At 42.9% G+C, this 72089-nt stretch overlaps 1 protein-coding gene and 1 pseudogene across 15 annotated transcripts; both read left to right on the plus strand.

The window, feature by feature from the left end:
- Positions 1 to 583: 583 nt before the first annotated feature.
- On the plus strand, positions 584 to 26207 carry LOC136508692 (uncharacterized). 15 transcript variants are annotated; one of them, XR_010772076.1, is made up of 20 exons: positions 584 to 748; positions 875 to 1103; positions 1196 to 1260; positions 1347 to 1431; positions 1541 to 1720; positions 1990 to 2074; positions 2325 to 2491; positions 2713 to 2848; positions 3116 to 3338; positions 3430 to 3592; positions 3666 to 3884; positions 4749 to 4785; positions 13858 to 13903; positions 24125 to 24281; positions 24371 to 24641; positions 24744 to 24843; positions 25223 to 25442; positions 25539 to 25659; positions 25756 to 25913; positions 26005 to 26207. XR_010772076.1 is itself a non-coding variant. In XM_066503438.1 (18 exons), exons 7-17 carry the CDS (start codon positions 2327 to 2329, stop codon positions 25410 to 25412), a joined length of 1707 nt encoding a protein of 568 aa, XP_066359535.1. In that variant the 5' UTR covers positions 584 to 748; positions 878 to 1103; positions 1196 to 1260; positions 1347 to 1431; positions 1541 to 1720; positions 1990 to 2074; positions 2325 to 2326; the 3' UTR covers positions 25413 to 25442; positions 25539 to 25660. The 15 variants fall into 15 exon arrangements, 1 of the variants encoding a protein (XP_066359535.1); XR_010772075.1 differs by having other exon boundaries at positions 878 to 1103; XR_010772080.1 differs by lacking the exon at positions 1347 to 1431 and adding an exon at positions 1432 to 1512 and having other exon boundaries at positions 878 to 1103; positions 1643 to 1720.
- A 23981-nt stretch (positions 26208 to 50188) lies between these two features.
- Positions 50189 to 53303, plus strand: LOC136509406 (replication factor A protein 1-like; annotated as a pseudogene).
- The last annotated feature ends 18786 nt before the right edge of the window (positions 53304 to 72089 follow it).

Raw genomic sequence — 72089 nt, forward strand, 5'->3', positions numbered from 1 at the left:
TCCGACACATCCGATGTGACACCCAAAAATTTTCACCTCCCTAACTAAACACACCCTTATTATACTCCCTCCGTCTACAAAAGAATAGTGCACAAACTTGCAGCGTTGCTGCTGCTGATGTTGCAGCTGCTGCCAAAGTGCACAAACAATACAAAGCACAGTAGCAAACAGCAAATAGCTGCCGCTGCAGCCCAGGAAAAAGTGCAGCCGAACACACCTAATTAATTGACACTTTGACTAAAATTATATAAAAAAATTAGTTTGCACTTGGACTAAATTTATATAAAAAGATACTAACATTAATGATAAAAAATAAATAAAATTAGATTCGTTATATTATAAAATATATTTTTATAATAAATTTATTTAGACACATAAATGTTAATACTATTTTCTATTAACTTGGTAAAATTTTAGCTGTATTCCTTTGTGGAGTATTTCACTATAGCATAATTTCCTAAGAATTTCCGTGACGACTCTGTCACCGTCTGCAGAAAGGCAGGCTACTCTGTCGACCCACGCGGTGATCGTCCTGTATGTGCCCCCCTCCCTGGTCACTGCTCAGCTGTCAGCTCCTCTTGACCATCTCACCACCAGGTTCACCACCACTAGAACGAACCACCAGTTCTTGTTCTCCTCCGTCGTCTCCGCCGCCGGCGACCTCTCTCCTGTTTGCAGCGGTTCTTTTCTTGCTTTCACGCAGCACCATCAAATCCTGCTGGTTTAGTTTCTCTTCTTGGTTGGTAAGGTAAGCTGGCTGCTTGTACTGATACTTTCCTCTGGCAACAGCTAGCAGCATCAGATTTGTTTTGCTTCGTACTACTCACTTGCTAATGGTGGTTCTCTCTCCCCAATGCAACGCAAACACACGCAGCAGCAGCTAGCACACGTGCTTCAGAGTCGCACATCTTCCCATCCGGTGCTACTCTGAAGATCTTTGGAGTTTTCAAGCCAGTTAGTCATCAGGGATATCTTCAACAACTTGCACAACAGTAGTATCAGTTCCTTTTTTTCTTGCTTTCACGCAGCCAGCACCAGTTGTTTTCTCATAATTAACAACTTGGGTGATCAAATCGAATCCTGCTCGTTCCTCTTCTTGGTGGGTAAGCTTTCTTGTAGATGGTTTCTTCTGTTCTGGCGACAGACAGCGGCATCAGCTTTGCTAATGGTGGTTTCCTCCTCTCCCTGCAAGCAGCACAACTCAAACATATATCCTCCGGTGGTACTGAAGATTTCAACTAGCACAACAGTTTGCAAGAGGTGGGTTTGGAGATTATGTGTTTTGCTTTTGCATTGTGTGGCTATGCTGATCTCCCTGTTACTAAACTAGAGTATCTAAACTGTAGCTTCAAAGTTCAGACTTCAGACCCCTTTGTTGCCTCGGCATTCTACTTGAACCGATTATTTACCTGCAGTTCAAATTTTGTCCAGGTATACAACACCAGAAAAAAAAATCTCTCTTTCACGAGGGAGGGAGAAGGGGGGTGTTCTGTCTTGTGATGTAGTAGACTAGTAAGTCGGTATTCTTTTCATCTTGCAGGCTTTTCATGACGGTACTGTCGCAGATACTGCCGTAGCCTGTGACGTTCTATTTTTATTGAATTGGAAGCTCATATATATTAATAAAACATTAAAAACGGAGTCTAGGGGACTGGACAAGAAATCTCAAGGAGATAGTCTTGGGTGCTGGCTGCAGAGGCGGAGCTTCGTTAGGACCAAGGTAGGTCATGGCTCCCCCTATGTTTGTGCAACTTCATAGTAAGGGTTAGGTAGAGCTTGCTGAATCAATTTTTTAATCACCGAATAGTGCTCAAAGCAAAAGACTAGCATGGATGGACTTATTAAGAGATAGTCTCACATATTTCACGATACATCTCTCTCAAAGCATGATATGTTCAAGGCTACTTGTTGCGATTTCCCTCGCCTCTATATTTATCGTCTTAAAGCTAGTGCTAGCTCTTGAGAGTAGTTTGCTTATGTGATTTACAGAATAATTTTCAAAGCGGACACTATTGTCATTGTAGTTTGCCCCTCCTGATTTTGTGTACAAGCTCCGCCACTGGCTGGCTGGCAGGTATGATGAGTTGAGCTGCTCCGATACGTGCTCTAACAAATATACTCTGTTAAGTAGCTAGTTTTTCATGTACTGTATCCTAGCCGTTCGTATTTGCAAGTCGCATTACAGTTCTTCGTTCTGCTGTACATCGGATGATGTAATTTACATGTCGAAGAAACTCATAACAGTAATAATTAAAATACCATAGTAATCTATGTTTGACACAAGTATATCATTTTCCCACCTAAAGCAAGCTCCATGTAAATAGGCATGGACAGCAGAGCTACTGAAAGTGAGATACTGGAGTTGGAGAACAAACTGCTGCATCCAACTGCAGGACCAATTTCTGTGCCCCTATACTTCCTGAAATTGATTACACGTGATTTTTGCATTGTGCAAGAACTCGGCAGGGGTGGCTACGGAGTGGTTTACAAGGTATGACTGATTCTTTTCGCTCCAATCAATCTTCAAATGTTGGAAGCAATAATTAATGAACGGATCGGACATCAATTCTATGAAGGGCATTCTCCGGTGCGGTTCAATTATTGCTGTCAAAAAGTTTAATAAAATAATTCTGGAGGGTGATCACCCATCCTTCGAGAACGAGGCCTCTTTTCTTATTTCTTATGGATATCAAACACCAAAATGTAATACAGCTTCTAGGGTACTGTGCTGAATCAAAGGGGGTGATGATGAAGCAACCGAACAGGAAAGTTATCGTTGCTGAAGCACAAACAAGAATGCTCTGCTTCGAGTATATGTGTAATGGAGGCCTTGATAAGCATCTTTCAGGTGCGTTTCGGAAACACTTACGGGACATAATTATCAGCTCCCTTTGTTTTCATTTTCTCTAGTTTACATTCCACAATCAGCAGAGCACTGAAATATAAATTTGGTCAGACATAAATTGACTATCTATGCATAATAACTTTGTTTTTGGACGAGCTAGAAACTAGATATTACTATTACTGCACTCAACCACACAAAATGTGTTTCATTGCTCTTATTATTAAGCATGATATGACAAGATTAATTATGTCTAGAAAAAGTTTTCTACAGATGAATCTTCAGGTCTTGAGTGGAACATGAGATACAAGATAATTAAGGGCATATGCAGTGGTTTGAAATACCTTCATGGGCGCAATATTATTCATCTGGACCTTAAACCTCAAAATATATTAATGGATGCTACTATGGTGCCAAAAATTGCGGATTTTAGTTTGTCAAGGTTTTTAAGTGAACAAAAATCCAAAACTATCACTTCAAATTGCCGCGGAACCACGTAAGCTACACCCCACAACGAATACCATTTGCTTTCTTTGTATGGTCTCGATTATGCTTGCCGCATCTCAAACTCTTGATGTCTACTGCAGGGGATACATGGCACCAGAATACATAGACAGGGGCATAATCTCAAAGAAAGCAGATATATTCAGTTTGGGTGTCATAATCATAGAGATACTCAAAGGCTGCAGGGATGACTATCCAGACTATCGCCAAAGCACCGAAACAGATTTCCAGCACTTCAGAGAGAAAGTAATAAGAACTAACGGATCTTCGGCATGTGTACCATCGCTCTAGCTCACTTATTATATATGCAATTGTGTAGGTGCTCAGTAATTGGAGGAATAGATTCGAAAGATCATCGAAGTATACAGCACTGGAACTACATACCCAACAAGTAAAACAATGCATCAACATAGCCTTGGAATGTGTGCACCATGAGAAGGAGAAAAGGCCAAATTTGTCAAATATAATTGAAATTCTTAATGCAGCAGAAGGAAGCTATTGTGTTCAAAATGGCGAAGATTTACTGGTAGATCACCAGGTATGATACCTTATATCCCATTGAGTATGCGGCCCTTTCTGCACTTTATTGCAATATTAGAGGTGAAAAGTGTCCTACAATTTTGGAATATGCTATTTTTTGGGTATAGTCATGACATGTGCCTTAGATCACCAGGTATGATATCTTATATCCCCATTGAGTAAGCAGCCCTTTCTGAACTTTATTGCTTTATTTGAGTATGGAAAGTATCTTAAACTTTAGAATAGGCTAATTTTGGGGTTTAGTCATGATATGTGCTTTAATTATTTTTTCTTAAAACCAACTTGATATGCTTGTAATGAATGATATGTTTCTTTAGTGAAAACTAACAGATAATGTGTGGGAAATTCCATAAATAGTATTTCCTTTTCATTATTTTTTTAGTGGGATGCAAACCGTCTGCTCAAATATTCTTACCAATCAATATGAAAGGTTACGTTTTTAAGGAAAAATAAGCTTAATAACATGAGGCTCGCTTTTGTTCGATGAAGAGAAAAACAATCCTATTTGATTCTTATCATGTCCCAGTTTAGACTTCTGGAATCTCTACACTCTAATTCTGAGCCAAGCTCAAGCAAATTAGAAGGCCACGTCATCTACTTTCTACAGTGCCATACCTTAACAGCGCTGGTAAAAGCTCTAAGGCCACGTCAACTACTTTCTACAGTGTCATACCTCAGTAGCGGTAGTAGAAACTCTTCCAGAAAATACCAGGACCGTCACCTATACCAATACCAACTATATATACGGGCCGCCTGTCCCTTGAGCTCCCAATCTCTTTCAGTTAAGCTATATATATAGCACACGTCTCTCCAGCTTCTTCAGAAATTTATTTCCACTCAGTAATATTTTTCTACTGCACAGATCATCCATCTGGGTTGGGAAAAAGATCATCTTAGAGGTAAGTTTCAATGCTCCGACTCTGAATCATTGCCGGTAAAAAAAAAAATCCTCCTGCATTCATTCTATTCTATGATTCTATCTCCCTGCCGCCTCCTGCCTTGCTCGTCTGGATCGAGAGGGGGCGGAGAGCGGGGGCTGCTACAGTCCGCCCGTTCGGACGGAATTCACGCGCCGGCAGCAGCGCGCGCGCTTGATTTCTGGGCTTTTTCGTGGGCCGTTTCGATTGAATACGAGCCTGCAAACGCATGCTTCGTGAGTGCATGAGCTGACGTCATACCTTTTTGCACGTCAGAATTTGCATGTGGTGATTTTCTTCCGCTTAATTTGCATGCACTGATGTCATATCTATACAAATGAAAAAAAGTCATAACTCCTAAACTGAGTATTCAAATTAAATTCTGATTACACCATCGTGTTTCTTGCAATAAATCCTTCAAAATAAGACCCCACATGAATATATTTAGATAAAATTTTGTTAATGAACATTTATCTAGTAAAAGATAGAACATTTTATTTTACTGAGTAGAGGCAATGTTTTAGGTTCAGAAAACATTGTTCCGTCTTCACAATAAAAATATTCTCAATTTAGAAAAAGTAGTACTCCAAATCTAAAGAAATAAATTATAGGTTTAAGTGATTAGTATTATAATATCTGTGAAACTAAAAAATGAGAACGACAAAAATTAGAAAGTATATAGAATTGGATAATAAATATATAACATTATATAAAATAGAAAGAATAATAAAAGATAGAACAAAGCATAAAGGAAAATAAAAAATAAAAAAACCACGTAAAACAGAGACAATATTATCACATGGATATTATTAAAGTTTTGAAAAGCCTTAAAAATATACTATATAATATGTCAGACGTATTATATAATACTCAAAGATAGTCGTAGAACATCCCATTCATACTACGTAGTATACATGTAATGTTATATAAAAGGAAAACAAAATAAAATAAAAATAAATAATAAAAAAACAAACAAAAACATGCGCCACGCATCCACCTTCCACCTCTGTCACCGTCGAACACTTGGATGCGATGATTGGCGCCAAATCATCTCATGAGTACCATGTAAATACTCCAAGATAATCATGGACATCCCATTTTATACAATATGGACATTCTAAAATACATCATAGAACATCACATATATACCACTTAAACATCACAAAAATACATCATAGAACACCACTGTATAGTACGTGAACATCGTAAAATACTTCATAGAACATCACATGTATATTGCGTGAATATTATATGTATACCACGTGAACATAGAATACATAGTAGAACATAACATGTATACTACATGTGTCGGGTTCATAAACCCGGGGTCTTCAATGGACCCGTTTTCCTGCAAAACCCGGCCCAGCAGGCGGCGTAGCAACAACACGCTCCTGGGCCGGCCCAGATACATAGTGATAGGCCGGGACAACGAGACTAGGTAGTACACGTATACATTCTCTCTTTCTCTCTGACTTGTAAGGCCATCCCCTTCAACTATAAAAGAGGATGAGCTCTCTCTCTCTCTAAAGGATGACTCAAGGACTCAACGACCTGAGGACTTGAACAGCTCAATAGCTCTAGAACTCGACAGCTACACAGAGCATACGCTCCAATACCTAGCGCACGTTAGAGCACCCATCACTCTCGGCCATTCGGTTCAAGAGTCCGATCGGGCCCTTAACACCCCCTTCTCGTTCCTACTCGTTTGTAACCTCACAGCAAACTTCGAGCACCTGGGCTCAGGAATAAAGTCATCGACCGACTGAAACTGGACATATGGCACGTTGCTTGAACCAATATAAATCCTGTGTCATTGAGTGTTAGGTCACATCCGATCACAACGCACGATACAACTACAAATATTTATTTGTTGGTCACTTTTCGCACTGACAACATGAATATCACATGTATATTACGTGAATATCACAAAATACATCATATAACATCACATGTAAGCTACGCGAACATCACAATATACATCATAGAACATCACATATATACTACTTGAACATCACAAAATACATCATAAAACACCACATGTATAGTACGTGAACATCACAAAATACATCACAGAACATCACATGTATATTGTGTGAATATTATATGTATACCACGTGAATATCACAAAATACGTAGTAGAACATCACATGTGTACTACGTGAATATCACATGTATATTACGTGAAATCACAAAATACATCATATAACATCACATGTAAGCTACGTGAACATCACAATATACATCATAAAACATCTCAAACTACGTCATAGAACATCACATGTATACTACATGAACATAAAAAAATATATAATCGAACATCATATGTATACTAGGTGTACATCACAAAATCCATCATAGAACATCACATACATACTACATCACATGTATCTCATATAATATAGGAAGTAAAAAAGTAAAATTATATTAAAGTAATTAATTAGAGTAAAATAACAAATAAGAAAAAAATACTAGAGTGAAAATAGAAAAAATAAAATGAAACAAAAAAACATAAAAAGAAATGAGAAGAAGAAAAAATAGAAGAAAAGAAAGAATAATGCAAAATAATAAAACATGAATAAAATGAATACATAAAATAAAGATGAAAACATAAAAATTAAATAAAAAGAAGAAAAAAGAGAAATAACTAATGCTATGAATATATAGAAATAAATAATTAACTTAAATATACAAATTGAACAAAAATAACCAAAGATAGACAAAAGACAAGGAAAATAAAAACCATAAAATAGAAATGCTACGTAATAGAGGCAAGTAAATAAAAACATCACATAACTACTATGTGAACAAATGAGAGAAAAAGAAAAGAAAAATAAAAAGGAAAGAAAAGAAAAGGAAAAGAAAAGAAAAAAGAAATATAAGAAAAAAACTAAAGGAGAAACGAACATAACAGCCTACCCGGAGTAGAAAAAGAAGAAATGTAATAAAAAGGAAAAAAAAAGAGAAGCTAACTACCAGCCTATCGGGAGTTGACAACAAAAAAAAAAGAGAAGAGAAACTCGGCGTCGCTGCGCTCTTCATGGAGTCGGTGGCTCGCTGCGCTACGTGGGCCACTACATCCGTCGCTGGGCCAATTCAGTCGTACTCGCCAACGCGCGGGAATCGTCACGCGCGGGAATCGTTGGCGCGCTGCTCCGGTTCGAACGTTTCGGCAGAGAGTGTTGGCTGCCAGAGGGCAGCTTGGCCAACAGGCCGCTTGGATTGTATTGTAAAAATGACTTTTTAGATACAAAGATGCTAACCACTGCATATATAGGCAAGTGGTGTACCTACTCCTTAGCATATTCTAACTGCATAAAGCAGATGCTATGATTCCTACTTGGTTGCCAAGGCACCATGATCAACTTGGTTGCCAAGGAAACACATTACAGTGAATAGTAAATATCTATAGTAGGTAACTTAGAAAAACAAGAACACTAGGCTAACTACTGACAATTCTCCCCTTTAGCCTTGTGGTCCTTGGAAGTGATGTGCTTGAGCCCAATTCTTCCCCTCATCTCTTCAAATTTTGATCTTCCAAGAGACTTGGTTAGAATGTCAGCTAGCTGATTAGTGGTGGATATGTGATCAGCCTTGATACTTCCATCTTCCAAGCAGTTTCTGATGAAATGGTACTTGATTCTGATGTGTTTACTGCGCTCATGAAAGACTGGATTCTTGGCTAGAGCAAGTGCAGATTTACTGTCAACCTTCAGTTCGACCACTTCCACATTCCTTCCAAGGAGGTCTGCTAGTAGCCTGGATAGCCAAATAGCTTGTTTTGCAGCTGTGGTAGTGGCAATGTACTCAGCTTCACAACTAGATAGAGCCACCACCTTCTGCTTCACAGACTGCCAGCATACAAGATTGCTTCCCAGGAAGAACAGAGTGCCGCTAGTGCTTTTGCTGGTGTCAATGTCCCCAGCCAAGTCACTGTCGCAGTATCCAACAAACCTTGCTCTCCCTGGAGCTTTAGTGTAATCAAGTCCGAATTCCAGAGTACCAGCCACATATCTCAGGATGCGCTTGATGGCAGCTTGGTGCTCTGCTGTTGGTCTCTCCATGAATCGACTGACAAAGCCAACTGAGAAGGCTAAGTCAGGTCTTGTGTGGACCAAGTATCGCAGGCTGCCCACCAATCTTCTGTATTGGGTAGGATCAACTTCTGCAGCCGTGCTCTGCCTGCTCAACCTCAGCCGCTCCTCCATTGGTGTATGGGCAGGGTTGCAGGCATCCATGCCTCCTAGCTCAAGGATCCTCTTGGCATAATGGGTCTGCCTCAGAGTGATCCCAGCTGAATCTTGATGTACTTCGACTCCCAGGTAGAAGGACAGAAGGCCGAGGTCGCTCATGTCGAAGACCTTCTTCATCTGAGCCTTGAAACCTTCTATGGCTTGAGTGCTGGCACCGGTGATGATCAAATCGTCAACATAGACACCGATCAGCAGCAGCTCCTCCCCTGTTCCTCGCCTGTACATCGCAGCTTCATGGTCGCTTTGCTGGAAACCCATCTCCTTAAGGGTGGCATCCAGCTTGGCGTTCCAAGCTCGCGGAGCCTGCCGTAGGCCATACAGAGCCTTGCGCAGACGGTACACCATCTTCTCCTTCCCGGCGACGGTGAAGCCAGACGGCTGCTTCACATACACCTCCTCCTTGAGGTCGCCGTTGAGGAAGGCTGATTTGACGTCCATGTGGTGGACGCGCCATCCTTCTTGGGCCGCCAGCGCGAGGAGAACTCGGACGGATTCCATGCGCGCCACAGGAGCAAACGCGTCGTCGAAGTCGATCCCTTCCTGCTGGACGAAGCCCCGCGCCACCAAACGCGCCTTGTACTTGGTCACCGCGCCCCGCTCGTCCTTCTTGAGCTTGTAGACCCACTTCAGAGTGATGGGCCGATGACCGGGAGGAAGCTCCACAAGTTCCCAAGTGCAGTTCTGCTCAACTGCCTTGATCTCCTGCTCCATGGCGGCCTGCCAGGCAGGATCGCCTTCAGCCTCCGTGAAGTTCGCCGGCTCGCCGGCGTGCGTGAGGTGAAGCTCGGCGAAGAGACGTGAAGCCGGCAGCGGTGTGGGTGCGTCTCCGATGATGTTGGGCATGGTACGGTACCGCAGCTGCTCGCCACCGTAGGAAGCATCAAGGCGATCGTCGTCGTCCTCGAGCGGTGACGTGAACTCAACTGGGTCCGCCTGCTCGGTTTCTGCTGCTGGTGAAGCAGAGGAAGCTGGTGAAGCAGAGGAAGCTTGTGGATCGTGCTCCCCTAGAGCTGGTGACGGCGTGTGCGGCGGAGCTCCGTCTGTGTCGACTCCCCAGAACTCGATGTCGAAGTCACTGGAGGCGGAAGCTGACGTCCCGGCGGCCGAATTGGACCAATCCCAGCCGCGCCCTTCATCAAACACCACGTCGCGGCTCACCTTAATGCGCCCCGTCGCCGGATCGAGGACCCGGTAGGCCTTGGCGCCCTTGGCGTAGCCGATGAAGACCCCAGCCTTGCCGCGGTCGTCGAGCTTGCGTAGGTGCCCGAGCTCCCTTGTGTAGGCGACGCAGCCGAATGTACGCAGGTAGCTCACCGCCGGCGCTCGTCCGTGCCAGGCTTCATAGGGGGTCTTGCCTTGCAAGCTTCTTGTCGGCGCGCGGTTGAGCAGATGCACCGCCGTCATTACCGCCTCCCCCCAGAATTTGGCCGGCATGGACCTCTGCTTCAGAAGCGCGCGCGCGGTCGCCATGACCGTCTGATTGCGCCGTTCCACAACACCGTTTTGCTGCGGTGAGTGTGGTGCAGGGTAGTGCCGCTTGACTCCTTCGGCGGCGAAGTACTGCGCCAGCTCGCCGACGGTGAACTCTCCTCCATTGTCGGTCCGCAATACCTTGAGCTCACGGCCGGTCTCCTTCTCTGCTTCGGCCTTCACCCGCTTCACGGCATCCGCAGCAGCATCCTTGGTTGGCAGAAGCACCGCCCACATGAAGCGGGTGGCGTCGTCCACCATCAGCAAGAAGTAGCGGCGCCCTCCTGGCGTCGCCGGCGTCACCGGCCCACATAAGTCGCCGTGGACGAGGTCCAAGGGCGCCTGCGCGCGGTACTGCGCCTGCTGCGGAAATGGCTTGCGGCGGAGCTTGGTAGTGACGCAGGTGTCGCAGACTTGCTCCGCATGCTTGATCACCGGCATCCCCCTCACCATCTCCTTCTTGCCGAGCTAGTGCAGCGCCTCGAAGCTGAGATGCCCGTAGCGCTCATGCCACCTCCATGACTCGTCCTCTTTCGTGGCGGCAAGACATACCGGCCGCGCGGCCTCCAAGTGCAGGACGTACAGCCGACTGGGCCCGCGATGTACCTTGGCGAGAAGACGACTACGCCGGTCCCAGATGCGGAGCACTCCATGATCAATCTCCACCCTGGAGCCTCCTTCGTCGAGCTGCCCCAAACTCATAATTGAGTTCCGGAGCGCTGGGATGTAGAAGACGCCGTGGAGGACGCGCTGATCTCCGTTTTTGGCCTAGAAGACGATGGAGCCGGTCCCCTTGATTTCCACTCGAGACGAGTCGCCGAAACGCACCGTGCCGTGCGCCGTGGTGTCGAGCTCGGCGAAGAGCTCCCGGCGGCCGGTCATGTGATGCGTGGCCCCGCTGTCGAGGTACCATCTGTCAAGCGCCTCCTCGTTGGCGCTGGTGTTGAGGAAGACACGCGCGCGCGGCTCGTTGATGTCGAGGGAGACCGTGGCCTTGGAGCAGACGGCTTCGTCCTTCTCGTCAAGCTTGAGGAAGCCGTGGGCGAAAAACAGAGCACCATCATCGTCCTCTGCTTCTGTGACGTGCGCAGCACCGCCACGCCCTCCACCGCGCCGTCCACCTCGATCACCTCCAACACGGTTGCCTCCTCCGCGTTGGTTGCCACCGCCGCCGCCGCGGTCACCACCACCACGGCGCGGCTGGCGGCAGTCGCGCGCCCAGTGGCCGCGATCACCACAGTTGAGGCAGGTGTCGTCGTTTACGCCGCGATCGTCGCCACCGCCTCTGTCTCCTCCACTGCGATTTCCCTTCCAGCGCTGCTTCTTGCCACCGCGTGGACGACGTCGTGGTTCCTTGCCCGACGCGGAAGCGGCAGCCTCCTCCTTCTCCTTGGCACGCCACTGCTCCCTTGTCAGCAGCAGTCCACCGATGGCGGCCGGTTCCGCGTCCAATGCCTCCATGTCGTCCACCGTCTTCAAGCGTCCAGACACCTCCTCGATGGTGAGGTCCTGGAAGTCCAGAAGCGTCTCGATGGCGATCCGGAGCTGAGCGTACTTTGGCGGCACGGCGCGCAGGAGTCTCTCCACCGCGCGCTCTTCATCGATGTCGTTGTCGCCGTGGAGAAGAAGCTGCTGCTTCAGGGCCATCAAGCGAAGGGTGAAGTCCTCGATCTGCTCTCCTGGACGGAAGGCGAGCTTCTCCCAGTCGCTGCGGAGTCGCTGGAGCGTGGCGCGGCGCACTCGATCGACTCCGATCCGCGCGGCGGCGATGGAGTCCCAGGCCTCCTTGGCCGATCCCTTCTCGGACAGCGGCATCTGCATCTCTTGTGGCACGGCGGCGATGATCGCCTCCACCGTGCGCCTGTCCTCATGGTATGGCAGGTCCTGGTACTCGATCGCATCCCAGAGTTGCCGCGCCTGGAGCTTCAGCTTCATGATTGAGGCCCACTCATGGTAATTTGTCTTGTTGAGCATCGGCCAGGTGGAACTTGCGCCAGAGTCCTTGTACACGGTCTGGATCACCGGCGAGCGGCCCCTGGCCCGTCCGCAGCGGCGATCCTGATCCCGATCGGGCTACCGCGTCTGCCTGCGCTCGCGCTCCGGACTCCTCCGTGGAAACGGGCGGCGATCACGCGGCGGATCCTCCTCCACCAACTCTCGACGCAGAGCCGCGGTCGTGGCAGCTGCGTTCCGAGCTACTGCTGCTGCGGCCTCCGCGGCCTGCTGCGCCTGCGCGGCTGCGGCCTCTGCCGCGGCCAGACGCTGCGCCCGCTGCTCGGCGGCGGCGGCTGCTGCTGCTGCTCTCTCTGCGGAGGTGGCCATGCTCTTCCCTGTCTCTCAACCGGCTCTAGATACCAATTGTTGGCTGCCAGAGGGCAGCTTGGCCAACAGGCCGCTTGGATTGTATTGCAAAAATGACTTTTTAGATACAAAGATGCTAACCACTGCATATATAGGCAAGTGGTGTACCTACTCCTTAGCATATTCTAACTGCATAAAGCAGATGCTATGATTCCTACTTGGTTGCCAAGGCACCATGATCAACTTGGTTGCCAAGGAAACACATTACAGTGAATAGTAAATATCTATAGTAGGTAACTTAGAAAAACAAGAACACTAGGCTAACTACTGACAGAGAGCAGAGGAAAGGGAGGAGGAGATCGAAGCGGATAGCCAATAGGCAGGGCTACGAAGGCAACTAGGGCCCGGTGGGAAAGGGATTGCGGTCCGCCCTGAGTGACGCCCCAGCAGCGTCGCCCGCGCTCGCGTCCACTGCGAGGTGGTTGGCGCCGCACGCCCACACCCCCGCCTACGCCGGCGGCACCGCGTCTCCTAGAGGAAGCCGCGCCGAGGGCCATCGAGCTCGCACCGGTGGAGTCGCGTGCGCCCAGGGGGCGGCCGCACCACGCGTCGGGGAACCGGCTACGCACTGGCACTGGCAGGCAGGCGGCAGCAGCGACGTCGTGGCGGGCTGTAGGCTGGCGGTGGCCATCTGGCTGGGGGCGGCTGCTGGCAGTGGCAGTCCAGCGGGTAGCGGCGGCAGGCGCCTCCAACTCCTCTGTCCTCTCCAATAGCATTTCAAGAACTAATTCTTGAATCAGGGCTGCGGACCGCAGCCTGCCTGGACTAATAGCTACAGTCTTCGATAATTTATTCATCTGCAAAAAATATCTTGAAATTTGCAATGTTGTTTGTCTCTTTTGTAGGATTAAACTTTCTTATAGTTTCTATAGATATTTCATATATCTTTCATACGTTTCGAACAAGAATAAATATATAACTGTAAATATCAACCTATTATTTCAGTTGATCTAAGGGGTGTGTATTAATACAGGGAACACTTCATACAGAAACTTTGGAGAGAATCAACCAAGTAAAAGGTATGTGTCATATACATAATATTTTTGTTTTTCCCTTTTTTATAAATTGTTCTTAAAACACCAAGCATGTAATCCTGAAAGTATTATTTAAACAATTAATTTTTTATACCTATCTAATCATTGTTTTCATTTTCTTAATATTTTGTCATAATATTCGTTTAGATATATAGCAATGGTATACAGAAAAAGAAAGCACGTTACTATAGTGGATGACAATATCCAAGCAGACTGCAAAAAAAGAAGAATTAACAGAATGCAGAAAATATCAGAGATCAAAAATAAAAGAAAAAGAAATAGTGACGAAAGTGAAAAATATGAGACAAAACGCCTACATTTAAACATTGATATTGCTCATGCTTATTTATCCTCAAATGAAGGAGTGGTTTCATTTCCAACAGATTATATCCAGCATCTAAAGCAAACCTATCAACAAAGATCATACTTAGGAATACCTGAATATACTTGTAAGTATTGCAATGCCAATTTCTGGTTTTATGAAAGAAATATTACCGACTCAAGGAAAAATAAAGAAGTCATATACTCCAACTGTTGTAAACATGGGCAAATCAAAATACCACCTTTCAAAGATCCACATGAATTCCTATTTAGACTAATAAATAACAAACATGAACCTTTATCGAAACATTTCTTACCAAAGATAAGACAATACAACAGTTTATTTGCATTTACATCAATGGGTGGCAATATCGATAAAGATATCAACAAAGGTGAAGGTCCATATGTATTTCGTATTAATGGCCAAATACATCATCGCATAGGGTCCTTATTACCACCACCAAATAAAACTTCAAAGTTTGCGGAACTATATATTTTTGATACAAGAAATGAAATCCAAAATAGGATACGTGCCCTACAAAAGGAAGAACCCGAAGAAAATAATTTAGATCCAACAATAGTTATAAAACTTAAAGAAATGCTAGATAATAACAACCTGTTAGTTAAAATATTTCGCCATGCTCGAGATCTTCTTCAAGAACATAATGGCATTGATATCAGCATTCGTATTATAGGAGCAAACAAGGGAGATCAAGTACAATATGAAATGCCTCACTGTGAAGATTTAGCAATGCTTATAGTTGGTGATCTAAATCTAGAACAATATAAGCGAGATATTATAGTGAGTAGTAAACAAAGAGGGTTGCAACGCATATCAATATTGCATCCAGCCTATATGGCTTTGCAATATCCATTATTATTTCCCTATGGTGAAAGAGGATTCCAGCTAGGTATACCATATTGCATAAATAATAGTACATCAAACAATAAAAGAAAAAGAAACACAGTAACAATGCACGAGTACTATAAGTACCATATGCATTTCCGTCCAAACCAGGCAAATCCGTACTTATGTTATATATGGTAGATTTTCAAAGCAAGCTATTGTAGATGCACGTGCAATGGAAGATGAAGATAGACTTATGTATATTGCTAAAAATCAGGATAAACTAAGAACCTACTACCTTCAAGGAATATTTGATGCTATAGAGAAAGGATTAGATGAAGGAAATCAGGTTGGTAAAAGAGTTCTATTATCATCAAGCTATGTTGGCTCGAGATGTTATATACTACAAAATTACCATGATGGTATTGCTATATGTCGTGTATATGGACCACCTGACTTATTTATAACATTTACATGCAATCCAAAATGGCCTGAAATCAGTCTAGCTATATTACAAGGTGAACAACCGAATGATAGACCTGATATTATAGTACGTGTATTCCATATGAAACTAGAACAATTGCTCAAAGATATTCAGATAGGTACAATCTTTGGTCCAATATTAGCTCTTCTGTACTCTATAGAATTTCAAAAGAGAGGCTTACCACATGTCCATATTTGACATAACTCCTGAGATAATAGACAACTGGATATCTGCTGAGATTCCACACCCACGTCTAGATCCTTTAGGATGTATTCTTATATCAGAACATATGATGCATGGTCCTTGTGGAACATTAAATGAAAATTGTCCATGTATGAAAAAAGGTAGATGTTCTAAATTTTTTCCAAAAGAGTTCCAAGACGAGACTAATTTTACAGATAACGGTTTCACACAATATCGACGTAGAGATACCAAATTCTACATACGTAGAGATAATCATAACCTAGATAATAGATAGGTAGTCCCTCATAACTTGCAACTTCTAAAAAAATATCAAGCACATATCAATGTAGAATATGTAAACCAAAGTAAACTGCTAAAATACCTTTGTAAATATGTAAACAAAGGACCAGATAGAGCAAAAGCAATATTTCAACGTATCAAAAATGGTGAAGACGCACCAACAAATGAAGAAACAAAAGATATAGACGAAATAAAAGAATATTTAGATTGCAGATATATCTGTGAGCAAGATGCGATTTGGAGATTACTTGGATTTGATATACATTACCATTGGCCACCAGTTGAAAGACTTCCAGTTCATCTACCTTTTATGAATATAATAAGATTACAAAAAAATGCAAAGCTAAAGGCTATTATTGTGGATCCAAAAAATCAAAAAACAATGCTCACACAATGGTTTGTGTTAGAATTAATTGCTCATTTACTGTAATCTCCTAGCTATCTATGCAGGCGCCAGCTATACTGGCCCTTTCACACTGCTGGCCCCTTGGGCCATCCCCTCTCTCTCCTATATAAGTGTAATCCCTTTTGTAATCTATTATCAAGGAATATACAAAGCCTAATGGCCTTTGTCTAATATGGTATCAGACTAATCGTATCCCCTGCTTCCGCTACTCTCTGCCGCCACCCAGCCCCGACCCGCGCGCGCCTCTCCGGCCGCCGCGCTCTGGCTGCTGCGCCCGCCCCAACGGCCGCCGCGCGCCCTCCTCCGGCCGCCGTGCGTACGCCGCCGGTTCCCGTACCCATGGCTACTATTTCCTCTGGCGGCGATTCCGGCTCCGGCGCCTCGGCTGCCGCCGCCGCGACCAAGCTCCGCGACGAGGCGCTCGCCGCCGCCAAGGCTCTGGAAGTTGAGGCCGCCTCCCTGCGCGACTCCAACCAGGCGCGCAGCGCCCAACTCAAGGAGGAGGCGGACCTCCTCAAGTCCGCCGCCGCCGCCCAGGAGCGGGTCCGCGCTGCCGCCGCCGCTCTCGACTTGGAGCGCGAGCAGGCAAACCTGCTGGAACAGCAGGCCGCGGCCCTCCGCGCGCGGCTTCACCCCGAGCACCACCGCGACGACGACTCGGAGGGCGACGCCGACTCCATCGCCACGGAGACTGCGGCTATCGCCCATCTTCATAGCCAGGCAGCCGCTGTGCAGAACATCAAGAACCTCATCCCGATTGTTCTTGATCTGCAAGCCTCAAACTACTCCAAATGGCGTGGTTACATCCTGCTCATCCTCGGCCGGTTTGCCCTGAAGGACCACGTCCTCAGCGACGCCATCCACCTCCACGATGCGGCATGGTCCCGCATGGACTGTGTTGTCGTCTCATGGATCTTCAACACCATCGCCCCTGACCTCCTCGACGTCGTCCACGAGCGTGACGGCATCACTGCTCGGGCGGCGTGGCTCGGCCTCGAGCAGCAATTCTTCAACAACCGTGAAACACGCGCCATGCTCCTCGACGCCGAGTTCCGCACTCTCTGCCAGGGTACTCTATCTGTGGATGAATACTGTCGCAAGATGAAGCACATGGCGGACGCGCTTGCCGACCTTGGCGAACCCGTCCTGGACCGGACCCTGGTGTTGAATGTGCTGCGCGGCCTCAACGAACGCTTCCAGTTCATGTCGTAGCTCGTCACGAGGCAGAAGCCCTTCCCATCCTTCGCCGACGTCCGTGCTAACCTGAGGCTGGCCGAACTCAACATGGCGTCACCTTCAGCTCCGCCCTCGGCCCTCGTCACCGCGCCGTCCAGCAAGCCGCCTGCTTCGTCCCCTGCTCCTCAGCGCCCTCCACAGCCTGCTAGGGGACAGCAGCTCGGCCACACCCCTTCTCCTTCACGCCATCCTCAGGCTGCTGGGGGCCAGCAGTCCGGCAACGGCAATAACCGCGGACGACGTCGCCGCGGTGGACGCGGCCAAGGCGGCGCCCAAGCCGGCACTCAAGTCGGCCCACCGAATGGCCAACAGTGGCCATCCTTCTTCAACCCATGGACCGGGTCCATCCAGATGTGGCCCGGGTCCAACCCAGGCGGCTCTCGCGGTCCACCGCCACAGCAAGCTCTCATGGCCGGGGTGACCCCGGGTTACTTCGCTCCTCCGCCGGTTCCCGGGGCATACTACCAGGCGCCCCAGCAGGCACCCACCTCGTCGTCGCCCTGGACTACTGAGGGCCTCGCCAACGCTTTCAGCACCGTCACCCTCACTCCGCCGTCAAGCACCTCGGATTGGGTCTTCGACTCGGGTGCTTCCTCTCACATAGCCGGCACTCCTGGTATGGTCACCATGTCACCAACCTCCTCCTTTCCTTCTTCAATTGTTGTGGGAAATGGCGCCACTCTTCCGGTTATTGGCACCGGCTACTCAACCCTCCCTGGCCCATTTCGCCTCAACAATGTTCTCATTGCCCCTGACATTATTAGAAATCTCTTGTCAATTCGGAAATTCACCACTGATAATCTTCTTTTTGTCGAGTTTGACCCTCTTGGTGTTTCTGTGAAGATCTTCGTACCAGGAACCTCCTCCTTCGCTGTGATAGCTCGGGACCCCTCTACACCTTGCAGCTCCCGACATCACCATCCGGTTCCTGCGCTCTCGTGGCCACTCCCTCCTTCACTACTTGGCATTATCGGCTCGGTCATCCCGGGAAGGCTACTCTTCAGACTCTTGCCAAGTCGTCCTCCATCATCTGCAGCAAGCCCGTCGATGACACTCTCTGCCATGCTTGCCAGCTTGGGCGTCATGTCCGCTTGCCTTTTAACCATTCCTTGTCTCGTGCAACTAAAAATTTCGACTTGATACATTGTGATTTGTGGACTTCCCCAATCGTCAGTGTATCCAGTTTCAAATATTATCTAGTCATTATTGATGATTGCTTGCATTTTGTTTGGACTTTCCCTCTTAAGCTAAAGTCTGACACCTTTAATGCTCTCTCCAATTTTTTCGCCTATGTGCTCACTCAGTTTGGTTGCACCATCAAGACTGTGCAGTGTGACAACGGGCGTGAGTTTGACAACTCCGCGTCTCGCGCTTTCTTTTCTGCCAAAGGTGTCACCCTTCGCATGTCATGCCCCTACACCTCGCAGCAAAATGGCAAAGCCGAGCGCATGCTTCGCACCGTCAACAACGTCACCCGCACCTTGCTCTTCCAAGCATCCATGCCCCCCACTTACTGGGCTGATGCCCTTGCCACCGCCACTCTCCTCATCAATCGCCTCCCAACCAAGACCCTGAACATGAGCACTCCCTTCTTTGCCCTCCATGGCACTCTCCCCTCCTACCACGGCCTTCGAGCTTTCGGGTGCACCTGCTACCCCAACCTCACCGCCACCACTCCTCACAAGCTCGCTCCACGATCTTCCTTGTGCGTCTTTCTTGGCTATTCTCCTGACCACAAGGGGTATAGGTGCCTTGACCTCGTCACAAACCGCGTCATCATCTCACGCCACGTTGTCTTCGACGAGACAACGTTCCCTTTCTCCCTCCGTCGACCTTCGCCACCCACACACGAGCTTGACTTTCTAACTAACGACGATTCGTCGTCAGTTTTTCTTCCACCTGCAGGTACACCGTGGGCTGCTGGCCCTCTACCAGCCCGTGTGCCCTCCCAGCCGGTGCCCACCTTGGGCGCACCGGCCCTCCGGCAGCCTCCGCCGGGCTTCATACCCCGGCCGCCGGGCTCCTCTCCAGCTCGACCTGTACAGGCGCCCATGACGCCCTCTGTACAGGTGCCCACTTCGCCGACGCCCATGGCGCCCTCGGGACAGGCGCCCACTTCGCCGACGCCCATGGCGCCCTCGGGACAGACGCCCACTTCGTCGGCGCCCATGACGCCCTCTGCAGAGGCGCCCCCGGCTCCCTCTGCTCCGGTGCCCACAGGTCCTTCTGTACAGGCACCCGTGGTGGCACCCCCTGTACAACTACCTCCAGCGTCCTCCTTCAACAAACCACCGGTCATTCATGTCTACACCCGGCGTCCACCCGCCCCCAGCTCGCCACCTGCGTCCCCTGTTGGACCACCTCCTCGACGCTCCAACATGATTCCTTCACCGCCGCGCTTCGTCAAGAGTGACCCTCCTCTTCCAACAGGAGCTGTCCCCATCCCGCCAGTCGCCAACACTCATGGCATGGCGACCCGCGGGAAGTCCGGTTACCGACAGCCGCGCCTCGCGCTGCACACTGAGGCTATGTCACCTCTACCACGCTCCTGTCGTGATGCCCTCGCCGACCCACATTGGCGTCGGGCCATGGAAGAGGAGTATGCCGCCCTACAGGACAACAACACTTGGGATCTCGTTCCCCGTCCTGCCAAGGCAAATGTGGTCACCGGCAAATGGATCTTCAAGCATAAGTTTCATGCCGATGGTTCCCTGGACAGATACAAGGCTCGCTGGGTGCTTCGCGGGTTCACCCAACGTCCCAGCGTTGATTACGACGAGACATTCAGCCCCGTCGTCAAGCCTGCTACCGTCCGGACTGTCCTCACCTTGGCTCACTCCCGGGATTGGCCAATTCATCAACTTAATGTGAAAAACGCCTTCCTCCACGGGACCCTGTCAGAAACAGTCTACTGCTCACAACCCACTGGTTTTGCTGATCCTGCACTTCCTGGTCATGTATGCAAGCTCAACAGATCCCTCTATGGACTAAAGCAGGCTCCACGGGCATGGTACAGCCGGTTTGCCTCCTTCCTACTTTCTTTGGGTTTCAGTGAAGCAAAGTCAGATACATCCCTCTTCATACTTCGCCGTGCCACCGAGACAGTCTACTTGCTTCTCTATGTCGACGACATCGTCCTCACTGCCTCCTCCGAGCAGCTACTGCATCGCCTGATTGCAGCCCTCAAGAACGAGTTTGCCATGAAGGACCTTGGCCCCCTTCACCATTTCCTCGGTATGGCAGTTCAGCGCCACAAGGATCACCTCACTCTGTCACAGCGTCAGTACATCCTGGACATTCTTGCTCGCCATGGGATGAGCAACTGCAAGCCTTGCTCCACTCCTGTTGACACCTGCGCCAAAGTTCCTGCAGATGCCGGTCCTCCTGCTGCTGATCCCACTGCCTACCGCAGCCTTGCAGGTGCACTCCAGTACCTGACATTTACTCGACCCGACATTGCGTATGCTGTCCAGCAAATCTGCCTTCACATGCATGATCCCCGAGAAGTTCACCTTGTGGCTGCCAAGTGGATCCTTCGGTACCTTTAGGGCACCCTCAGCTTCGGTCTGATTATTCCTCGGTCTGCTCCAACACAACTTGTTGTGTATACTGATGCGGATTGGGCCGGCTGCCCTGACACCCGACGCTCCACCTCTGGCTATGCTGTCTTCCTCGGGGGCAGTCTCATCTCCTGGTCCTCCAAGCGGCAGCCCATTGTCTCTCGGTCGAGCGCCGAGGCTGAGTATCGGGCTGTTGCCAACGGCGTTGCCGAAGCATCCTGGCTGCAGCAACTTCTACAGGAGCTGCACCACCCTTTACAGACTGCCTCCCTCGTCTACTGCGACAACGTCAGCGCCGTTTACCTCTCCTCCAACCCCATTCAGCATCAGCGCACCAAGCACGTGGAAATCGACCTCCATTTCGTCCGAGAACGCGTTGCTATTGGTGCTGTTCGTGTGCTTCACGTTCCCACCACCTCACAGTTCGCAGATGTCTTCACCAAAGGGCTTCCGTCTTCTGTGTTCATGGACTTTCGCTCCAATCTGAACGTTCGCTCCACCGCTGTTCCGACTGCGGGGGGGTGTTAGAATTAATTGCTCATTTACTGTAATCTCCTAGCTATCTATGCAGGCGCCAGCTATACTGGTCCTTTGACACTGCTGGCCCCTTGGGCCATCCCCTCTCTCTCCTATATAAGTGTAATCCCTTCTGTAATCTATTATCAAGGAATATACAAAGCCTAATGGCCTTTGTCTAATAGTTTGAAGCCAATAAAAGTAATAAAGAAGCTAGAGAACTTACATATTGTGAGTTTCCCAACAAATGGAGGTGGGACGAAAAAAACAAAAAATGGGTTAAGAGAAAACATGGTTTCAAGATAGGACGCTTATATTATGCAAGCCCAACAGAAGGTGAAAGATTCTACCTACGTATGCTACTAATGATAGTCAAAGGAGCAACAAGTTATGAAGACATTAGAACATACAATGGCACTATATATCAAACTTTTAAAGAAGCTTGCACAGCACGGGGTTTACTAAGCGATGACAATGAATGGTACAAAGCTTTCGACGAAGCTGCAAATTGGGCAACGAGCTCACAGTTAAGATATCTATTTGTAACTATGCTTTTGTTTTGTAACTTACAAGACGAAAGAAAATTCTATGAACAAAATTGGACAAAAATGACTGACGACCTTGAGCGACAACTAATTATTAGACACTATCCGGTAGCGTATTCTCCCACTGAGATCGAACTACAAGATTTATTGCTCATACAACTTGAAATATTCAATAAGAATGGAACAAGCATAAATACTTATAACTTACCGCAAAATTTGTCCAATACTCTCTAGAAAAAAATAACTGTCTTATAGAAGAGGAATTAACCTACAACATAGATCAACTAGAAGAACAAGCCAATAAAATGTACCTTCAGTTAAATAAGGACCAAAAATATGCTTTCCATGAGATAATAAATAGTGTGCTATACAATAAACCAAATTTGTTCTTCATGTCTGGTCATGGAGGAACTGGAAAAACGTTTTTATGGAATGCAATTGTGTCATACTTAAGAGCACAACACAAGATAGTACTAACAGTTGCATCATCAGGTGTAGCCTCATTATTACTTCCAAATGGACGGACAGCTCATTCAAGGTTTAAAATTCCCATAGATATCGATGAATTATCACTATGTGACATAAAAAGAGGATCAAAACTAGCTGAACTACTTCTACAGACTAACCTAATTATATGGGATGAAGCAATAATGACAAATCGACAATGCTTTGAGGCACTGGATAGATCCCTAAAGGATATAGTTTCTGAGATAGATAATGAAGCTTGTGAAAAACCATTTGGAGGAAAAGTCGTCCTAGGTGGAGATCCCAAACAGATACTTCCAGTTATTGAAAATGCTTCAAAAACACAAATTATAAATGCTTCAATATTTAGATCATATCTTTGGGATGATGTCAAAAAGTTAAAGTTACATGAGAATATGCGTCTACAAAGAATAGAATCTAGCAACTCAGAATACGAAGAACTAGAAAGCTTTAGTAATTGGATTCTACAAATTGGATATGGCTGCACTAAAAATAGTAATACAGAAAACGAAAACATAGACGATGATACTTCCATAGTTGAAATACCAACGATTTACTACTGTACACAACAGAAAATAAAATAGAAGCATTAGTTAATTTTACATTCCCGGATTTCAAAACAAAATACAATGATCCAGACTACCTAAAACAAAGAGCTATTCTATCGACAACAAATGATATAGTTGACCAAGTAAATGACTATATACTGACCTTAGTACCTAATACAGAGAGAGTATTTTAGTGCTGACTCAATATCAAATTGCATGGATACATGTAATGATGCAAATGTATTGTACCCTGTAGAATATTTGAATACCTTATATGCAAATAATTTTCCTTCACATCGATTGAAGCTTAAGAATGGAACACCAATAATGTTGTTAAGAAACCTTAATCAAAGCTTAGGCCTTTGCAACGGAACAAGGCTAGTAATAACTAATTTAGCAGATAATATTATAGAAGCTGTTATAATAACAGGTACACATATAGGAGAGAAGACATATATACCTAGAATAAATTTGACTACATGCGGAAATCGCTGGCCATTTACTTTGTGTCGAAGACAATTTCCTATAAAAGTTTGCTATAGCATGACCATAAATAAAAGCCAAGGGCAGACTCTATCAAAGGTAGGAATATATCTTAAAAAACCAGTTTTTACACATGGACAACTCTACGTTGCAGTCTCAAGAGTTACAAACAAAAGTGGCATGAAAATATTGATTGAAAATCAAGATGGCACATGTGGAACGACCACTAAAAATATTGTATATAAAGAAGTAATACAGGTGGTTTGATTTTATAACTCCTCTTTATTTCAGATTGCAGATGCAGGGAAATCCAGTTCTACTCTCAGAGCTGCGGCCGAAAGGACTGGAGTATGTCATATGTGTGCGGATATCAAGAATGTGGGAACACAGAGGCACCAATGAACAAAATGATATCAAGCACCTTGACCTTGTTCTGGTTGATGAAAAGGTATCATGAAATGTGCAATACACAACATACTATATGTGCCCCAGAATTAATATATTGCTACTAATATTTTTATCCTCCATCTACCACAGGCCAATGCAATTTATGCTGAGATTCCACCTGATGCAATTCCTGTTTGCAAACCTCATCTAGAAAAAGGCAAAATTGTCTATGTGGCGAAGATAACAGTAGAGAAAGCCAAGCCAACATTCAAGGTTGTGGACCACCCCTATATGATCAGACTAAATAAGAGAACAATAATTGCCGTGCCAAATGATCAGCCAGACAGCTTTCCAAAATACACATTCTCGCTCACTCCTTTTACTAGCCTGCTTCAGTACCTAAAGAATGAAAATTTTCTAGGTACTCTACTTTTCCTCACAGTATAAACTAATCATTTCACACTACTTTTTTTCAGATGATAAAAAAATAATTATTTAAATCTAACACTATTTCATCTTGCAGATGTCATTGGAAGAATTATTGCTGTGTCAAATGCAGCAAATGTTTACTTAAGTTCAGGAGATTTAATGATGAGGAGACTAATAAAACTCCAGGACCTCAGGTATTCATTAAAATTAAGACATACACTACTTCAAACTGCGAAGTCATCTCAGTTTGGTACATTCAACATATTTTCTTTCCTACTTTATCCTATATGTTCTTTCAATCTCTAAAATATGAATCAAAATAATAGCAACCTGATCGGTACAGCTACTCTGGCTGTACAGTTTGGTTACTTTGATTACTGTACAGTTTGTGTTTGTTGCTTTGCATCAGCAGCCTACAACACTGCAGCCGTAGCACAGCCGAGCGGAGCCTAGATCTCCTATCCTTTTCTGTTTTGTCAAGTGTAGCAGCTTAAATTGTTTTCAGCAAAAGCAAGTTTCATTGAGAATTTTTTTATCACAAGAGTTTCTAATTATAATTGTCTTATGCTACAGTGGAAACACCATCGATTTATCACTTGTTGGAAAAAGAGCCCTAGAATTTGATGGAGAAACGGTTCTAAAAGTTGGAAACTATCATTTTTTAAGTGGCAATATTTGTGGGCACTCTAATAAAAGTCTACAAGGGAAACTATCATTTTTTAAGTGGCACGTCAGCATGTCGCTGGTATATCAACCTCAATGATATACCTGAAATCAAAGCTTTCCAGAAAAGGTAAAGAAATATATTAATCTATCTATACATTCTATGTATGTTGCTCTTATCAAAAGCTTCTAATTTAACTATCTCCCATGGCTCTATAAATTGCAGTCTTCCACTTGTATCTGAGCCAATTCAGCATCTATATCTTCAAAGTGAAGATGATAGCCAGCGGAGCTTCGAGCAAAAGACATTGCTACAACTAAAGGATATAGACCCTTTCACTGAGAAGGTAATTTTATTATTTACCCATACAAAAAACCTTAGACTTTTATAATGAAAGAATTATATCCAACTAATTATATATACAAACTGTGAATCCATGCAGGATAAAAAATATGAATGTACTGTTACCATTATTACAATCACAGAAAACGAACCATGGTGCTACCGAGCATGCACAATTGACAACCATACTATCAGACATCAAGATAAAAACTTTAAATGCACTAAAGAAGATTGCACAAACACCCAGTTTGATTGGAGGTAAGCCAATTCTATTTTCCCATTATAAACAAGATTATATACTAATTACACAAAAAACAATCTCTAACAGCCTGTACTTTATTGTTTTCAGATACAAGATATCATTTATTGTTACTGATGGAACATATAATCTTGAGTTCATGATCTTTGAAAAACGAGGAGCAGAACTCATTGGTAAAAGTGCAGAGACTCTCCGAAAGCAATATGACATCACACAGACTCCTCCAGAAGTCATATTATTGATAAATCACAAATTTACCTTCATAGTCAAGGTTCTGTACAAAAGCATAAATGCACTTGAGCCATCATTCGAAGTTGTTCTCATCAAGGAGAGATTTGGAAAGCAACCAGCACCACCTATGTCTCAATTATACAAATCTCCAGCAGTTGCACCCAGCTCAACTGTGTTTGCAGCACACGAAGATTTACCACTTGTACTTCCCATAGGATCTAAAAACATTCAAGGCCAGGTAAAAGTCTAAAACATTTACATTATTACTCACACCATTTTTAGCAAACTATATATGCACTAATAACACAAGTACAGGGCGAAACACAGACCATGGATCTTGATCCACCGAGGTATGCATTTAAAATGCTTAGTCACATGGTTTTAGAAATTTGACTGTTTGTGTTTCCCCACATAAATTTTTTTAATTAAAGTTCGATAATTCATTAACCTGTCATAAATTTATACTGCAGCATCTCTGGTAAAATTATATCAGGCAAAAGAGACTATGAAGAAAGTGCTAGCAACAATCAGGTGTGCGCACCTAGCATTTGTGCACATAAAAAAATGAATATATTAAATCTGTCATTCATACCTATCAGTTCTTAATTTTTAATTATCAAACAGGAGATTCAAGATGACGATTATCCAAAAACTAAAGCTACGACCAAAGGCACAAGCCAGCGACTAAGGTAAGACTCGCATACACCTATCTCAGCCCAATTTATCTATGCAAGTGTTTTATTCACCTCTTAGATTTAATATATATATATTCCTTTTTTTTGACAGATGAAATAGTATGAACAAGACTGCCCCTTCATTAACATATCTACGGAGTTTTTCCTGGGGAAGACATATCTTTTGCTGTGTATAGATGCTCTGTTGGATGAAATATCCCCAAAGTGTCTTCTAAGAAAGACAAGACTTTTGCTAGAGTCTCTCTAGGACAAGACAAACCTTTTGACTGTAAAACTAAATCCAACACACCGTTGTTGGATATACATGATCTTCTGCTGTACCTATGCTGCACTATTAAGGGCTTGCTTCTAACTTTTGTAAAACTAAATCCAAGACGCTGCTGTTAGATATACAATAATCTGTTGCTGTACCTATCCTGCACTGAATATTCCCACTGGGTAACATACGGCGGGCACCCTGCATGGCTGCGCGGCAATGCCGCGCGTGCTTTTCTAGTGAACTTTAAATCCAACAAGCATGATGACGGCAAACTATTGTTCCATAGGGCCCGTTGGGTTACTAGATTAGTATAAGCCTCACCTTATTATTCTTGGATTCCTTAGGGTAATTAAGTATATCGGTGTTTTCTTATAGGTGGTTGCATTGAGTGTCATGTAACGTAAGAATCTGATACCTCTAGTTATGTGTAGTAACCCTTAGATTTTTGAGAGGATATTGTGAGTATGACACAAGCATGCATCGTAGTAAGAACGATGTAGACAAATCCAATAGAAAATCCTAAATGATGACGTTGAAGGAACCATGATAAGAGATTAGGATTTTGGCGAAGTTAGCCTCAAATTCGATCTATAATCACAACTCCAAGAACACAAGTGATTGTTGCTCTCCCATAACCCTACTTGATACTCTAGGACTCACTGATTCTTGTCCTATACAAAAATCTAGTGCAATAGAACTGTCTAGCCTAATTCTCTTGAGCGCTCCTAATTGCTCCTTACAAGATTTGGACAAGACCCTTGTGTCGGCTTAGTTTATGCCTATGGCCTCCACCCTGTGTTTATATAGTCCCTTCCAAAGCTCTCATACATGAAAGAGGAGACACTCAAGTCATAATAGAATTAGAAATCCCAATAGCACACCTCTCTTGAGTCCTAATCTAAATAGAGTCATCATACAACACGTAATATGAAGATGATTTAATAGAGAACCCATACAATTGGTTGTTGAAAGGATCAAGATGCCCAAGAGGGGGGGTGAATTGGGCTAATTCTAAATTCTCTTACAATAATCAAATCCTACGGATAGCCCAATTAACCCCTTGTGCCTAGAAAAGTGTTTATATCAAACTAATGCACAACAACCTCGCAACCTATGTTCCAAACTTACTCTAGCAAGCAATTCTATGGATGTAAAACAAGTATTGAATTGCTCAAAGTAAATACTCAAAGTAAGTGCTCAAAGTAAATAGAGAGAGAAAGGAACACGGCGATGTTTTGCCGAGGTATCGGAGAGTCGCCACTCCCCACTAGTCCTCGTTGGAGCACCCGTGCAAGGGTGTAGCTCCCCCTTGATCCGCGCAAGGATCAAGTGCTCTCTACGGGTTGATTCTTCGATACTCCGTCGCAGCGAATCACCCAAAGCCGCTCACAACTTGAGTTGGGTCACCCACAAGCTCCGCCGGGTGAACACCAAACTCCCAATCACCACCAAGCCGTCTAGGTGATGGCGATCACCAAGAGTAACAAGCACGAACTCTCACTTGACCACGCGAAGCCTAATGAGAAGATGGATGCACACTTTGCTACTCTTGATTTGCTAGTGAGGCTACTCTCTTGGATTCTCAAATCACAAACACCTCACTAGGACCTTGCTCTTCTTGGCACTCACAAACGTGTTTCTCAGCTGTTGGAATGAGCAAAAGTAACTCCACTCACGAGTGGAGCTTCTATTTATAAGGCAGCCTAAAAAACGAACCGTTATGAGCTTCTGCGGGATGACCGGACGCTCCGGTCGTGATGACCGGACGCTCCGGTCGTGATGACCCGCGAACCAGTAGTAGAGAGTCGACCGGACGCTGGCAGGGTCCGGTCAACACTGACCGGACACGTCCGGTCGCATAAAACCCTTACTGGAACCTTACTGGACTCGACCGGACGCTGAACCCTCAGGGTCCGGTCAGTATCGACCGGACGCGTCCGGTCGCACTTTCTCAAGTCTGGACCCTTACTGGAGTCGACCGGACGCTGGCCCTCAGCTCCGGACGCTGGCCCTCAGCGTCCGGTCACATGACCTCCCAGCGTCCGGTCACACCAGACTTGATCTCCTCGGTCAAATGAACTGACCGGACCCTGCGGCCAGCGTCCGGTCGCACCGGAGCCAGCGTCCGGTCAGTATTTGACCCTCTATTCACTTCCAACTTCCGAACATATGTGAATGAAGTTTGCTCCATAGGATCATAGGCATTCATAGGAGCTACCTAGAGCTAGTTTTAACAAGTGTGCACCACACCTAACTCACTAGACTTAACTAGGTCAAGCTACCCGTTCATACCCCCCTTAATAGTACGGCCAAAGGAAAAACAAAGTCCTAAACTACTCTAAGTGTCTCTCCAACTCCAATCGACACTTAGAACTAGTTATCCTTAACCTTGTCGTCCATCCTTTGAAAACCGAAACGATTTCCATCGTAGGGGTATGACAACCTCGATTGCCCAATCGATCTCCATTACCATGACCTAACTTAATTGCCTCTGCAAAACACACGTTAGTCATAGTAATCTTGTATTGACATTAATCACCGAAATCCAACTAGGGGCCTAGATGCTTTCAGTTGTCTTTTAAGTTGCTTTGTAAAACAACTGCATCTTTCTCTCATGTTCATCTCTCTCTTTCATATTATTTAAAATCCTATGCAGCACAACTTAAGACAAGCATGAGACTACTGACTTGTATCTATGCACTTTCCTTTAGAAGTAAAATCACATAAAGTACCTCCTAGAAACAAGCTTAATACCCCCTCTATTCATAAATGTACATAATTTTAGCATTTAAAATTTGTCACAAATATAAGCACTTCTGCTAAAACCCACCACTCCCTTCCCATCAATAATTAACATATCATTTTAACTACTACTGGTGTAATATTGATATTTTAAGTTTAAATTTGTGCCTGTAATTTATAGCATCGACAGAAAAAGATAGAAGGTAATTACGAGTTAAATAATATTATATGGTACTCTTAGTTCTTTTATAGGATAGGATTTGAAAATTCCAATCTTTTGTTTTTTGCCTATGGGTTTCTTTTTTAACATATTATTGACACTATATTGTAATAAAAAGAATAAAGTTTAATCCCACCCTAAAATTGTCATCGAATTTAAACAACACCCTCGAACTAAATATTGGACAACATATCCCCTTAATTTCACAACCAGAAAAATCATAACACCCTAAAATAGTTCAGTGGTTTCAATGTTGGCTTAGGTTGATATGTCACATATGTGACATGTGGGCCCCACATGTCTTCAGTGTTTTAGCCTTGTCATCTTTTATTGAATACTTGGACCCCTAAATGATCTCAAATGGAAACAAGTTCATTTAGAAAAGTGTTGGATCTCATTGAGCACTGCAAACTAGATATAGAGCATGTCTCCATCTAAGATGGTTCAAAAAAAATTAAAAATTGAATTTCATAATTACAGAATTAAAACAAAATTTTGGATCTCTAAACGATCTCAAATAAAAAAAGATGTCTACTACAAAGTTGTAAAGCATGTTGAGATCTACAACTTTGGCATGAACCATAAAAAAAAAGTGGGTGTCACAATCTATTTTTACTAATTGCTTGACTTTCAAAATCCCCATACATATAGTATGCCTTAGAAAAGAAACAGAGGAAGTATATTTTTGTAGCCTTTAATCTCTGTGAACAAGCTAAGGTGCAGTTAGTCTAACTGTTTCTTGCATACTTACATTCATAGATGGGAACCCAGGAAGAGGTGCTGCAACCGGATGTGCTGCGTGAGGACAGCTTGGTGGGTCTAAATAAAATTGCCATGAAGGATCATGCACCAGCATGGATCACAAAAGACACGATGAAATCAGCGGTTGCACTGCTCCAACCACAATGCGGGCCAGTTTTGGCAAGTGTGGATGGTTCAGTTGCTGCACTTTGTTATCAGGGGGCACGCAATGCGTCGTTTTGGGTGGCGCACAAGGCGTTGGCTTCCTTGGAGGACAACGTGCTCAAGGACTGGGCAGCCACCATCAACCTTGGCCCGAGCGTCGAGGCCCTCAAGCGAGAGCTGCTATCCATCATGGCCATTCTTGAGTCCACCCTCGGCAAGGTAATACAATACTTGGCACTCGAGGTCATTCTGATGGATCTTCGAGAGCTCGTGTATGATGCCGAGGACGTGCTGGATGAGATGGAATACTTTCGCAACCAGGGCGATGTGCTGGATGCCAGCCAGAATGCCAAAGGTTGTGCCCACAACCATGACGCTGAGTACATGTCGGACGAGATGGGATACTTTCGCACCCAAGACATTCTTGGCCTTAATATTCAGTTCCCTTGGTCACCTCTGCCATCCGTTTGTGATGAACAAACAAAGTTGAAATTGGATTGGGAGAATGATTCCGAAAGGCCATCTGTTTGTGATGAACCAAAAAAGTTTAAATTCGATAGGGAGAATGCCTCCGAAAGAATGCAGCATACTGCAGAGCAAATGCAGCTCATGCGACAAAGGATTTATGGCATTATTTCACCTTTAGGTTCTAACTGGAGCACTATCCCAAACATTGCACAAAGTCGTCCTATCACCACCTCTCAAAGTATAGAGCCGAAATTGTATGGGAGGAAGCTTATGATGGATATAATCATACATGATATCACAAAGGGTAAGTATTCCACGGAGGTCCTCACGGTTATTCCCATTGTTAAGTTGGCCCAGGGGGCATAGGGAAGACAACTCTCGCACAACATATATATCACAGTGGAGAAGTGCAAGAGCATTTTGATGTCAGAGCTTGGACTTGTGTCTCCCTCAACTTTAATGTGAAGAAGCTAACAGAAGAGATTCAAAGGTACGTCCCTACAGTTGATGGTGAAAGTACGAATAGTACTCCTGGTGAGTTGATTGGGCAAAGATTAAAAAATAAAAGGCTCTTGCTTGTATTGGATTATATATGGGACTGCAGCGATAGGGATGAATGGAAACAACTACTAGTGCCATTCAAAAGATCACAAGTACATGGTAATATAGTCATAGTCACGACACGGTTTCCAGTACAAGCACAAATAATGGTTGAAAAATACAATCAATCAATATATTTGCAAGGTATAGAAAATGAAGAATTTAAGGAATTATTCCTGGATATTGTCTTTGGTCATGATGATCAATCTAGAAAGGACCATGAATTCTTACTTGAAACTGAATTCGCTTTGTAATCGAGGGTCACGGAATGCATCATTTTGGGTGGCACACAAGGCGTTGGCTTCCTTGGCGGACAACGTGCTCAAGAACTGGGCAGCCACCATCAACCTTGGCCCGAGCATGGAGGCCCTCGAGCAAGAGCTGAAGTCCATGAAGGTGATTCTTGAGTTAACCCTTGGCAAGGTAATACATAACTTGGCACTCGAGGACATTTTGATGGTGCTTCGAGATCTCATGTATGATGCCGAGGACGTGCTGGACGAGATGGAATACTTTCGCATCCAGGGCAATGTGCTGGACGCCGGCCCACTACGTGAAAAATGGTTTTTAGCAACGGCACAAATTTTTTTTGTAGGGGCGGCTGGTGATGGACCTGCCCCTACAGTGACGTGCTAGGGAGCCCAGGGACCAGCCGCCCCTACAAATGAAACAGTAGGGGCGGCTGGTGATACGAGCCGTTCCTACAAATGTGTTAGATTTGTAGGGGCGGCTCACTCACTAGCCGCCCCCGGTGTTGCTATTTGTAGGGGCGACTGGTGACTGAGCCGCCCCTACAAATGCCCGCGTATAAATACCTCCGATTTGTAGTGGCGGCTCAATCACCGGCCGCCCCTACAAATGACCCACATATAAAAAGGCTGCAGCACTTTCTTACTCCTCGGGTCACTCACTCCAACCCGTGAAAGAAAGGTGGGGAGGCCTTGGACACCTCCCAAAAATTAATCTACTAAGGGGGAAGGTTTTGGTCTCAAATCTTTTGGTGGAGAGGTTGTAGAAGGTAAGAAAATGTTATTCCACACTTTTTTTGAAGTTTTAATGGTTGGTTAGTGAGTAATTAGAGTTTTGTTTTTCTCTCTCTTATATGGTGCTTGAGCTACTTATGAAGCAAATTAGACCCAACTTTTGAATGTACCAGGGTAAATTAGGTAGGGGAACAAGATCATACCCTTATTTGGTCCATATTTCTTGGTTTTAGTGAATAATTAGTTAGTTTTATGGATGTTTCATGTGCATGTAGACCTAAATCTAGGGTTTGGTTTTTTTATTAATTTCGTTTATGTAAATTTGTGTTTGATGAAATTGGACTAGAGTTTGTATGAAAGATATTGGGTAAAATATAATTGTTGCTAATTGTTGTCTTGGAAATTATTTACTGTAATCAACAAATATGTATTTTAATTATTTATGGATAAATGGGCCATTAATTAATTTTCCTCTACCATGGTGTGTTTGTATGCTTCATGTAATTATATTTGATTTATATTCATATATATATCTGAAGTATATACAATTATTATTAAGTAATTATTAATTTGATTCATTTTTATATATATATCTGAATAAGTAGTCCTTTAATATTTGTTTTGTTGTTGTTGTAAAAGATGGAGTACAGGAACTCTTGGATGTATGGTTCGTTAAGGTTCAAGGCAGGTTTCCATGAAGAGGTGGATAAATTTATTGAAGCCGCAAAGAAGCATGCAACGACATTAATAGAGAATAAGGATACAATTATTTGTCCCTGTAAAGATTGCAAGAACCGTATGGTATGGACAGATGTGACTATCATCAGATCATATTTGATTATGCGAGGATTTGTTGAGGACTACACAGTGTGGATTCATCATGGTGAAACGGTTATTGTTAACGACGAAGATGAGGAGGAATACGACGACGAAACCAAAGAATCCCTGTCCCAATATTCAGCAGAGCTTGATGCACAAATAGATTCCGAGTTTAGCAATGAACAAGGTGGTGATGCTGGTGGGTGGGATGGTAACGACAAAGGTGGTACCAATAATGATGGTGGAGCACGTGTCGGGGATAAAGATGATTTGGAGGACATGATTCGAGCCCTTAGACTAGAGATTTTACTAAATAGCCCAAAAGGTCTAGAAAATTTGGAAAAGGTGACAAAAGTATCGAAGGAGACTATGTATGGTGTTGAAAAGGGTTGTCCGACACAATGGACATTGCTACGTTTTGTGCTTGAGCTACTCATCCTGAAGGCTAAATACGGCTGGTCAGACTGTAGTTTCAATGATCTATTGCATCTCCTGTCATGGGTGCTGCCACAACCAAACTCATTTCCCACCAACACATACCAAGCGAAGAAGGTCATAAGTCCATTGACAATGGGGGTTGAAAAAATTCATGCATGCCCCAACCACTGTATACTTTTTCGTGGCGAAACGTTCAAGTCACTGGATAAATATCCCCGGTGTGGGGTCAGCCGGTACAAGAACAATGACATTTACGGTGGGGACGAAGCCTCCACGGGGAAAAAGAGGAATAAGAAGGGTACAAAAAAGGTGGTACAAGAATCTCAGCCCCCAGAGGACACTCCATTCGGCAATAATGCAAAGCAGAGAAGAATTTCTGCCTTGGTAATGTGGTACCTGTAAGTGACCGACCGCTTGAGATGTATCTTCCTAAACCCTAAAGAAGCCACACTCATGACATGGTGGGATGATGAGCGCAAGGTGGATGATGATAAGATTGCACACCCGGCTGATTGTATTCAGTGGCAAAGGTTCGATGAGAAGCACAAAGAATTCAGCGATGACCCAAGGAATGTACGATTTGGTTTGAGCACCGATGGAATGAATCCCTTCAATGAGAGGATGAGCGACCACAGCACTTGTCCAGTGATCTTGACCATGTACAACATCCCAACGTGGTTGTGTCAGAAGAGAAAGTACCTTCTCCTCACTATTCTTATTTTTGGCCCTAAACAACCAAGCATTGATATAGACGTGTTCCTCGAGCCTTTGATGCAAGAAATGGAGAGGCTATGGAGGCATGGGGAGCCGATGTACGATGCGTTCCGAAAGGAGGACTTCATATGTAGAGCAATAATATTTGTTACTACCAATGATTACCCCACGCTGTTTGCTTTGTCTTGATAGATCAAAGGGAAGATAGGATGCTTGGTTTGCTTGGATGGTACTACATGGGTGTACCTGGATGCATCCAAGAAGATAGTTTACCTAAGGAACCGACGCTTCTTAAAGACAAGTCACAAGTACTGTAGCAAATTGTTCTTTAGATTTTATGACAACACCTCGGAGATTGAACTCCCTCCAGAGAGACGTCATAACGGAGAACATGTGTACAGAATGGTGAAAACATACGTGTCATTTATGGAAAGAAGAATCCGGATGGGACGAACAGAGATAGAAGCACACCTCCTGTCGAAGGCGTACATTTCAAGAAGCAATCGATCTTCTTTCAGTATCTGCCTTATTGGCCAGACTTGGAGGTCCCCCATGCCATTAATGCTATGCACATGCAAAAGAATATCTTTGAGAGTCTCATTGCTACCTTGATGGACACAGGCAAATCAAAGGATGGTCTGAAAGCATGGAAAAACATGGTGCAGCTAAACGTGATGCCACAGCTTCACCCGGTACCTAAGGCTAATGGAAAATATACTCTGCCCGCGGTGTGCTTCAACCTAACACCAGACGAGAATAGAGCTATATGCACTTTCCTGAGGGGGTCAAAGTCCCGACTAGGTTTTCAGCAAATGTGAAGAAGCTAGTGTCGATGAAGGACTTGTCAATAACACACTGCAAGGCTCACGATTGTCATGTGATGCTGATAGTGTTTCTACCTATTGCAATTAGGGCTATAAAGCCAGAGTTCTTGAAAATGGCCATCACCCGTATGTGCTACTTCTTTTCAAAGATCTCACAGAAGACGATTGGCAAGCAAGAGCTGAGTGACCTACATGAATTTATGGTGGAGACACAAAACCAACTAGAGATGTGTTTATCTCCTACTTTTTTTGATATAATACCACATCTCATGATTCACATGGTTCATCAGATACAGGCGCTGGGCCCTTTCTACTTGCATAAAATGTGGTCCTACGAGCGGTTCATGTCGGTTCTAAGTCAATACGTGCATAATCGAGCATACCCAGAGGGCTCTATGATAGAGGGTTACAGTACTGAAGAAGTCATCGAGTGTTGTCAAGAGTACCTAAAAGTACAGAAAGGGATTGGTAAACCCGATTCTCGTCACAAGGGTAGGCTGGCTGGGAAGGGCACCAGTGGTAGAAAAGTGTTCATCGACCATGATTACAAAGAGGTGAGTCAGGCGCATTACAGTGTCTTGCAGAGTACACAACTGATGGAACCGTACATTGATGAAAAATTGACTATCATTATGGCAGAGAGAAATGATCGTTCGAATGATTGGGTCATGAAACAGCATAAGCAACAACTAACTACATGGTTGAAGGACCAAAACATACCGCTTGAAGAAATCATAGACTCTATTACCATCAGTAGGTTGGCGGAGGGGCCATCGAGACAAGTGACATCTTGGAATGCTTATGACATCAATGGGTATACGTACTATACCCACGCAAAGGATAGTAAATATGTGAACCAAAACAGCGGCGTTCGAATAGAGGCTCTCGATGGATTGGGGCGAAAGATCCAATACTTTGGCATCATTGAAGAGATATGGGAACTTGACTATGGAAGGGATATAACGGTGGCCCTATTTCGATGCCGCTGGATCAAACAACACCAACTGAACGAGATCAGATTGAGAGTCCTAGACCTCGAGAATCTAGGCTACCAAGATGATCCTTGGGTGCTCGCTTCACGTGTCGCACAAGTTTTCTATATGTCTGACCCACAAAGTAACCTCCCTCCAAAGAAGAAGACAAAGCACGTGGTTGTCTCCGAGAAACAACACATTATCGGAGTTGATGGCGTGGACGATGTTGAAGCTTACAATAACTACGATGAGATACCGCTATTCACAGACTTTCCTAAGAAGATCAGTGTTATGAAAAAGAACCTACCCAAAGATATATTACCATGGGAACGAAAAGGTGTCAAGGGAAAAATCGTTACAGCGGGCTAGCTAGTTGTTGAATGTGGAGTGTTTGTGTAAGTGTGTGTTTGTAAGACTTCATTTATGCATGCGTGTGAGACTATATATTTATATATGTGTATAAGACTATATATTTATGTATGTGTGTGAGACTACATTTATGCATATGTGTCGTATGAATCTATTTCAACATCCACTTTATTACTACTAAAACTTTATGAAATCGCTTAACACTTTATGAAATGAAGAAATGACCAAAATAAAAGTAGGAGATAGTGATGTGTTCAATAACTTTTATATTCATCACCTTTATAGCTGAAATCATTTAGTGGTTGAAAATCAGGTTTGAAGCTGTCATTTTTTGAAATTCAAAAATTGAACTGTTCAAATTTTGTCAAATAAAAAAATGACCAAAATAAAAGTTGTAGATAGTGATGTGTTCAACAACTTTTATATTCATCACCTTTACAGCTGAAATCATTTAGTGGTTGGAAATCAGGTTTGAAGCTGTCATTTTCTGAAATTCAAAATTTGAATTGTTCAAAATTAGTGACAAAGATAGATGACTAGACTAAAATGATAGAGCATGATTTTAAAAAAATTTAGGAAAAAAAACCATCACATTTAGAGTTAGTATGAGGAAGAAAAACTAGTTACAAGTTTCAGCCACAGATTAAAAAGAGAAATCACACTTGTTCATCATTGATCATCATGAACAGTTGTGATTTTTCTTTTTAATCTTTGGGTAAAATTTGTAACTAGTCTTTCTCCCTCATACTAGCTCCAAATGTGATGATTTTTTCCTAAAATTTTCTAAAATCATGCCCTATCAAGTTACTACGTTGATTTGGTCATTCTTTTCATTTGACAAAGTTTGAGCAATTCAAAATTTCAAATTTAAAAAAATGACAAGTTCTAACGAAATTTTCAACCATTAAATGATTTCAACTGAAAAAGTGATGAATACCAAAGTTGTATAACTCATCAAGATCTACAACTTTTATTTCGGTCATTTCTTCAACTGACAAAGTGATAGTAAACATTGTTCACAAATCAACATGTCTCTCGTATAGTTCATGAAACTATGAGCCATATGCGAATTTGTGAACAATGTTTACTAATACTTTGGCACATGAAGAAGTGACCAAAATAAAAGTTGTACATAGTGATAAGTTCAACAACTTTTATGTTTATGACTTTTATTGTTGAAATCATTTAATGTTTCAAAATCTTGCCATTTATTGAAATTCAAAATTTTAACTGTTCAAATTTGGTCAAATGAAAATATGATCAAAATAAAAGTTGTACATATTGATAAGTTCTACAACTTTGGTATTCATGAGTTTTTCAGCTGAAATCATTTACTTTTTCAAAATATTGTTTCAAGTTGAAATTCTTTGAATTTTAAATTTTGAATCGTTCAAACAAAGTCACATGACAAGATGGCCAAAATAAAAGTTGTACATGTTGATGAGTTATACAACTTTTATGTTTACAACATTTTCATTTTAGGTCATTTAATATCCTAAAATTGTAGTCAAAGTTTTAAAATTCAAAATTTTAAAATTCAAATTGTAGTCACATGACAAGATCGAGTTATATTTACAACTTTTACGGCTACAATTGTTTTTATATATATATTTGTGCATATATAGAATAATACAAAATATTATATACATTTACTTTGTGTTTTTGTGATATAAAAAATACAGAATTAATAATTTAATAAATGAGAAAATATTTGTAGGGGCGGCTAGATCAGGAACCGCCCCAACAAATGCATTTGTAGGGGCGGCTGGATCAGGAACCGCCCCTACAAATCATCCAGGGTATATAACCACGGGCTGCCTCAATTCGCGTCCAGTGTTGGGCGCTCTCTTCTTCCTCCCGAAGCTGTTAGGCTGCCCAACCTTTTCCCCAGCGCCCATGGTGCTCCCGCGGGTTTTAGAGCCCGAGCGCCTCGCTCCGCGCCCCATCTCCATGGCGGCTAGGGCTCCTCCGCAACGCCGCCACCCCTCCGGCCCTCCTGTCCCTGGGGCTCCTTGGCCCTCCGCCGCCGCGAGTTGTCGCTGTCGCCGTCGCCGTCGAGATCCCCCTCTGCCGCCACTCCTCCCGTCCCCGTCGAGTCCCCCCGCGGCGCGACTCCTTACTCCTTATGGTGCGCCCCGCGGCTCGAACCTCCCCATCGCTGTCGACGTTGCCGTCAAGATCCCCCTCTGCCGCCACTCCTCCCGTCCCCGTCGAGCCCCCCCTGCGGCGCGGCTCCTTACTCCCTGCGGTGTGCCCCGCGGCTCGAACCTCCCCGTCGCTGTTGCCATCGAGATCCCCCTCTGCCGCCACTCCTCCCATCCCCGTCGAGTCCCCCCGCAGGTACGCTCGCTTGGCTCCTTCCTCTCATGATTGGAATCTTGGATGGGAGTTACTGCAATGAAATTCTAGTTTTTTTGACAGAGAGAAATTAATAGACCACTGTAGTGGCCTCTGTGATGATCAAAACTCAAACCACAGGTTCTGTAAAATGGGATTTTAATTTCACCCAGCCACTAATTCCTATCATTTTTGGCCAGATGTGCCAACAGAAGCAAATTTAGCAACCCATACTTCAAATGTATTAAATCAGAATCTAATTTTGCCTACTCACTATCCACATACATTATGTTTGGGGTACAATACTCTACAAACTTTCATAATAATATTTTGGTTAGACATTTTGAGCGCCACTAGGACCTAGTGAAAGGGTTGTTTCAGCTGGTGAATGACTGGTATGATTTTTTAACTGGGTTCAAAAGAAGGCCTGCACTAGGCCAAACTCAACATAAAATTCTAATTCCCTTTACTATCTTTAGATATTTGAGCAACACAGCCTTCTATTCCCAAGCAAGTTGGGGTAGTCTAGAGGTGAAACTCAACATGAGAGACAAAAAATGTAGAAGAACAAAAGGAAAAAGAGTTCCTAGCAATAGTAATAAGAGTAGACCAGTAGCCTAGTATTGGTTCTGGCATGTGGATTACTGATTTCCATGCATTTGTATCCCTGGCCACTGTGTTAACCATCAGAAGCTAAAAGCAAATTCTTTATGGATTGTGCTTTCTTGAAAATCTGTATCCGTACCTTCTTGTTTCTTCCCTATTAGCATTTGAACAAAATATGTTACTTGAAAGGGCGTACATGAAGGGCCATAGTAAGATTTATCAAGGTTCTTACTAGGGACCTTTTCTTCGTTGTATTTGCATTTTCCATATTGTCTGGAAGGCTAATTATTGCCATGTGATGGGAAGCCTTAATGTCACTGCCATGCAGTGGATCTGCTAGAGCTTGCAAACTCTTTTATGGAGAACTAATGCATTCTGTTTTTGTTGGGATAGAGCTCTAGCCTAACACCACATAAATTACTTGGGAGTTGTGTTATTGCTCTGTGTTTTTTGTTCTTATTCTTGTACTTGGTTGTGCATGCTTGCAAAGTTCCTTTGGACAAAAGCATCTAAGAGTAAAATACCTAACTTGTTTAAGTGAAAAAGAAAAGAAAAGCAGTTGAAGTGTTGTTTTTAGTTAGCGAAAATTCTTCAGGAATTCTACCATTGAAAATCAAGTTTTTACTTGCTTAGTTATCATTCTGCATATAGTTTAAATTTCGTGGACTTAATCTGTCATTGAGAAGAAATGGCCAAGGATATTATTAACCCAGCTGTAGCCAGCCTGTAGAAATGTCCAATCCCTACATGTGCTTTTGATCTACTACTTCAGCAATCTGTCACTGCTCTTTACTATCTTTGAGCCCTTCACTTGCGTGCCTATAACTAGTACATTGTTGTAGCCTACGGGCCTTTTTTTCTCTATCTAGCACTCATATTTCTAGCACCTCCTGAACTGTATTTCTTGCACTGCACAAAGAACTCTACCACCTCACCTCCACTAAAAAATTCACTGTCAAGTCCTCTTGTGCCCATACCCTACTCATCAATGCAACTGTATACTAATTTGTACATCACTTCTTTCTAACTGCAGCACACTGTCTCCCATAAATTTTAGACCCTGCTTGCTTCTTCTAATACTTTCTACTGCATAACTCTCACTTGCCATAGAAATTAAGGCCCTCTTTACTTAACAGCACCTCCCATCTTGTCAACATGGTACTACTGATGCTTGTATTCTATCATATTTCCCAAACTATCACTCTATTGCCTTGTTGCATCTACTGCAGTCTATCACTTCTCCTCTCTAATTGCATCACAACACCTCTATCTCTCATAAATTTTAGACTTTGCTCTCTTCTCCCCAAACACGAGCCTGTCCACAAATCGAACCCTTAGTACACTCCATCATTTTTTTAAATATCTGCAGCATTCTTCAGTCTCTCTCCCATACTAAACTCTATATCTCTCTCATCTCTAACTGTAGCTCGATACTTCTACTTGCAGCAGATTGATTTTTTTTTCTTAAATATGTAACATTTTTAGTGGACGTGTTTCTAGTAACTAAAAATATTGTAACCTAAAACTTGTATAGAATATGTAGAAGGCCAGTAAATATTTTGAGTTAAGCTACCACTTGACTGGGATTAAGGATACTTGTTCTTATTAATGGCTTTATTTCCTAGAACACATTGGCATATCAGCTCTTTCGCCTTTTTTTACGTGCGCCACTAGACACATTGTTTTGCACATTGTTCTTATTAATGGCTTTATTTCCTGGAACACATTGGCTGCTGCTCTTAACTACACTGCTGGATGCTACTTCTATACTACTGTCCTACTATATGTTCTACTACTACTCTATACTACTCTAGTGTTGGCTGCTGCTCTGCCCTCTTCCCTATACTACTAAGTGGCTCCTGCTATACTACTATCCTACTACTCCTCTACTACTCTCAACTGCACTACTAAGTGGCTCTGCTTGTGTACTACTACTGCTATACTACTGTTCTACTACTACTCAACTACTCTCTACTCTACTACTACTGTACTACTCTCTACTCTACTACTACTCTACTGCTATACTATTGTCCTACTACTGTCCTAGACTACTCTACTAAACTACTACTACTCTACTTGCTACTGCTAGCTACTCCTACTACTACTAGCTGGTTGCTACTCTACTCTCTTTCCTAGCTGCTGGCTGCTACTCTACTCACTTCCCTATACTACTAAGTGGATGGTACTAAGTGGCTCACTTCTACTACTCTATCTACGACTACTGGCTGCTGCTCGTGTATCTAAGTGGCTGCTGGCTCACTTCTGCTACTCTACTCTACTCACTTCTACTGCTCGTGTATCTAAGTGGCTGCTGCTCTTAACTACTGGCTGCTACACTTCTCTACTCCTCCTCTACTCTACTCCTCTACTATTACTCTATTTACTATTACTCCTCTACTCTAATCCATTATTTACCACATCTAAGTTACTAGATTTTGATCTACAGGGGTCTTTCAACCATGTGACAGCAGTCAACTCTTTTTTGGCTATTTTTCCAATCCTCTATGTTTGGGAAGCAGCTGCTACTTTTTTTACACCTTTTCCTCTCTATGTTTGTTAAGCAGTTGTTGCTTTTTTTTTGCCAAATCTCCCCTCTCCTCTCATCTCCTTTGTTTTGCCGATGATGAAATTGTCTAAGTCCATACATTATATGGAATATGAGCTGATGATCAAGAACTTGTGAGGAACTTGGCATCATTAGCAGCCGTCCCTACATTACCTTCTCCTCTCTTCTCTGTTATGATGCCTTGATGCTCCAAGTTCAAGATCAGATGATGATTGACATGTTTCTGAGGCCTCTACTACTGCTACTACTCGTTTTTTTGATATATTGTTGTTTTATAGGACTACTTTGGTTTATAGACCTTTTTGATTTCTTATACCTTCTCGCGTACCTAAAACACACTTTCTTGCATCTATTAGAACAAAGCGTGAAATAATGTCGCGGACACCAGACAGTGCAGCCCAATGCCCCGAGCATGATGAGCAGCCAACCTATGAGGAGCAAGCACTAGAGGACCAGCTTACTCAGGAGCAGTTCGATAACGAGTTAGAAAAGGATCTAGAAGTGATGCTTACTCAGGAGCAGTGTGACAAGGAGGAAGGGGGAGCAGAAGAAAGAGCAGGAGAGGCTACTGAAGGCGAAGAAGAAGAGGATGATGATGATGATGATGACTCAAAAGAGGGATATGTAAGTCCCGAAGATCCTTTCCCACGTGAAGCCAGAAGGAGGCCAACGGAGGAAGATTTGGATAAGGATTTTGACCCAAATGAGGAGGTAGGGAAAAAGCCTTAGCTTGTAAATTTTGCTAAAGCTTTGGCTGTGTTACCTCTACTAACACTTTGACCTGTCCTATATATAGGTCCCTCCTGAAACTCGGAAAAGATGACGTCGACGTCCGCGACATCTCGCTGGACAAGCCGGAGTAGAGGAAAGGAGAGCAGAGGCAACAGCCATAGAGACGGACATTGAGGCCTCTACTCCATAACCTCAAGACACAACCACGACTACCAAGCCTAAGAGGAAATGAGGAGATAGAAAAACAAATCTATATCCAGATAAGGCATGCTATATGATAACGGAGGTTGGGCCAGCAGGGGAGATCCTTGAGTCGAAGGAATTAAGAGGACGATTCTATAATGCGATCGGGGCCCTAGTTAGAGATAAATTGAACCCAGCAATTCGTAACTGGAAAGAGGTACCAGAGAAGAAAAAGGATGAACTATGGGATAGGCAGCTAAAGCTCAATTTTAGATTTCCGGAGGGTAAGCATGAACTGGTAAAAAAGAATGCTTTCAGGATGATGGGAGAGTCATTCCGACATTGGAGGTCGGAGCTCAACAAGAAGTATATCCAAAAGAGGTTAACTCCCTTCAACGAGTTCAGCAAAATAACTCCTAGTCAATGGGAGGAACTCGTGGCTCAGAAGACTTCACCGGAGGCATTGGAGCTCAATGCCCGTAACACCGAGCTGGCAAAGAGGAACAAACACCACAATCATCTAGGCCCCAGTGGCTACTATGCCAAGGAAGAGCAGTTTAGGAAGATGGACGAAGTGGCCGCAGTTGCTGGGAATATCGATGTGACGAATTTGAAGATACGATCAAGGAATTGGATATATGCGAGGAGTACAGAATCATTCGGCGGTAATCTTAAGTTTGATAAGCCGAAGACCCAAGAGGCAGTATCAAGGATACTGAAATATGCTGAAGACAAGAAGAAGGGCTCATTCAATCCTTCCAGAGAGAGGGACGAGCTTAGCCTTGGCTTGGGAAACAAGGAGCACACAGGCCACACCAGGGGGCTAGGGAAAAGGACAACCTGGAAGCACAGATTCGAAGAGGACAGGCACATGTACAAGAAACATGGCAGAGACTGGGAGACTAATCTTGAGCTCCAAGTAAAGGCTCTAGTTGTAAAGGCGCTGGAGGAGCAATGACTGTCTACGGAGCCATGGACATTAATGACGTCGCCAGGAGAACTAGCATTAGTTGGCAGCCCTCCGAAAGTTCCTAGCAGCCAAGGTTCCACTGCAGCCACAACCCCCGTCGATCGCATATGGAAACCAACTAGTTGCACCTTGGTGTTTCTCAGCAGCCGGTAGAACATTGTGATGGAGGTGGCAACGGGTGTGGCACATCCTCCTGGTGGCTTACACCACAATAATAAGATATCGCCAGACTACACTAGGGTCGAGGTGCATACCGTGAAGCCCGAGTTCATGCAGTGGAGGATAGACTACACAACTCCCGAGGGGCTGGTGTTACTTGGAGACGTAATGGGGCAGTTCATCCTCTGGCACAAACGGGACATTATATTGACTGCTTCTTCACCGCCTCCCCCTCTCCCAAATTTGGAGCGAGTTGTTGAGGTCGGGGAAATATTTTCACTATCTCATGACCACCACATTTTTGAGATGCCACATTCTTCCCTACCTCCTAGCGAGCATGTGCCTGATAAGCCACAACCTTCTCCAGCTCGTACCGAGCAAGTGCATAATGAGATGCCACAGTCTTCTCAACAAGCATAGCCGATACATGAACAACGAGTGCCTCCTGAAGAAGGTGATGCACAAGAAGATGAGGACGTGCCTGAATGGGAACTTCGAAAGAAGCATCCAATAACCATAAGACCAGTTTATGTTCCTATGAAAGATGTCTCATCGGTGCATAAGTGGTATTCCCATGACCAGTTCAAGCCTGAGAACCAAGTTAAAAAAGTCACATCACAGGGTTCTGAGGAGGCCGTCACTAGCAAACTCTACCAAACAACAAAGCAGTATCCAAATGTTGATGCCATCAAATGGTCAAAGGATTGCCTGAAAACATATGAAAGAGGCAAGCCCTTCCTACCAAACCGGGACATCCAGCGCCTACCACTTGGAATGAGAAGGTTCCACAATTGGTACTTGCGTGTTCTCCCAACGAGCATAGACCTCGTACAAGCATGCTTCCCCACCGGCACATTTGGAAGCCCAGCCGGGAAAATTGTCTTTGACTTCAATGACATGCAGACATGCTTTCACCTCGGAGCAATGGAGATGAATCTAATTCGCACGTGGTGCCTGTAAGTCCTTGTCCTCCCGATATGATATGAATGTAATCTTTGAATTTTGTTGTAACTAACCCACGCCATGATTTGTAGAATACAAGTGCACATTGTCAAACAAATGCCAAGTGTAAAAGATGGGTATATAGACCCTCAAGCTATAACACAAACAAATTTTAATTACCCTAAATAGTGGAAACTGGATGCCAAAGAGCTAGCTGCTGGAAAGACTCTTCGGTAGAAAGAGCACATCCGTACGGCGAAACTAAGGGAAGAGTCCCTTAAGGTTGCGGCATACATTGCCCTGGCTTTTAAAATTCTCCAACATCACTACTATATGGCTACCATACAACTTCGAGTAAGTTCAACTCTATACTTAAAGCTTTGTTCGATATATTTTATTCGATGCAAAAGAGCTTATCTAGTTCTATGATTAAATCCATGCAGCAACCACTGGATTTGTATAGGCGTCGATGTCGGGAGGAGCATGGCATGGGTCTTTGATTCAATAGATAGGGACCCGGTGACATACAAAGACTTCATATCAATTCTCAAGACGTATACATATCGACAATCCTCATTAGCTTATATGTTTGTATACATACTTGTAACGTTCACTTTTGGATACTAACAAGTTGTATTTGCTAAAATAATTCGAATAGGGTATTTAGGTTCTATGTCACTAAACATCACGGAAGGCATGATCCAACTAGGAAGGAAAAGCTAGCTATAAAAACACTATGTGTGGTAAGTGTAACTTATTTCTTCAGTACTCCATTACATGGCTGTCAAAAGCATTACTTAACATTTTCATATGCAAAACGCACAGTGCCCCAAGCAGAAGCCTGGGAGTATACATTGTGGATACTATATATGTTCTATGATGAGTAACACCGGTGCCTACAGGAGACACCCCTTAAGGGTAAGTTTGAACCTCTTCACCCGTAATATAAAAACTTCGTACATGGTATGAAATACTAAACCGAAACTTGTTCTCTTGTAGTGGAAAGAAGAGAAAGAAATGAAAAGAGACCCATATAAGGATGATCAACTCTTAGAGCTCGTCGGCGACCTTTGCAACTTCATATTGGACCAGATTGTACACGTTAAAGGCACCTACCATGACCGAGAGTCTGACTTAGGTAGAAATCCTCAGTACCAACACCTTTGTGAGACCGAAAGGCTAGCTCTAGGCCGTTGATAACAATGTGTATGGAATTTGATATTGGTTTTACCTTGTGAATTATGTCTATTTAATGATGGATTGTATATATTCTTGTGAATTGAACTTGTAATTGTAGTTTATCCAATACTCTTGTGCTTGTAGTTTATATAATACTCTTGAGCGAACGCGGTTCGGAAAGTTGGTCGCGGGGCGTTCGGCGGGATTATCTCGCTTTCCTCGCTCACGTTGGTCGCGGGGCGTTCGGCAACGCGAACGCTGGTCGCGGGGTGTTTGGCGGAACGTTGGTCGCGGGGCGTTCAGCAACGCGAACGCTGGATGGAATATGCGGAAACAAACAGTGTTCTGATCGAAATTGAATTGTAAATTTGATTTTTTTGCGGAAAAACATACTGCAGGGGCGGTTCTAGACTGAACCGCCCATACAAATAGGTATTATAGGGGCGGCTGGTACTACAGCCGCCCCTACAAATCGATTTGCAGGGGCGGTCTAGGAACCGCCCCTACAAATGCATGATTTGTAGAGACGATTTGGTAGGGGCGGCTGGCCAAACCGCCCCTACAAATGGTCTTGAGCCGCCCCTACAAATGATATCTGTAGTAGTGGCCAGCATGCCGAAGGTTGTGCCCACAACCTGGACCTTTAATGTGTTGCCATCTATTCATGATGAACCACCAAAGTTGAGATTTGATAGGGATAATGCCTCCCGAAGAATAGAACATATTGTAGAGCAAATGCAGCTCATTGAAAAGAAGTTCTCTAGTGCTATTAAACTATTAGGTTCTGACTGGAGCACCCCCATTCAGCATCAGCGCACCAAGCACGTGGAAATCGACCTCCATTTCGTCCGAGAACGCGTTGCTATTGGTGCTGTTCGTGTGCTTCACGTTCCCACCACCTCACAGTTCGCAGATGTCTTCACCAAAGGGCTTCCGTCTTCTGTGTTCATGGACTTTCGCTCCAATCTGAACGTTCGCTCCACCGCTGTTCCGACTGCGGGGGGGTGTTAGAATTAATTGCTCATTTACTGTAATCTCCTAGCTATCTATGCAGGCGCCAGCTATACTGGTCCTTTGACACTGCTGGCCCCTTGGGCCATCCCCTCTCTCTCCTATATAAGTGTAATCCCTTCTGTAATCTATTATCAAGGAATATACAAAGCCTAATGGCCTTTGTCTAATAGTTGAAGCCAATAAAAGTAATAAAGAAGCTAGAGAACTTACATATTGTGAGTTTCCCAACAAATGGAGGTGGGACGAAAAAAACAAAAAATGGTTAAGAGAAAACATGGTTTCAAGATAGGACGCTTATATTATGCAAGCCCAACAGAAGGTGAAAGATTCTACCTACGTATGCTACTAATGATAGTCAAAGGAGCAACAAGTTATGAAGACATTAGAACATACAAATGGCACTATATATCAAACTTTAAAGAAGCTTGCACAGCACGGGGTTTACTAAGCGATGACAATGAATGGTACAAAGCTTTCGACGAAGCTGCAAATTGGGCAACGAGCTCACAGTTAAGATATCTATTTGTAACTATGCTTTTGTTTTGTAACTTACAAGACGAAAGAAAATTCTATGAACAAAATTGGACAAAAATGACTGACGACCTTGAGCGACAACTAATTATTAGACACTATCCGGTAGCGTATTCTCCCACTGAGATCGAACTACAAGATTTATTGCTCATACAACTTGAAATATTCAATAAGAATGGAAACAAGCATAAATACTTATAACTTACCGCAAAATTTGTCCAATACTCTCTAGAAAAAAATAACTGTCTTATAGAAGAGGAATTAACCTACAACATAGATCAACTAGAAGAACAAGCAATAAAATGTACCTTCAGTTAAATAAGGACCAAAAATATGCTTTCCATGAGATAATAAATAGTGTGCTATACAATAAACCAAATTTGTTCTTCATGTCTGGTCATGGAGGAACTGGAAAAACGTTTTTATGGAATGCAATTGTGTCATACTTAAGAGCACAACACAAGATAGTACTAACAGTTGCATCATCAGGTGTAGCCCTCATTATTACTTCCAAATGGACGGACAGCTCATTCAAGGTTTAAAATTCCCATAGATATCGATGAATTATCACTATGTGACATAAAAAGAGGATCAAAACTAGCTGAACTACTTCTACAGACTAACCTAATTATATGGGATGAAGCAAATAATGACAAATCGACAATGCTTTGAGGCACTGGATAGATCCCTAAAGGATATAGTTTCTGAGATAGATAATGAAGCTTGTGAAAAACCATTTGGAGGAAAAGTCGTCCTAGGTGGAGATCCCAAACAGATACTTCCAGTTATTGAAAATGCTTCAAAAACACAAATTATAAATGCTTCAATATTTAGATCATATCTTTGGGATGATGTCAAAAAGTTAAAGTTACATGAGAATATGCGTCTACAAAGAATAGAATCTAGCAACTCAGAATACGAAGAACTAGAAAGCTTTAGTAATTGGATTCTACAAATTGGATATGGCTGCACTAAAAATAGTAATACAGAAAACGAAAAACATAGACGATGATTACTTCCATAGTTGAAATACCAACGATTTACTACTGTACACAACAGAAAATAAAATAGAAGCATTAGTTAATTTTACATTCCCGGATTTCAAAACAAAATACAATGATCCAGACTACCTAAAACAAAGAGCTATTCTATCGACAACAAATGATATAGTTGACCAAGTAAATGACTATATACTGACCTTAGTACCTAATACAGAGAGAGTATTTTAGTGCTGACTCAATATCAAATTGCATGGATACATGTAATGATGCAAATGTATTGTACCCTGTAGAATATTTGAATACCTTATATGCAAATAATTTTCCTTCACATCGATTGAAGCTTAAGAATGGAACACCAATAATGTTGTTAAGAAACCTTAATCAAAGCTTAGGCCTTTGCAACGGAACAAGGCTAGTAATAACTAATTTAGCAGATAATATTATAGAAGCTGTTATAATAACAGGTACACATATAGGAGAGAAGACATATATACCTAGAATAAATTTGACTACATGCGGAAATCGCTGGCCATTTACTTTGTGTCGAAGACAATTTCCTATAAAAGTTTGCTATAGCATGACCATAAATAAAAGCCAAGGGCAGACTCTATCAAAGGTAGGAATATATCTTAAAAAACCAGTTTTTACACATGGACAACTCTACGTTGCAGTCTCAAGAGTTACAAACAAAAGTGGCATGAAAATATTGATTGAAAATCAAGATGGCACATGTGGAACGACCACTAAAAATATTGTATATAAAGAAGTAATACAGGTGGTTTGATTTTATAACTCCTCTTTATTTCAGATTGCAGATGCAGGGAAATCCAGTTCTACTCTCAGAGCTGCGGCCGAAAGGACTGGAGTATGTCATATGTGTGCGGATATCAAGAATGTGGGAACACAGAGGCACCAATGAACAAAATGATATCAAGCACCTTGACCTTGTTCTGGTTGATGAAAAGGTATCATGAAATGTGCAATACACAACATACTATATGTGCCCCAGAATTAATATATTGCTACTAATATTTTTATCCTCCATCTACCACAGGCCAATGCAATTTATGCTGAGATTCCACCTGATGCAATTCCTGTTTGCAAACCTCATCTAGAAAAAGGCAAAATTGTCTATGTGGCGAAGATAACAGTAGAGAAAGCCAAGCCAACATTCAAGGTTGTGGACCACCCCTATATGATCAGACTAAATAAGAGAACAATAATTGCCGTGCCAAATGATCAGCCAGACAGCTTTCCAAAATACACATTCTCGCTCACTCCTTTACTAGCCTGCTTCAGTACCTAAAGAATGAAAATTTTCTAGGTACTCTACTTTTCCTCACAGTATAAACTAATCATTTCACACTACTTTTTTTCAGATGATAAAAAAATAATTATTTAAATCTAACACTATTTCATCTTGCAGATGTCATTGGAAGAATTATTGCTGTGTCAAATGCAGCAAATGTTTACTTAAGTTCAGGAGATTTAATGATGAGGAGACTAATAAAACTCCAGGACCTCAGGTATTCATTAAAATTAAGACATACACTACTTCAAACTGCGAAGTCATCTCAGTTTGGTACATTCAACATATTTTCTTTCCTACTTTATCCTATATGTTCTTTCAATCTCTAAAATATGAATCAAAAATAATAGCAACCTGATCGGTACAGCTACTCTGGCTGTACAGTTTGGTTACTTTGATTACTGTACAGTTTGTGTTTGTTTGCTTTGCATCAGCAGCCTACAACACTGCAGCCGTAGCACAGCCGAGCGGAGCCTAGATCTCCTATCCTTTTCTGTTTTGTCAAGTGTAGCAGCTTAAATTGTTTTCAGCAAAAGCAAGTTTCATTGAGAATTTTTTTATCACAAGAGTTTCTAATTATAATTGTCTTATGCTACAGTGGAAACACCATCGATTTATCACTTGTTGGAAAAAGAGCCCTAGAATTTGATGGAGAAACGGTTCTAAAAGTTGGAAACTATCATTTTTTAAGTGGCAATATTTGTGGGCACTCTAATAAAAGTCTACAAGGGAAACTATCATTTTTTAAGTGGCACGTCAGCATGTCGCTGGTATATCAACCTCAATGATATACCTGAAATCAAAGCTTTCCAGAAAAGGTAAAGAAATATATTAATCTATCTATACATTCTATGTATGTTGCTCTTATCAAAAGCTTCTAATTTAACTATCTCCCATGGCTCTATAAATTGCAGTCTTCCACTTGTATCTGAGCCAATTCAGCATCTATATCTTCAAAGTGAAGATGATAGCCAGCGGAGCTTCGAGCAAAAGACATTGCTACAACTAAAGGATATAGACCCTTTCACTGAGAAGGTAATTTTATTATTTACCCATACAAAAAACCTTAGACTTTTATAATGAAAGAATTATATCCAACTAATTATATATACAAACTGTGAATCCATGCAGGATAAAAAATATGAATGTACTGTTACCATTATTACAATCACAGAAAACGAACCATGGTGCTACCGAGCATGCACAATTGACAACCATACTATCAGACATCAAGATAAAAACTTTAAATGCACTAAAGAAGATTGCACAAACACCCAGTTTGATTGGAGGTAAGCCAATTCTATTTTCCCATTATAAACAAGATTATATACTAATTACACAAAAAACAATCTCTAACAGCCTGTACTTTATTGTTTTCAGATACAAGATATCATTTATTGTTACTGATGGAACATATAATCTTGAGTTCATGATCTTTGAAAAACGAGGAGCAGAACTCATTGGTAAAAGTGCAGAGACTCTCCGAAAGCAATATGACATCACACAGACTCCTCCAGAAGTCATATTATTGATAAATCACAAATTTACCTTCATAGTCAAGGTTCTGTACAAAAGCATAAATGCACTTGAGCCATCATTCGAAGTTGTTCTCATCAAGGAGAGATTTGGAAAGCAACCAGCACCACCTATGTCTCAATTATACAAATCTCCAGCAGTTGCACCCAGCTCAACTGTGTTTGCAGCACACGAAGATTTACCACTTGTACTTCCCATAGGATCTAAAAACATTCAAGGCCAGGTAAAAGTCTAAAACATTTACATTATTACTCACACCATTTTTAGCAAACTATATATGCACTAATAACACAAGTACAGGGCGAAACACAGACCATGGATCTTGATCCACCGAGGTATGCATTTAAAATGCTTAGTCACATGGTTTTAGAAATTTGACTGTTTGTGTTTCCCCACATAAATTTTTTTAATTAAAGTTCGATAATTCATTAACCTGTCATAAATTTATACTGCAGCATCTCTGGTAAAATTATATCAGGCAAAAGAGACTATGAAGAAAGTGCTAGCAACAATCAGGTGTGCGCACCTAGCATTTGTGCACATAAAAAAATGAATATATTAAATCTGTCATTCATACCTATCAGTTCTTAATTTTTAATTATCAAACAGGAGATTCAAGATGACGATTATCCAAAAACTAAAGCTACGACCAAAGGCACAAGCCAGCGACTAAGGTAAGACTCGCATACACCTATCTCAGCCCAATTTATCTATGCAAGTGTTTTATTCACCTCTTAGATTTAATATATATATATTCCTTTTTTTTGACAGATGAAATAGTATGAACAAGACTGCCCCTTCATTAACATATCTACGGAGTTTTTCCTGGGGAAGACATATCTTTTGCTGTGTATAGATGCTCTGTTGGATGAAATATCCCCAAAGTGTCTTCTAAGAAAGACAAGACTTTTGCTAGAGTCTCTCTAGGACAAGACAAACCTTTTGACTGTAAAACTAAATCCAACACACCGTTGTTGGATATACATGATCTTCTGCTGTACCTATGCTGCACTATTAAGGGCTTGCTTCTAACTTTTGTAAAACTAAATCCAAGACGCTGCTGTTAGATATACAATAATCTGTTGCTGTACCTATCCTGCACTGAATATTCCCACTGGGTAACATACGGCGGGCACCCTGCATGGCTGCGCGGCAATGCCGCGCGTGCTTTTCTAGTGAACTTTAAATCCAACAAGCATGATGACGGCAAACTATTGTTCCATAGGGCCCGTTGGGTTACTAGATTAGTATAAGCCTCACCTTATTATTCTTGGATTCCTTAGGGTAATTAAGTATATCGGTGTTTTCTTATAGGTGGTTGCATTGAGTGTCATGTAACGTAAGAATCTGATACCTCTAGTTATGTGTAGTAACCCTTAGATTTTTGAGAGGATATTGTGAGTATGACACAAGCATGCATCGTAGTAAGAACGATGTAGACAAATCCAATAGAAAATCCTAAATGATGACGTTGAAGGAACCATGATAAGAGATTAGGATTTTGGCGAAGTTAGCCTCAAATTCGATCTATAATCACAACTCCAAGAACACAAGTGATTGTTGCTCTCCCATAACCCTACTTGATACTCTAGGACTCACTGATTCTTGTCCTATACAAAAATCTAGTGCAATAGAACTGTCTAGCCTAATTCTCTTGAGCGCTCCTAATTGCTCCTTACAAGATTTGGACAAGACCCTTGTGTCGGCTTAGTTTATGCCTATGGCCTCCACCCTGTGTTTATATAGTCCCTTCCAAAGCTCTCATACATGAAAGAGGAGACACTCAAGTCATAATAGAATTAGAAATCCCAATAGCACACCTCTCTTGAGTCCTAATCTAAATAGAGTCATCATACAACACGTAATATGAAGATGATTTAATAGAGAACCCATACAATTGGTTGTTGAAAGGATCAAGATGCCCAAGAGGGGGGGTGAATTGGGCTAATTCTAAATTCTCTTACAATAATCAAATCCTACGGATAGCCCAATTAACCCCTTGTGCCTAGAAAAGTGTTTATATCAAACTAATGCACAACAACCTCGCAACCTATGTTCCAAACTTACTCTAGCAAGCAATTCTATGGATGTAAAACAAGTATTGAATTGCTCAAAGTAAATACTCAAAGTAAGTGCTCAAAGTAAATAGAGAGAGAAAGGAACACGGCGATGTTTTGCCGAGGTATCGGAGAGTCGCCACTCCCCACTAGTCCTCGTTGGAGCACCCGTGCAAGGGTGTAGCTCCCCCTTGATCCGCGCAAGGATCAAGTGCTCTCTACGGGTTGATTCTTCGATACTCCGTCGCAGCGAATCACCCAAAGCCGCTCACAACTTGAGTTGGGTCACCCACAAGCTCCGCCGGGTGAACACCAAACTCCCAATCACCACCAAGCCGTCTAGGTGATGGCGATCACCAAGAGTAACAAGCACGAACTCTCACTTGACCACGCGAAGCCTAATGAGAAGATGGATGCACACTTTGCTACTCTTGATTTGCTAGTGAGGCTACTCTCTTGGATTCTCAAATCACAAACACCTCACTAGGACCTTGCTCTTCTTGGCACTCACAAACGTGTTTCTCAGCTGTTGGAATGAGCAAAAGTAACTCCACTCACGAGTGGAGCTTCTATTTATAAGGCAGCCTAAAAAACGAACCGTTATGAGCTTCTGCGGGATGACCGGACGCTCCGGTCGTGATGACCGGACGCTCCGGTCGTGATGACCCGCGAACCAGTAGTAGAGAGTCGACCGGACGCTGGCAGGGTCCGGTCAACACTGACCGGACACGTCCGGTCGCATAAAACCCTTACTGGAACCTTACTGGACTCGACCGGACGCTGAACCCTCAGGGTCCGGTCAGTATCGACCGGACGCGTCCGGTCGCACTTTCTCAAGTCTGGACCCTTACTGGAGTCGACCGGACGCTGGCCCTCAGCTCCGGACGCTGGCCCTCAGCGTCCGGTCACATGACCTCCCAGCGTCCGGTCACACCAGACTTGATCTCCTCGGTCAAATGAACTGACCGGACCCTGCGGCCAGCGTCCGGTCGCACCGGAGCCAGCGTCCGGTCAGTATTTGACCCTCTATTCACTTCCAACTTCCGAACATATGTGAATGAAGTTTGCTCCATAGGATCATAGGCATTCATAGGAGCTACCTAGAGCTAGTTTTAACAAGTGTGCACCACACCTAACTCACTAGACTTAACTAGGTCAAGCTACCCGTTCATACCCCCCTTAATAGTACGGCCAAAGGAAAAACAAAGTCCTAAACTACTCTAAGTGTCTCTCCAACTCCAATCGACACTTAGAACTAGTTATCCTTAACCTTGTCGTCCATCCTTTGAAAACCGAAACGATTTCCATCGTAGGGGTATGACAACCTCGATTGCCCAATCGATCTCCATTACCATGACCTAACTTAATTGCCTCTGCAAAACACACGTTAGTCATAGTAATCTTGTATTGACATTAATCACCGAAATCCAACTAGGGGCCTAGATGCTTTCAGTTGTCTTTTAAGTTGCTTTGTAAAACAACTGCATCTTTCTCTCATGTTCATCTCTCTCTTTCATATTATTTAAAATCCTATGCAGCACAACTTAAGACAAGCATGAGACTACTGACTTGTATCTATGCACTTTCCTTTAGAAGTAAAATCACATAAAGTACCTCCTAGAAACAAGCTTAATACCCCCTCTATTCATAAATGTACATAATTTTAGCATTTAAAATTTGTCACAAATATAAGCACTTCTGCTAAAACCCACCACTCCCTTCCCATCAATAATTAACATATCATTTTAACTACTACTGGTGTAATATTGATATTTTAAGTTTAAATTTGTGCCTGTAATTTATAGCATCGACAGAAAAAGATAGAAGGTAATTACGAGTTAAATAATATTATATGGTACTCTTAGTTCTTTTATAGGATAGGATTTGAAAATTCCAATCTTTTGTTTTTTGCCTATGGGTTTCTTTTTTAACATATTATTGACACTATATTGTAATAAAAAGAATAAAGTTTAATCCCACCCTAAAATTGTCATCGAATTTAAACAACACCCTCGAACTAAATATTGGACAACATATCCCCTTAATTTCACAACCAGAAAAATCATAACACCCTAAAATAGTTCAGTGGTTTCAATGTTGGCTTAGGTTGATATGTCACATATGTGACATGTGGGCCCCACATGTCTTCAGTGTTTTAGCCTTGTCATCTTTTATTGAATACTTGGACCCCTAAATGATCTCAAATGGAAACAAGTTCATTTAGAAAAGTGTTGGATCTCATTGAGCACTGCAAACTAGATATAGAGCATGTCTCCATCTAAGATGGTTCAAAAAAAATTAAAAATTGAATTTCATAATTACAGAATTAAAACAAAATTTTGGATCTCTAAACGATCTCAAATAAAAAAAGATGTCTACTACAAAGTTGTAAAGCATGTTGAGATCTACAACTTTGGCATGAACCATAAAAAAAAAGTGGGTGTCACAATCTATTTTTACTAATTGCTTGACTTTCAAAATCCCCATACATATAGTATGCCTTAGAAAAGAAACAGAGGAAGTATATTTTTGTAGCCTTTAATCTCTGTGAACAAGCTAAGGTGCAGTTAGTCTAACTGTTTCTTGCATACTTACATTCATAGATGGGAACCCAGGAAGAGGTGCTGCAACCGGATGTGCTGCGTGAGGACAGCTTGGTGGGTCTAAATAAAATTGCCATGAAGGATCATGCACCAGCATGGATCACAAAAGACACGATGAAATCAGCGGTTGCACTGCTCCAACCACAATGCGGGCCAGTTTTGGCAAGTGTGGATGGTTCAGTTGCTGCACTTTGTTATCAGGGGGCACGCAATGCGTCGTTTTGGGTGGCGCACAAGGCGTTGGCTTCCTTGGAGGACAACGTGCTCAAGGACTGGGCAGCCACCATCAACCTTGGCCCGAGCGTCGAGGCCCTCAAGCGAGAGCTGCTATCCATCATGGCCATTCTTGAGTCCACCCTCGGCAAGGTAATACAATACTTGGCACTCGAGGTCATTCTGATGGATCTTCGAGAGCTCGTGTATGATGCCGAGGACGTGCTGGATGAGATGGAATACTTTCGCAACCAGGGCGATGTGCTGGATGCCAGCCAGAATGCCAAAGGTTGTGCCCACAACCATGACGCTGAGTACATGTCGGACGAGATGGGATACTTTCGCACCCAAGACATTCTTGGCCTTAATATTCAGTTCCCTTGGTCACCTCTGCCATCCGTTTGTGATGAACAAACAAAGTTGAAATTGGATTGGGAGAATGATTCCGAAAGGCCATCTGTTTGTGATGAACCAAAAAAGTTTAAATTCGATAGGGAGAATGCCTCCGAAAGAATGCAGCATACTGCAGAGCAAATGCAGCTCATGCGACAAAGGATTTATGGCATTATTTCACCTTTAGGTTCTAACTGGAGCACTATCCCAAACATTGCACAAAGTCGTCCTATCACCACCTCTCAAAGTATAGAGCCGAAATTGTATGGGAGGAAGCTTATGATGGATATAATCATACATGATATCACAAAGGGTAAGTATTCCACGGAGGTCCTCACGGTTATTCCCATTGTTAAGTTGGCCCAGGGGGCATAGGGAAGACAACTCTCGCACAACATATATATCACAGTGGAGAAGTGCAAGAGCATTTTGATGTCAGAGCTTGGACTTGTGTCTCCCTCAACTTTAATGTGAAGAAGCTAACAGAAGAGATTCAAAGGTACGTCCCTACAGTTGATGGTGAAAGTACGAATAGTACTCCTGGTGAGTTGATTGGGCAAAGATTAAAAAATAAAAGGCTCTTGCTTGTATTGGATTATATATGGGACTGCAGCGATAGGGATGAATGGAAACAACTACTAGTGCCATTCAAAAGATCACAAGTACATGGTAATATAGTCATAGTCACGACACGGTTTCCAGTACAAGCACAAATAATGGTTGAAAAATACAATCAATCAATATATTTGCAAGGTATAGAAAATGAAGAATTTAAGGAATTATTCCTGGATATTGTCTTTGGTCATGATGATCAATCTAGAAAGGACCATGAATTCTTACTTGAAACTGAATTCGCTTTGTAATCGAGGGTCACGGAATGCATCATTTTGGGTGGCACACAAGGCGTTGGCTTCCTTGGCGGACAACGTGCTCAAGAACTGGGCAGCCACCATCAACCTTGGCCCGAGCATGGAGGCCCTCGAGCAAGAGCTGAAGTCCATGAAGGTGATTCTTGAGTTAACCCTTGGCAAGGTAATACATAACTTGGCACTCGAGGACATTTTGATGGTGCTTCGAGATCTCATGTATGATGCCGAGGACGTGCTGGACGAGATGGAATACTTTCGCATCCAGGGCAATGTGCTGGACGCCGGCCCACTACGTGAAAAATGGTTTTTAGCAACGGCACAAATTTTTTTTTGTAGGGGCGGCTGGTGATGGACCTGCCCCTACAGTGACGTGCTAGGGAGCCCAGGGACCAGCCGCCCCTACAAATGAAACAGTAGGGGCGGCTGGTGATACGAGCCGTTCCTACAAATGTGTTAGATTTGTAGGGGCGGCTCACTCACTAGCCGCCCCCGGTGTTGCTATTTGTAGGGGCGACTGGTGACTGAGCCGCCCCTACAAATGCCCGCGTATAAATACCTCCGATTTGTAGTGGCGGCTCAATCACCGGCCGCCCCTACAAATGACCCACATATAAAAAGGCTGCAGCACTTTCTTACTCCTCGGGTCACTCACTCCAACCCGTGAAAGAAAGGTGGGGAGGCCTTGGACACCTCCCAAAAATTAATCTACTAAGGGGGAAGGTTTTGGTCTCAAATCTTTTGGTGGAGAGGTTGTAGAAGGTAAGAAAATGTTATTCCACACTTTTTTTGAAGTTTTAATGGTTGGTTAGTGAGTAATTAGAGTTTTGTTTTTCTCTCTCTTATATGGTGCTTGAGCTACTTATGAAGCAAATTAGACCCAACTTTTGAATGTACCAGGGTAAATTAGGTAGGGGAACAAGATCATACCCTTATTTGGTCCATATTTCTTGGTTTTAGTGAATAATTAGTTAGTTTTATGGATGTTTCATGTGCATGTAGACCTAAATCTAGGGTTTGGTTTTTTTATTAATTTCGTTTATGTAAATTTGTGTTTGATGAAATTGGACTAGAGTTTGTATGAAAGATATTGGGTAAAATATAATTGTTGCTAATTGTTGTCTTGGAAATTATTTACTGTAATCAACAAATATGTATTTTAATTATTTATGGATAAATGGGCCATTAATTAATTTTCCTCTACCATGGTGTGTTTGTATGCTTCATGTAATTATATTTGATTTATATTCATATATATATCTGAAGTATATACAATTATTATTAAGTAATTATTAATTTGATTCATTTTTATATATATATCTGAATAAGTAGTCCTTTAATATTTGTTTTGTTGTTGTTGTAAAAGATGGAGTACAGGAACTCTTGGATGTATGGTTCGTTAAGGTTCAAGGCAGGTTTCCATGAAGAGGTGGATAAATTTATTGAAGCCGCAAAGAAGCATGCAACGACATTAATAGAGAATAAGGATACAATTATTTGTCCCTGTAAAGATTGCAAGAACCGTATGGTATGGACAGATGTGACTATCATCAGATCATATTTGATTATGCGAGGATTTGTTGAGGACTACACAGTGTGGATTCATCATGGTGAAACGGTTATTGTTAACGACGAAGATGAGGAGGAATACGACGACGAAACCAAAGAATCCCTGTCCCAATATTCAGCAGAGCTTGATGCACAAATAGATTCCGAGTTTAGCAATGAACAAGGTGGTGATGCTGGTGGGTGGGATGGTAACGACAAAGGTGGTACCAATAATGATGGTGGAGCACGTGTCGGGGATAAAGATGATTTGGAGGACATGATTCGAGCCCTTAGACTAGAGATTTTACTAAATAGCCCAAAAGGTCTAGAAAATTTGGAAAAGGTGACAAAAGTATCGAAGGAGACTATGTATGGTGTTGAAAAGGGTTGTCCGACACAATGGACATTGCTACGTTTTGTGCTTGAGCTACTCATCCTGAAGGCTAAATACGGCTGGTCAGACTGTAGTTTCAATGATCTATTGCATCTCCTGTCATGGGTGCTGCCACAACCAAACTCATTTCCCACCAACACATACCAAGCGAAGAAGGTCATAAGTCCATTGACAATGGGGGTTGAAAAAATTCATGCATGCCCCAACCACTGTATACTTTTTCGTGGCGAAACGTTCAAGTCACTGGATAAATATCCCCGGTGTGGGGTCAGCCGGTACAAGAACAATGACATTTACGGTGGGGACGAAGCCTCCACGGGGAAAAAGAGGAATAAGAAGGGTACAAAAAAGGTGGTACAAGAATCTCAGCCCCCAGAGGACACTCCATTCGGCAATAATGCAAAGCAGAGAAGAATTTCTGCCTTGGTAATGTGGTACCTGTAAGTGACCGACCGCTTGAGATGTATCTTCCTAAACCCTAAAGAAGCCACACTCATGACATGGTGGGATGATGAGCGCAAGGTGGATGATGATAAGATTGCACACCCGGCTGATTGTATTCAGTGGCAAAGGTTCGATGAGAAGCACAAAGAATTCAGCGATGACCCAAGGAATGTACGATTTGGTTTGAGCACCGATGGAATGAATCCCTTCAATGAGAGGATGAGCGACCACAGCACTTGTCCAGTGATCTTGACCATGTACAACATCCCAACGTGGTTGTGTCAGAAGAGAAAGTACCTTCTCCTCACTATTCTTATTTTTGGCCCTAAACAACCAAGCATTGATATAGACGTGTTCCTCGAGCCTTTGATGCAAGAAATGGAGAGGCTATGGAGGCATGGGGAGCCGATGTACGATGCGTTCCGAAAGGAGGACTTCATATGTAGAGCAATAATATTTGTTACTACCAATGATTACCCCACGCTGTTTGCTTTGTCTTGATAGATCAAAGGGAAGATAGGATGCTTGGTTTGCTTGGATGGTACTACATGGGTGTACCTGGATGCATCCAAGAAGATAGTTTACCTAAGGAACCGACGCTTCTTAAAGACAAGTCACAAGTACTGTAGCAAATTGTTCTTTAGATTTTATGACAACACCTCGGAGATTGAACTCCCTCCAGAGAGACGTCATAACGGAGAACATGTGTACAGAATGGTGAAAACATACGTGTCATTTATGGAAAGAAGAATCCGGATGGGACGAACAGAGATAGAAGCACACCTCCTGTCGAAGGCGTACATTTCAAGAAGCAATCGATCTTCTTTCAGTATCTGCCTTATTGGCCAGACTTGGAGGTCCCCCATGCCATTAATGCTATGCACATGCAAAAGAATATCTTTGAGAGTCTCATTGCTACCTTGATGGACACAGGCAAGTCAAAGGATGGTCTGAAAGCATGGAAAAACATGGTGCAGCTAAACGTGATGCCACAGCTTCACCCGGTACCTAAGGCTAATGGAAAATATACTCTGCCCGCGGTGTGCTTCAACCTAACACCAGACGAGAATAGAGCTATATGCACTTTCCTGAGGGGGTCAAAGTCCCGACTAGGTTTTCAGCAAATGTGAAGAAGCTAGTGTCGATGAAGGACTTGTCAATAACACACTGCAAGGCTCACGATTGTCATGTGATGCTGATAGTGTTTCTACCTATTGCAATTAGGGCTATAAAGCCAGAGTTCTTGAAAATGGCCATCACCCGTATGTGCTACTTCTTTTCAAAGATCTCACAGAAGACGATTGGCAAGCAAGAGCTGAGTGACCTACATGAATTTGTGGTGGAGACACAAAACCAACTAGAGATGTGTTTATCTCCTACTTTTTTTGATATAATACCACATCTCATGATTCACATGGTTCATCAGATACAGGCGCTGGGCCCTTTCTACTTGCATAAAATGTGGTCCTACGAGCGGTTCATGTCGGTTCTAAGTCAATACGTGCATAATCGAGCATACCCAGAGGGCTCTATGATAGAGGGTTACAGTACTGAAGAAGTCATCGAGTGTTGTCAAGAGTACCTAAAAGTACAGAAAGGGATTGGTAAACCCGATTCTCGTCACAAGGGTAGGCTGGCTGGGAAGGGCACCAGTGGTAGAAAAGTGTTCATCGACCATGATTACAAAGAGGTGAGTCAGGCGCATTACAGTGTCTTGCAGAGTACACAACTGATGGAACCGTACATTGATGAAAAATTGACTATCATTATGGCAGAGAGAAATGATCGTTCGAATGATTGGGTCATGAAACAGCATAAGCAACAACTAACTACATGGTTGAAGGACCAAAACATACCGCTTGAAGAAACCATAGACTCTATTACCATCAGTAGGTTGGCGGAGGGGCCATCGAGACAAGTGACATCTTGGAATGCTTATGACATCAATGGGTATACGTACTATACCCACGCAAAGGATAGTAAATATGTGAACCAAAACAGCGGCGTTCGAATAGAGGCTCTCGATGGATTGGGGCGAAAGATCCAATACTTTGGCATCATTGAAGAGATATGGGAACTTGACTATGGAAGGGATATAACGGTGGCCCTATTTCGATGCCGCTGGATCAAACAACACCAACTGAACGAGATCAGGATTGAGAGTCCTAGACCTCGAGAATCTAGGCTACCAAGATGATCCCTTGGGTGCTCGCTTCACGTGTCGCACAAGTTTTCTATATGTCTGACCCACAAAGTAACCTCCCTCCAAGAAGAAGACAAAGCACGTGGTTGCCTCCGAGAAACAACACATTATCGGAGTTGATGGCGTGGACGATGTTGAAGCTTACAATAACTACGATGAGATGCCGCTATTCACAGACTTTCCTAAGAAGATCAGTGTTGTGAAAAAGAACCTACCCAAAGATATATTACCATGGGAACGAAAAGGTGTCAAGGGAAAGTCGTTACAGCGGGCTAGCTAGTTGTTGAATGTGGAGTGTTTGTGTAAGTGTGTGTTTGTAAGACTTCATTTATGCATGCGTGTGAGACTATATATTTATGTATGTGTGTAAGACTATATATTTATGTATGTGTGTGAGACTACATTTATGCATATGTGTGAGACTACCCTTTGTAATATCTAGATGAATCTATTTCAACATCCACTTTATTACTACTAAAACTTTATGAAATCACTTAACACTTTATGAAATGAAGAAATGGCCAAAATAAAAGTAGGAGATAGTGATGTGTTCAACTAACTTTTATATTCATCACCTTTACAGCTGAAATCATTTAGTGGTTGAAAATCAGGTTTGAAGCTGTCATTTTTGAAATTCAAAATTTGAACTGTTCAAATTTTGTCAAATAAAAAGATGACCAAAATAAAAGTTGTAGATAGTGATGTGTTCAACAACTTTTATATTCATCACCTTTACAGCTGAAATCATTTAGTGGTTGAAATCAGGTTTGAAAGCTGTCATTTTCTGAAATTCAAAATTTGAATTGTTCAAAATTAGTGACAAAGATAGATGACTAGACTAAAATGATAGAGCATGATTTTAGAAAAATTTAGGAAAAAAAACCATCACATTTAGAGTTAGTATGAGGAAGAAAAACTAGTTACAAGTTTCAGCCACAGATTAAAAAGAGAAATCACACTTGTTCATCATTGATCATCATGAACAGTTGTGATTTTTCTTTTTAATCTCTGGGTAAAATTTAGTAACTAGTCTTTCTCCCTCATACTAGCTCCAAATGTGATGATTTTTTCCTAAAATTTTCTAAAATCATGCCCTATCAAGTTACTTACGTTGATTTGGTCATTCTTTTCATTTGACAAAGTTTGAGCAATTCAAATTTTCAAATTAAAAAAATGACAAGTTCTAACGAAGATTTTCAACCATTAAATGATTTCAGCTGAAAAAGTGATGAATACCAAAGTTGTATAACTCATCAAGATCTACAACTTTTATTTTGGTCATTTCTTCATCTGACAAAGTGATAGTAAATATTGTTCACAAATCAACATGTCTCTCGTATAGTTCATGAAACTATGAGCCATATGTGAATTTGTGAACAATGTTTACTAATACTTTGGCACATGAAGAAGTGACCAAAATAAAAGTTGTAGATAGTGATGAGTTCAACAACTTTTATGTTCATGACTTTTATTGTTGAAATCATTTAAGGTTTCAAAATCTTGTTTGAAGTTGCCATTTATTGAAATTCAAAATTTCAACTATTCAAATTTGGTCAAATGAAAAGATGATCAAAATAAAAGTTGTACATATTGATGAGTTCTACAACTTTGGTATTCATGAGTTTTTCAGCTGAAATCATTTACTCTTTCAAAATATTGTTTCAAGTTGAAATTGTTTGAATTTTAAATTTTGAATCGTTCAAACAAAGTCACATGACAAGATGGCCAAAATAAAAGTTGTACATGTTGATGAGTTATACAACTTTTATGTTTACAACATTTTCATTTTAGGTCATTTAATATCCTAAAATTGTAGTCAAAGTTTTAAAATTCAAAATTTTAAAATTCAAATTGTAGTCACATGACAAGATCGAGTTATATTTACAACTTTTACGGCTACAATTGTTTTTATATATATATTTGTGCATATATAGAATAATACAAAATATTATATACATTTACTTTGTGTTTTTGTGATATAAAAAATACAGAATTAATAATTTAATAAATGAGAAAATATTTGTAGGGGCGGCTAGATCAGGAACCGCCCCAACAAATGCATTTGTAGGGGCGGCTGGATCAGGAACCGCCCCTACAAATCATCCAGGGTATATAACCACGGGCTGCCTCAATTCGCGTCCAGTGTTGGGCGCTCTCTTCTTCCTCCCGAAGCTGTTAGGCTGCCCAACCTTTTCCCCAGCGCCCATGGTGCTCCCGCGGGTTTTAGAGCCCAAGCGCCTCGCTCCGCGCCCCATCTCCACAGTGGCTAGGGCTCCTCCACAACGCCACCACCCCTCTAGCCCTCCTGTCCCTGGGGCTCCTTGGCTCTCCACCGCCATGAGTTGAGGCAGCCTCGCGGTGCAGCTCCTCCCTCCCTGCAGCGCAACCTGCGGCGTGGCTCCTTACTCCCCGCGGTGTGCCCCATGGCTCAAACCTCCCCATCATTGTCGCTGTCACCGTCGAGACCCCCCTCTGCCGCCACTCCTCCCATCCCCATCGAGTCCCCCTCGCGGCGTGGCTCCTTACTCCCCGTAGCTCGAACCTCCCGTCGTTGTCACCATCGCCGTCGAGATCCCCCTGTGCCGCCACTCCTCCCGTCCCCGTCGAGTCCCCCCACAGGTACGCTCGCTTGGCTCCTTCTCGTGATTGGAATCTTGGATGGGAGTAGTAAGAGTCTGTGATTTGCTATTGGACACCTTCATGTGAAAAAAGATTTATTCTAAATCTTGGATGGGAGACACTAGTTTGCGCTGAAAGTTACTACAATGAAATTCTAGTTTTTTGACAGAGAGAAATTAATAGACCACTGTAGTGGCCTCTGTGATGATCAAAACTCAGACCACAGGTTCTGTAAAATGGGATTTTAATTTCACCCAGCCACTAATTCCTAGCATTTTTTGGCTAGATGTGCCAACAGAAAGCAAATTTAGCAACCCATACTTCAAATGTATTAAATCAGAATCTAATTTTGCCTACTCACTATCCACATACATTATGTTTGGGGTACAATACTCTACAAACTTTCATAATAATATTTTGGTTCGACATTTTGAGCGCCACTAGGACCTAGTGAAAGGGTTGTTTCAGCTGGTGAATGACTGGTATGATTTTTTAACTGGGTTCAAAAGAAGGCCTGCACTAGGCCAAACTCAACATAAAATTCTACTTCCCTTTACTATCTTTAGATATTTGAGCAACACAGCCTTCTATTCCCAAGCAAGTTGGGGTAGTCTAGAGGTGAAACTCAACATGAGAGACAAAAAATGTAGAAGAGCAAAAGGAAAAAGAGTTCCTAGCAATAGTAATAAGAGTAGACCAGTAGCCTAGTATTGGTTCTGGCATGTGGATTACTGATTTCCATGCATTTGTATCCCTGGCCACTGTGTTAACCATCAGAAGCTAAAAGCAAATTCTTTATGGATTGTGCTTTCTTGAAAATCTGTATCAGTACTTCTTGTTTCTTCCCTATTAGCATTTGAACAAAATATGTTACTTGAAAGGGCGTACATGAAGGGCCATAGTAAGATTTATCAAGGTTCTTACTGGGGACCTTTTCTTCGTTGTATTTGCATTTTCCATGTTGTCTAGAAGGCTAATTATTGCCATGTGATGGGAGACCTTAATGTCACTGCCATGCAGTGGATCTGCTAGAGCTTGCAAACTCTTTTATGGAGAACTAATGCATTCTGTTTTTGTTGGGATAGAGCTCTAGCCTAACACCACATAAATTACTTGGGAGTTGTGTTATTGCTCTGTGTTTTTGTTCTTATTCTTGTACTTGGTTGTGCATGCTTGCAAAGTTCCTTTGGACAAGCAGCATCTAAGAGTAAAATACCTAACTTGTTTAAGTGAAAAAGAAAAGAAAAGCAGTTGAAGTGTTGTTTTTAGTTAGCGAAAATTCTTCAGGAATTCTACCATTGAAAATCAAGTTTTTACTTGCTTAGTTATCATTCTGCATATAGTTTAAATTTCGTGGACTCAATCTGTCATTGAGAAGAAATGGCCAAGGATATTATTAACCCAGCTGTAGCCAGCCTATAGAAATGTCCAATCCCTACATGTGCTTTTGATCTACTACTTCAGCAATCTGTCACTGCTCTTTACTGTCTTTGAGCCCTTCACTTGCATGCCTATAACTAGTACATTGTTGTAGCCTACGGGCCTTTTTTTCTCTATCTAGCACTCATATTTCTAGCACCTCCTGAACTGTATTTCTTGCACTGCACAAAGCACTCTGCCACCACACCTCCACTAAAAAATTTACTGTCAACTCCTCTTGTGCCCATACCCTACTCATCAATGCAACTGTATACTAATTTGTACATCACTTCTTTCTAACTACAGCACACTGTCTCCCATAAATTTTAGACCCTGCTTGCTTCTTCTAATACTTTCTACTGCATAACTCTCACTTGCCATAGAAATTAAGGCCCTCTTTACTTAACAGCACCTCCCACCTTGTCAACATGGTAGTACTGATGCTTGTATTCTATCACATTTCCCAAACTATCACTCTATTGCCTTGTTGCATCTACTGCAGTCTATCACTTCTCCTCTCTAATTGCATCACAACACCTCTATCTCTCATAAATTTTAGACTCTGCTCTCTTCTCCCCAAACACGAGCCTGTCCACAAATCGAACCCTTAGTACACTCCATCATTTTTTTAAATATCTACAGCATTCTTTAGTCTCTCTCCCATACTAAACTCTATATCTCTCTCATCTCTAACTGTAGCTCGATACTTCTACTTGCAGCAGATTGATTTTTTTTCTTAAATATGTAACATTTTTAGTGGACGTGTTTCTAGTAACTAAAAATATTGTAACCTAAAACTTGTATAGAATATGTAGAAGGCCAGTAAATATTTTGAGTTAAGCTACCACTTGACTGGGATTAAGGATACTTGTTCTTATTAATGGCTTTATTTCCTAGAACACATTGGCATATCAGCTCTTTCGCCTTTTTTTACGTGCGCCACTAGACACATTGTTTTGCACATTGTTCTTATTAATGGCTTTATTTCCTGGAACACATTGGCTGCTGCTCTTAACTACACTGCTGGATGCTACTTCTATACTACTGTCCTACTATATGTTCTACTACTACTCTATACTACTCTAGTGTTGGCTGCTGCTCTGCCCTCTTCCCTATACTACTAAGTGGCTCCTGCTATACTACTATCCTACTACTCCTCTACTACTCTCAACTGCACTACTAAGTGGCTCTGCTTGTGTACTACTACTGCTATACTACTGTTCTACTACTACTCAACTACTCTCTACTCTACTACTACTGTACTACTCTCTACTCTACTACTACTCTACTGCTATACTATAGTCCTACTACTGTCCTAGACTACTCTAATGAACTACTACTACTCTACTTGCTACTGCTAGCTACTCCTACTACTACTAGCTGGCTGCTACTCTACTCTCTTCCCTAGCTGCTGGCTGCTACTCTACTCACTTCCCTATACTACTAAGTGGCTGCTACTAAGTGACTCACTTCTACTACTCTATCTACGACCACTACTGTATCTAAGTGGCTGCTGCTCTTAACTAATAGGCTACTACACTGCTGGCTGCTACTTCTATACTACTGTCCTACTACTACTACTATTGTATCTAAATTGGCATGATGATCGAATGGGTCCTCTTTTTTGGCTATTTTTCCAATCCTCTATGTTTGGGAAGCAGCTGCTACTTTTTTTACACCTTTTCCTCTCTATGTTTGTTAAGCAGTTGTTGCTTTTTTTTGCCAAATCTCCCCTCTCCTCTCCTCTCCTTTGTTTTGCCGATGATGAAATTGTCTAAGTCCATACATTATATGGAATATGAGCTGATGATCAAGAACTTGTGAGGAACTTGGCATCATTAGCAGCCGTCCCCTACATTACCTTCTCCTCTCTTCTCTGTTATGATGCCTTGATGCTCCAAGTTCAAGATCAGATGATGATTGACATGTTTCTGAGGCCTCTACTACTGCTACTACTCAGTTTTTTTGATATATTGTTGTTTTATAGGACTACTTTGGTTTATAGACCTTTTTGATTTCTTATACCTTCTCGCGTACCTAAAGCACACTTTCTTGCATCTATTAGAACAAAGCGTGAAATAATGTCGCGGACACCAGACAGTGCAGCCCAATGCCCCGAGCATGATGAGCAGCCAACCTATGAGGAGCAAGCACTAGAGGACCAGCTTACTCAGGAGCAGTTCGATAACGAGTTAGAAAAGGATCTAGAAGTGATGCTTACTCAGGAGCAGTGTGACTGAGGAGGAAGGGGGAGCAGAAGGAAGAGCAGGAGAGGCTGCTTGAAGGCGAAGAAGAAGAGGATGATGATGATGATGATGACTCAGAAGAGGGATATGTAAGTCCTGAAGATCCTTTCCCACGTGAAGCCAGAAGGAGGCCAACTGGAGGAAGATTTGGACAAGGATTTTGACCCAAACTGAGGAGGTAGGGAAAAAGCCTTAGCTTGTAAATTTTGCTAAAGCTTTGGCTGTGTTACCTCTACTAACACTTTGACCTGTCGTATATATAGGTCCCTCCTGAAACTCGAAAAGATGACGTCGACGTCGCGACATCTCGCTGGACAAGACGGAGTAGAGGAAAGGAGAGCAGAGGCAACAGCCATAGAGACGGACATTGAGGCCTCTGCTCCATAACCTCAAGACACAACCACTGACTACCAAGCCTAAGAGGAAATGAGGGGATAGAAAAGCAAATCTATATCCAGATAAGGCATGCTATGTGATAACGGAGGTTGGGCCAGCAGGGGAGATCCTTGAGTCGAAGGAATTAAGAGGACGATTCTATAATGCGATCGGGGCCCTAGTAAGAGATAAATTGAACCCAGCAATCCCTAACTGGAAAGAGGTACCAGAGAAGAAAAAGGATGAACTATGGGATAGGCAGCTAAAGCTCAATTTTAGATTTCGGAGGGTAAGCACGAACTGGTAAAAAAATGCTTTCAGGATGATGGGAGAGTCATTCCGACATTGGAGGTCGGAGCTCAACAAGAAGTATATCCAAAAGGGGTTAACTCCCTTCAACGAGTTCAGCAAAATAACTCCTAGTCAATGGGAGGAGCTCGTGGCTCAGAAGACTTCACCGGAGGCATTGGAGCTCAGTGCCCGTAACACCGAGCTGGCGAAGAGGAACAAACACCACCATCATCTAGGCCCCAGGTGGCTACTATGCCAAGGAAGAGCAGTTTAGGAAGATGGACGAAGAGGCCGCAGCTGCTGGGAATATCGATGTGACGAATTTGAAGTACGCTCAAGGAATTGGATATATGCGAGGAGTACAGAATCATCGGCGGTAATCTTAAGTTTGATAAGCCGAAGACCCAAGAGGCAGTATCAAGGATACTGAAATATGCTGAAGACAAGGAGAAGGGCTCATTCAATCCTTCCAGAGAGAGGGACGAGCTTAGCCTTGGCTTGGGAAACAAGGAGCACACAGGCCGCACCAGGGGGCTAGGGAAAAGGACGACCTAGAAGCACAGGATTCGAAGAGGACAGGCACATGTACAAGAAACATGGCAGAGACTGGGAGACTAATCTTGAGCTCCAAGTAAAGGCTCTAGTTGTGAAGGCGCTGGAGGAGCAAGGACTGTCTACGGAGCCACTGGACATTAATGACGCCGCCAGGGAGAACTAGGCATTAGTTGGCAGCCCTCCGAAAGTTCCTAGCAGCCAAGGTTCCACTGCAGCCACAACCCCCGTCGATCGCATATGGAAACCAACTAGTTGCACCTTGGTGTTTCTCAGCAGCCGGTAGAACATTGTGATGGAGGTGGCAACGGGTGTGGCACATCCTCCTGGTGGCTTACACCACAATAATAAGATATCGCCAGACTACACTAGGGTCGAGGTGCATACCGTGAAGCCCGAGTTCATGCAGTGGAGGATAGACTACACAACTCCCGAGGGGCTGGTGTTACTTGGAGACGTAATGGGGCAGTTCATCCTCTGGCACAAACGGGACATTATATTGACTGCTTCTTCACCGCCTCCCCCTCTCCCAAATTTGGAGCGAGTTGTTGAGGTCGGGGAAATATTTTCACTATCTCATGACCACCACATTTTTGAGATGCCACATTCTTCCCTACCTCCTAGCGAGCATGTGCCTGATAAGCCACAACCTTCTCCAGCTCGTACCGAGCAAGTGCATAATGAGATGCCACAGTCTTCTCAACAAGCATAGCCGATACATGAACAACGAGTGCCTCCTGAAGAAGGTGATGCACAAGAAGATGAGGACGTGCCTGAATGGGAACTTCGAAAGAAGCATCCAATCACCATAAGACCAGTTTATGTTCCTATGAAAGATGTCTCATCGGTGCATAAGTGGTATTCCCATGACCAGTTCAAGCCTGAGAACCAAGTTAAAAAAGTCACATCACAGGGTTCTGAGGAGGCCGTCACTAGCAAACTCCTACCAAACAACAAAGCAGTATCCAAATGTTGATGCCATCAAATGGTCAAAGGATTGCCTGAAAACATATGAAAGAGGCAAGCCCTTCCTACCAAACCGGGACATCCAGCGCCTACCACTTGGAATGAGAAGGTTCCATGATTGGTACTTGCGTGTTCTCCCAACGAGCATAGACCTCGTACAAGCATGCTTCCCCACCGGCACATTTGGAAGCCCAGCCGGGAAAATTGTCTTTGACTTCAATGACATGCAGACATGCTTTCACCTCGGAGCAATGGAGATGAATCTAATTCGCACGTGGTGCCTGTAAGTCCTTGTCCTCCCGATATGATATGAATGTAATCTTTGAATTTTGTTGTAACTAACCCACGCCAGTGATTTGTAGAATGCAAGTGCACATTGTCAAACAAATGCCAAGTGTGAAAGCCGGGTATATAGACCCTCAAGCTATAGCACAAACAAATTTTAATTACCCTAAACTAGTGGAAACTGGATGCCAAAGAGCTAGCTGCTGGAAAGACCTCTTCGGGAGAAAGAGCACATCCGTACGGCGAAACTAAGGGAAGAGTCCCTTAAGGTTGCGGCATACATTGCCCTGGCTTTTAAAATTCTCCAACAGCACTCTACTATATGGCTACCATACAACTTCGAGTAAGTTCAACTCTATACTTAAAGCTTTGTTCGATATATTTTATTCGATGC

This window comes from Miscanthus floridulus, chromosome 15 (genome assembly GCF_019320115.1).
Source record: "Miscanthus floridulus cultivar M001 chromosome 15, ASM1932011v1, whole genome shotgun sequence".
Classification (NCBI taxonomy): domain Eukaryota; kingdom Viridiplantae; phylum Streptophyta; class Magnoliopsida; order Poales; family Poaceae; genus Miscanthus; species Miscanthus floridulus.

Bases quoted from the DNA above. Each gene is read 5' to 3' on its own strand.
- LOC136508692 (XM_066503438.1), top strand. From the start codon at position 2,327: ATGGACAGCAGAGCTACTGAAAGTGAGATACTGGAGTTGGAGAACAAA. The intron at 3,339-3,429 runs GTAAGCTACACC...TGTCTACTGCAG, and splicing joins TCAAATTGCCGCGGAACCAC to GGGATACATGGCACCAGAAT. The intron at 24,844-25,222 runs GTATTCATTAAA...CTTATGCTACAG, and splicing joins ATAAAACTCCAGGACCTCAG to TGGAAACACCATCGATTTAT.